Source organism: Schistocerca cancellata, chromosome 5 (genome assembly GCF_023864275.1).
Source record: "Schistocerca cancellata isolate TAMUIC-IGC-003103 chromosome 5, iqSchCanc2.1, whole genome shotgun sequence".
NCBI classification, from domain to species: Eukaryota; Metazoa; Arthropoda; class Insecta; order Orthoptera; family Acrididae; genus Schistocerca; species Schistocerca cancellata.
In genome coordinates this window covers 660,414,988-660,487,076 of record NC_064630.1, presented here as the reverse complement: position 1 = coordinate 660,487,076, position 72,089 = coordinate 660,414,988, and the positions used below count along the sequence as shown (strand labels likewise).

Genomic DNA, 72,089 nt, shown 5'->3' with positions numbered 1-72,089 from the left:
TCTCATCGTTGGATTCTTAGGTTCTTTGCCTCGGCTAATGCGGTCATCACATCGACGTATATTTCCTTGCACAATTTCAGCTTTGGTTCCGGTTCTAACGAGTCGTCAAATACCAATCTGCTACCCTGCTTTTCTTCCACTGGTGTATATGTGTTGTGCGAAACTAAATGAGAATCTGGGATATACTGTCCATTGTAAAAAAGGATGTAACATATAGGCTGTTATATGAAAAATTATGTCACTATACGACACAAACTGCAGGAGATAGAACGAGATTCGTGAAAAACTTTTGCATCATGAATGATGTATAAATTTATTACTTGTTTCCTACTAATTCTATTCGCAATAAATTTTGCAGGCAATATCCACAAATGTCACTGAATGTAGCCACAAATGTATATCTACACTCAATGCAGGAGATGTGACAAGGCCAGAGGCAGAACGGTACGGGCGTGAACGCACAGCTGTAAATAAATACCTGGGCAACGCCGGGTTTCTCCACAAGTTAAATGATAAGGGAAACAAACATAGTCCTGCATATCACACAATGATCGACAGTGTAAAGTACTTAGCGTCTAATCACGAAATTTCTTGTGTAGTTAATAACCCAACTCCGTCTCTTTAACAGGAACGTGTGTATTATAGCACTTACTTCATACTAATTATTTGCTGTATCTACTGATATTATACAAGTAACAAAGCAGCAATCAGAAGTACTAATTATTAAAAATGATTGAAAGTAAATGGAGAAATTAAAGTTTAAGGCCTGTACAGTTACATGGAAAGCAAACTGTATTCACAAGGGCACATTTCGAAACCCAGCTTCATCTTCGGGGTTTCAGTCGCCTCTTGGAGGACCTAAATCTTGACGTCCCACTACCGTGATGAAAAGTTGCGTCTGCGGGAAGTTTTGTAAGTTTTTAAATGAAATGTTCAAAACTGTAACAAAACATTTACAAAATTATGGTATAAAATAGACAGATTTTTTAAGTTTTAACTGCATATTTTCTTGCTTTTCTTGCATAGACTGTCTCGCTTCATTGTTTGATTTACACTCTTATATCAGCTTACATAACTTTGTAAGGCGACCCTACAAGTTTCAAAGAATATCTCTAATTGAATGAATAATGTATTTACTCAAAGTTAATAAGAGAAGCATAGTATAATAGGTATAAAATTTTAATTTCAATATACAGTAGGAGTTTAGAATATATCATTTAATCTGTAACACAGCTTGATCAGGTTTACGTTACAATGATTGATAGATTTAACACGAACAACCAGATCCTCATACAAGTCATTACCCTGACCTAAGAACTTCACAGAAGTTAATGAACTATAAAAACTTCTCAACCTTCGTCTAAGCAACTTTAACCACCCACTCGATTAATCCACACAGACATAGAAACGAGATAAGTTTATAAAACGTAAAAATATTAATAAATTTACTTTCGAACTCTTCCATTTAGTCCTTGCTTGCATAGAAAAGCAACAAAATGTGAATTGTGAGCCCACCTTGATTCAAAACATTTGTCATTATTTATTTCTCATTTATTCCCCAAACTAGTTTCATCGATAAATATCAACATCATTAGCGGATGTTTTAAATCTTATTTGTTGTTCGATACAGCCTCGTTTTAAGAACTGTTGCCGTTTTTCTCGAGATGTATTATGTCATCTGCAGGTTCGTTGGTTAGCTTGTAGCTAATTTGATGCACAGAAAACAAAACTTTCACATTTCGTTAAGATCCAAAACACTAACGAAGTGCGAAAGTTTTGTTTTGTGTGTATAAAATTGGTTGTAAGCCGTCCAACAAACTTGCAGGCGACATGATGTAAGCCGAGAAAAACACAAATATATGCCGCAAATAGCGACAAAAGTTCTTAAAACCGTGCTTTAACGGACGAGTAAAATAAGATTTAAAGAACCCACTGATGATGAAGGTAACTGTCGCTGAAAATAGTTTGGGAAATAAATAAGTAAATAAATAAGAAGGTGGACTCACAATTCCCATGTTGTTGCTTTACAAAGAAATGTTATGGCCCATGGACGCTCAGTTTAGACCAAATGCAAGTGAAATAAGTCTGTACTGAAGTAGCTACATTTTCTGGCTGAAACGAAGGCACCGGGACTCTTGTCAGCATGTTACAGGTATTGTGTGTCGTAATTTTCCTGGCGTAATACTGCTCTGCGCCTTTTCTAGAGGAAACGCCTTCCCATTGGCTTTAGCGGTGCTTCCTGTGATCCTCGCTTCTCTCTCTCTCTGGTCTTCCCCTGCCGGCCACCTCGCCCCACCCCACCGCCGCCTCTATAGGGGGACCGCGGAAGGCGCCAATTGGGACTCTATCGATTCCTATAAACTGAGTTACCCGTAGGCCGCTGCCGGTATTGCTTCCTTGTTCCTGGCGATAAATGGGACAGTGCGACGTTACCGTTCACGTAGCCTTACGGGCTCATCTAATAAAATTCAAGTGTTGCGCTCTCCGTGTGGCAATCCTATGGCTGACGCAATTCGATTCAGCAGCGTAAAGCTGGACGAGATTCGGCGACTGAGTAAAGCGACACAGAGTTTTCTAGGAGTGCACCCAGCAGAGCAACATCTGGATTTGTACATTCTGGTATTGATTATAATCAAGCAAAGAGGTGCCACGTCTCACAACGTCTTGCATTATGATCTGACAGTGAGAATTTGTTTCATTGTTCGAGTAACATATCTTATTCACTAGCCACAAGTTTGTCAGTTTTTCATTACTTTACTAGCTGTTTGAGTGGACTCTTCAGTATACAGGAAATGCATGTTACTGGAACCGCCTCCATGCCATGTAAATGTTGTTTTAATAACTATGCTAGAAACGTCATAGTTCAACGGCCAAGAGCGACTTATCGATACTTCTTTGTTGACAACTGTTTACATCCTCAGATCACCATCAGGTATCCTTTACATTAAGGGTGGGAACACATGTAAGGCTTGTATCGTTTACAAGCTCACGAAAACTCCTGATAGAACGTCACGTGTTCGCTTAACGTCAGTTATAAGAATTTATACGGCAATGTCAGAACAATGGCATCAAACAGCGTAACATCCATTCCACGTCACTGAAAATGAAATTACAATACGTAATGTAATGGGACTGAATGTGTACATACATATAACGATAAAAATATGATTCATTTACCCATTGTTACTCAGGTGAGAGTCGTAAACTTGTTTCAGTTTGGTGGTTACGAAGGCTTTCCCGGCGTAATAATTGATAATATCTTCTCGGGTGTGCAGCCGGATCACATAGTCATCTTGACACAATATTTCAGCGGTCAAACTGGCCGCCATCTTCACGTGAGAGCCCCGGTACACGATCTCGCCGGAACTGACTTCTCAGCGCAAGCGGCGGCCCCTATATAGGCAGCAGAAGGCCCACAACGCGTGCGCGAGATGGTGCCGTAACTGCCCTCTAGCGCAAGTAAACACACCGCGCCGCCAGTGGTGGAAACAGCCGAAATCGACATATCGCTATCAAAAATTAAAAATTATTCCGACGATCGAAGCACAGACCGTTGTTTTTTAATGTCCAAGTCTTACTTAAAAGGTAGCCGTTGTTTCTATTAATAAGATTATCAGATAAACTAACCTCTATGGATTCTTTTAAAACACAGTCCCAATAGCGAGATGCAGGTGCAACCATTTGCGTCTCGTCATACAGCGTTCTATGTCCCTCGGTGAGACAGTGCTCCGCCACTGCAGATTTCTCAGCTGAAGCAACCGTGTGTTCCGCTGGTGCTCAACACATCGGTCCTGAATAGTCCGGATTGTCTGAGCAATATAAGCCTTCCCACAGTGGCAAGGGATCTTGTACACACCGGGCTTTCTCAAACCCAAGTCATCCTTAACAAAGAAGCGCTATAAAAAAAAATACTTTGATACCCATCTTCGAGGAAATGCTCCCAGCAAAAGGTAGAAAAGCCACAGATTTGCAGGTATCTTCTGGTGGTTCAGGTGAAGGTCCAAACTGGAAAGCACGACGGATCTGTTTATCTGTATAGCCATTCTGCTTGAGCACAACCTTGAGATGGTCCAGTTCTTGTGTCAAGCTTTCTCCGTCTGATATGGCATAAGCTCTTCTCGCCAACGTCAGCAGGACCCCCGTACGCTGGAACGATGGATGACAGCTACAAGCATCCACGTAACGGTCCGTGTGCGTAGGCTTTCGATAAACATTGCGTCCCAGTGTTGCATCATCCTTTCTGTACCCCAGAACATGCAGAAACGGAAGCTTTTCATCACTTTACACCTCCATGGTAAACTTGATGCTAGGATGCAGGGAATTAAAATGCTCTAAGAGGCGGTCAAGAGCTTCTCTCCCATAAGGCCACACCATAAACGTATAGTCGACGTACCTCGAGTAACAGGCTGGTTTTAAAGGCGCCGTCTTCAGCTCCATGTCCTCAGAATCCTCCATAAACGGATTGGGGACAATGGGTTCCCCATAGCCACTCCGTCAGTCTGCTCAAAATATTTGTCACTGAATAAAAAGTTCGTCTACGTCAGCACATGGCGACAAAGCTTGGTTGTTTTCTCATCCAGTTTCTCACCAATTAATTGCAAGGATTCTTCCAGAAAACCCGGGTAAAAAGCGTCACGACATCAAAACTCACAAGAAAATCCCAGGGACTAAAATACAAGGACTTCCATCGCTGAACAAACACCACAGAATTGGGAATGTGATGTTCACATTTACCAACGTGAGGGCCAAGAACAGATGCTAAATACTTGACTAGATTGTAGGTAGGAGCACCCAAATTACTCACGATCGGACGAAGCGGGACACCTTGCTTATGAATTCCGTGCAGTATCGGCCGGGTTAAGTTCATGACTTAACTGTGTAACTGTTAAGTTATGAAGTTATGAATATCACACAGTACTGCTTTTAATTTTTTATTTATACCACTGCATTACAGCAGAGTGAAGGAGCTGAAATTACGAGAGTCTTTTAGTTGGCCTGTTTCGGTTGGACAAATGCTGAAACTTCTGTGGAAAATTTTGGAATATTCTCGCTTCAGCCCCTTTAGTTTCATGATGTTTCGATAAATGATGTTTCGATAAATGGCGTCTGAACGGAGGTGCGTTCCAGACAGAGATCAGTTATTGAGTTTCTTTTGGCGGAAGACCATAGCATGCATAGAAGCTTGTATAATGTCTACGGAGACCTGGCAGTGAATAAAGGCATGGCGAGTCGTTGGGCAGGGCGTCTGTCATCATCGCAACTAGGTCGCCAAAGCTGTCATTTCTTACACGTGCCGGCCACCCGCACACAGCCTCAGCTAATTGAAGAAACAACTTCAGCGCGTTCGCCACTACAAAAACGCAAAATCGCCTTTCCTTTTCCACGACAACGCAAGGCTTCGTGCAAGTCTGCACTCCCGGGAGGCCACCAGCGGCCGGCACCCGAGAAGAGCCCACAAAGCCTCATATGACTGCTATTGCTTACAAACCCTATAGCTCGGATCTCGCACCTTCCGATATTCGTCCGTTTGGCACGATGATTGGTGCCCTCCGTGAGAAGCAGTACGTAGATGACGATGAGGTTACTGATGCGGCGAGACGTTTGCTCCAGCGTCGACTAGTAGAGCGGTACCGTGCTGGGATATAGGCCCTTCCAGTAATGTGCCGTAAGGCCGTCGCACTGAACTTAGGTTAAGTTGAAAAATAGAGTTTCGTAGCCAAAAGAGTGGGGAATAATATGTTGTACTGGAACCCCGAGTAAAACCAACCTGATTTGTGAAGAAAAAAGTGTTGCGTTACTTATTGAGCACTCCTCGTACAAGTGTTGTAAAAAGAGACTTGCAATATCAGCCATTGTCTTTTCTGTGGTGATATCAGTTGTTAACGATATAATAGAACACATAAGCATGAAACTTATTATTACTATTCTAGGCCAGTTAACCAGTGTTATCATCATAGGGCTGCTATTCCTCATCCACCCTATAGCCTTGATCTCGCACCTTCCGACATTCGTCTGTTTTACAAAAATCAGAAATTAAATACAAAACCTTCTTCTGATCCACAAATCCATGTGCCCCGATTCTACACGTGGTGCACAACACCCAGTCTTCTTCCAATGACGCCACACGTATAATGCATTTTTCACTCTGATCTATTGACCCATTACTTCCATCAATTCCAGTTTTATTTGCTACTTTGCAACTGGCTTTCCATTGCCACCCTTTACCTGTTTATTTTATTTTGGAATACTCCATTTAAGCTCAGCTTTCTTCAAGTCTCTTTTAGACTTTTTTTCCCCTTTTAATCTCTTCTCTTCACTGTCGATCATCTGATCTTTTTCTTATCTGATTGTTGAAAATGCTTCAGTTGCCTCTCTCGCAGTAATTCTGTTAAACATAACTTTGTCCACAGTCACTTTCATGCATTCTTCATTCCAGTTTTCTCTTACCTTTTTCTAATTTTCCGGGATTTCAGCCCGAAAAGAAGTAATAAGAAAATATAGTTTAAGTGTTGGTCAGAAGTAATTTTAATTTTTAAAGACAGTCGGGTGGCCGGTACTGTACGACAAATGCGTTCTACGATCCAGTCATATTGTGTGTCTTTTTATAGAGACTATCATGAAACGTTTAGAAGAGGTCATTTCTTACAGAACATAACTGAAATATGGGAACGAAAGTAATTACTTAACCTTAAAATGGGTACCACAGGCCTCAAAATATGATCGTGGCCTAACAGCTACAGCAACGCCATCATGCACAGAAGAAGAAGTTATTCGACTGAAGACCACATGGATACACAAGCTTGCTTCTGCTTACTCTACTCTTCTACCATTTTGAGGCGAATAGGGAGATTACAGTATTGGAAGGCACTCTAAGCTGGCCGATACTCGACGACTCTCTCCTAAGTGTAATTTGTAATTATGCATTACAAGATGTTGAACACTAACGAACGTGCTACACACAAATGCTCTTTCACCTGACTTCTTGACGGGACGAGAACGTTGTAGTCCCATCTGTTGCTACAGGTGTCCTTGAGAATGGGCCGTACCCGAAACCAACAGTACAGAATAAAGTAATTTGAAATAGAACTATAGCCCGGTGGAATAACATCCTTCATCGAATTTATGGAGTTTGTAGTGCCCGTCCAGGAGTCAACAGGCGTGGTATTCTGCTGTAGTTTGGTCAACAGCGTTAAGCGAAAGGTGCGTGCCACTTAAGCCATACGACATAATCAAGGCTACTACATTCCGTCTGAGAAACTCTTCTGCCGGTTCTTCCACCGACTGCTAGCCACAGGATTAGTCACGACAAGGGAAAGCGATCGCGGTTGATCCGGCACAGATCGCACACCAGATGCGGAGGACTGAGCGTTGCCACCAGTGGAATTGATTTTGAAACAAATGTGCGAACAATTTTGTAACACCGCGAAGGGACAACACGGAAAACCACGCTCTCCAGCAGTCAGTACGCGTCCACCTGCAACGTCGTCAGCATAGGAGGTTGTGCATTACCGGACGCACGATACGTAGAATAACACGCGGAATTATAATAGTACATGTAATAGCATGTGTCTGTCTTGTTTTCCCGCAGAATAATAAAGCGTCATTATGTTGAAGCGAAGGGTACCTTTTCTGAAGTACCTATAAAGAGGCGACCCCTACGACAGTATCATGGAACAGTTAGTAAGTACCAACTTTCAATTCAGTTTATTTCCACGAATTTTAGACCTCTTATCATGGTGACATACATTGTTTTATATTATTTACATGGTAATAACTTAATATTGGCAGCTACCATTCATAATATTAATGCAGAAATAAAATAGATTGTTAAAAATAAAAATGAATTAAAAAATAAGAAAAGTAAAAGATATCATGTCAGATTCCAAGAGAAAAACTTCCAAATCATATTAATAGGTGCTTTTCTGGCAGCCTAACAATAACGAGGTTTGCCGAGTAAGTACAACTATGTTAGTTGTTGTGGTCTTCAGTTCTGAGACTGGTTTGATGCATCTCTCCATGCTACTCTATCCTGTGCAAGCTGCTTCATCTCCCAGTACGTACTGCAGCCTACATCTTTCTGAATCTGCTTAGTGTATTCATCTCTTGGTCTACCTCTACGATTTTTACCCTCCACGCTGCCCTCCAGTACTAAATTGATGAGCCCTTGATGCCTCAGAACATGCCCTACCAGTCGATCCCTTGTTCTAATCAAGTTGTGCCACAAACTCCTCTTCTCCCCAATTCTGTTAAGTACCTCCTCATTAGTTATGTGATGTACCCAGCTTATCTTCAGCATTCTCCTGTAACACCACATTTCGAAAGCTTCTATTCTCTTCTTGTCCAAACTATTTATCGTCCTTGTTTCACTTCCATACATGGCTACACTCCATACAAATACCCTCCGATATGACTTTGTGACACTTAAATCTATACTCGATGTTAACAAATTTCTCTTCTTCAGAAACGCTTTCCTTGCAATTGCCAGTCTACATTTTATATCCTCTATACTTAGACCATCATCAGTTATTTTGCTCCCCAAATAGTCAAACTCCTTTACTACTTTAAGTGTCTCATTCCCTAATCTAATTTCCTTAGCATGACCAGAGTTAACTCTACTACATTCCATTATCCTCGCTTTGCTTCTCTTGATATTCATCTTATATCCTCCTTTCAAGACACTGTCCATTCCGTTCAACTGCTCTTCCAAGTCCTTTGCTGTCTCTGACAGAATTACAACCCTAAAGTTTTAATTTCTTCTCCGTGGATTTTAATACCTACCCCGAATTTTTCTTTCGTTTCCTTTATTGCTTGCTCAATATACAGATTGAATAACATCTGGGAGAGGCTACAACCCTGTCTCACTCCCTTCCCAACCACTGCTTCCCTTTCATGTCCCTCGACTCTTATAACTGCCATTTGGTTTCTGTACAAATTGTAAATAGCCTTTCGCTCCCTGTATTTTACCCCTGTCACCTTCAGGACTGACTGGAATACTCTCTTTCAAATTCTGAAGGTGCCAAGTACAATTGTATCCACTTCTAATCAATTGCTGCTACACTATTCCACGTCTCCCACACTGGTATTGTACTGCAATGGTACAACAGCAACTAGCAGAAAAGCAACAACAGCAACAACTGTTATGATACCACGAACAACTGATGCAACAGCAGCAACAACAGCAGCTTCTGTGCGATCAGCGCATGCACTTGGAAGAGATGGCTGCGCTGCAACGGCGGGAGAAGATCAGGTTCGAATACATCTGGAAGGAGGGGGACCACATGCGGTACCAATTACATAAGCTGCCGCAGAGGTGCAGCTAGGAAAGCGCGTTGGCGGGAACACAGAGGGATTTTCGTTTCTCTACGCGGGTCAAGACATCCGAGAATTCGCGCTACGCGAGAGCTAGCAACACAACATTTTGTGTGGCCTGGTATACAGAGGTACTGCTGTTCACAGTCTCAGTCCTGCGTTGTCTGCTTGTAGTGCAAAGCAACACGGAAACGACGAGCAACACTCGGAAATTTTGACATCTCAGAGCTACTATTCTCACACGTCAACCTGGACTTGTTAGGACTACTCCCGCTAGCTTGTAACTACAGGTACCACCTCACGGCTATCGACAGATGCACCAGGTGGCCGGAGGTATTCTTCTTAGAAGAGTAAACTGCAGACAGCGTGGTTTGTGTGGTTGGATTGCACAGTTTCGTTTTCTCGAATAGCGTGGTGGTTGGATTTCACATTTTGGTTGTCCCCAATAAAGACTTCCTATTACGGTAGGCGGTTGGAGACAGATAACTTCGAGCAATGACCCTGTTGCGCGCGATACAGATGACAAGGGCTTCAAAAAATCATGCAATCACAAGTGGCACTGTGCAGCTCCTACACCGTTCTCTGAAGTGCACAACAATGTGCCAAACAACAGATTCGTGGATTGACGCCCTCCTAGTACTGCCGCTGGGATTATGCAGTGTATTAGAAGAAGACCTGCAGGCTTCCCCAGCGGAGTGGGGGTATAGAGACTGGACTCTCGCGTTTTGTTCAAGGTTTTCTCTCAGAATCTGAGAGTCAAATGGAGGCTATGCAAGTGAGTTGAAATATAGAGCTTGGTAAACAGACTATCTTTGTTTCCAGAGACGTGGCAACGCCGGAGCTCGTTTCCCTATGATGTGGCTCACTGTGCAGAGCAGTAGTTCCACCATACCAAGCCGTCCCCAAAATGCAGGCCACGACTGGCCACAGAGTACCCGGTAGACCGCAGCCACCACCACTTCAACGTCACCCTGAGCAAAGCCGCTCGCCTGGAAACAGACCAGCCACCACTCGTTTAGCTGAAGCAGTCACCGCGCAACATCAGCTGATTCACCAGACTCAAGCCGTGACAGAAACCTGTTACGGACGAGAAGTATAAATGCGTTTCGGACCCGACAGACATTCACGGTTCAAGTCAGTAAAACAATTATTTTCTTTCCTTTTTGTGGGATTGGTGCCCAGTCCTCAGCTCGCAGACCACTCCACACCTATCAGTTGGCAACACCGTGAACTGGGGAGACCGCTCTCTGCAGCAGTCAGTACACCTCCATCTGCCGTGGTGCAATCATCGGAGTGTGCCTGGTTATCGGAAGTGTGTTATTTTAAATAGCAAGTGAGACTACAGTTAATGTGTTATTCCTTTCGACATATCGAAATTAAACACATAACTGTTTGTAGTTGCCATACACTTCTTTATTACGAACACATGCTCTTAATGAAATTTATAGTAACAACGATTATAATAAAAGACACGTGCCCTACAGAACCACCAGCAGGACTCAGATTAAAACGTTAATCCATTTAAGTCCGATAGCCACGGATCTTTCAAAATTACTCAACCAATTGTCACTAGTTAAAACAATGTTCATAAAACCCCCATTAATCAAATTTAACTGACATAATTGAATCATAAAATCCTTTTAAACATGTTTCGTGACTTACATAGACACAGGCTTTGACATAACTCATATCAAATTCTAAACTGCTTCCAACAACGAAGAAATCTTCCATGGACTGATCTTAAGCACTTATAACAAATTAAAAGTATTATCAGATTAATATAGCCAACTAGGCTTCTCTTCAGTATTACTTACAGGTACGAGGTTCGCATGAATTTCATCTCCAGAGTATAATAATAGCATATTAAATAGTCTTAAAATGGGGCCGTTTCAATTTTGCGTTGAAAACTGGTGATGGACGCGAGCAGACCGAAATGTTCTAACAGATAGAGAAGATTCACGGACCAGAAGGTGAAGTAGAACTGTACACGACTTTGAGCTACAATTAAGCTTCCCGAAAACCATAACGCTCCAGCGAAAAGATGGAACTGCAGGACACTAAATTTCCCTCTTCCACCGTGATACCCCGATCGGAGTTTGCGCGCGCCGACCACTGCCAGTTATCTCAAGCATAAACACATCGGCCGGCCGGTGTGGCCGTGCGGTTCTAGGCGCGTCAGTCTGGAACCGAGTGTCCGCTACGGTCGCAGGTTCGAATCCTGCCTCGGCCATAGATGTGTGTGATGTCCTTAGGTTAGTTAGGTTTAAGTAGTTCTACGTTCTAGGGGGCTGATGACCTTAGCTGTTAAGTCCCATAGTGCTCAGAGCCATTTGAACCATGTTTTGAACCATAAACACATCAGTGGCAGACAACATCTGGCGCATCAGATACACAAAACATATCTGCCGAACTGGTTATAAATAAACCTTTAATTAAACACGGCACAAAATGAACCCAACGAGAACGAACCTACGTGACCACTTGCCCAGTCACGGCTCCTAAAATTTGATTAGCCAATTCTCTAGAACGAACAAATAAAATAATAACATAGAAAATGAAAATAGGGAAAATCACTTCGGTCCGCTCTCGAACGGCAGGCACAAACTTACGCAGTACATTGTATGACCTCTGGCTTTACATTAAGCACGGCTTCATGTCTATTTGTTTTGCGTAGCTAGCACTCCCTTAAATGCCGTCAACATATAAGACAGCCAGACCAAATACAGTGACAAGTAACTGAAACAATCAAGATAGTTTTCAGTGCACTCGGGTATTCAATTAACATGAAGACAACCCACCAAGGAACAACTCGACGACTCCAGTTCATTGACTTTGAGCAGCATGTAACAGACCCGAAGGAAATCTGTTCATCAGCCTCCGGGAAATCCCAATCTCCGTCGGCAGCGGATCTGCATTCCAACGGCTAAACACGCCGAATCAGCTGCCCGCGCTCGTCCGTCGTTCCGACTCTGCCACTCGCCACGCTGCATATATCCACAGCGCCACACATCACTGTCGCTCACACAGCTGATACCCGAACTAAAGCACTCGCAGAGCGCGCGCGCCGCAGTTAAATAGCCATCCGCCAAAGATAAGAAGAAGACAAGCAGGAATCTCACACAGATCAGGATGACAATCGATGGAGACTGACGTCAGCAGCGCACCAGCTCAACAGTAGTACATGTAATAGCACTTGATTATCTTGCAGCTGTGCATACTAATAAAGCGGCGTTATTTTTGCGACCGGGAGTGCTGGTGCTCTTCAAACCACACATAGAAAATAGCTGTGTGACACAGCATTATCCTGCTGGTAGATGCCATCGTACTGAGGAAGAACAAACTGCATTTAGGGATGGACATGATCAACTTGAGTTATCCATTCTGCTTAAGAGACTACAACGCTTCCATCTCTGTGCTGGAGTTTTCCAATTCTTGTTGCAATGTATTTGCTTTCATGTTTCATATCCATGAAGCATAAAATGTGATTTATCTAAAAAGGCCACCAGTTGCCACGCAGTGGACGTACAGTTGCGATATTGGCGCGAAAATTCCAACCTTGGTCGCCAATGAACAGAAGCCCCACGCAAGTATAAAATAGGTGCCTACTGCAGGGCCCACGCCCAGCGGCGTTCGGTGAATGGTTGTTGAGGAGACACTGCTGGTAACTCCTTGGTTCATTTGGGCGGTCAGTTACTCATTAGTTGCACGCCAGTTTTGGATAGTGCCATTTTGCCATGCACGGTACTCTTTAACCACGGCGGCACGCGAACTGTTTACAAACTTAGCCAATACCCTTGGCTTGAAAGCCAATGATCAGGCTCTTTTGAACGTCGGATAAATCGCTCTATTACCACATTACGACAAGGACTATACCGTTTTCCATGTACTCCGGACACGCTTTACATAGCCTCCATTGCTAGCGCTGCCACCTGCGAGCACGTTGAAGTCGAACGTAGGCGGCAGTCACATTGATACACTCCTGGAAATGGAAAAAAGAACACATTGACACCGGTGTGTCAGACCCACCATACTTGCTCAGGACACTGCGAGAGGGCTGTACAAGCAATGATCACACGCACGGCACAGCGGACACACCAGGAACCGCGGTGTTGGCCGTCGAATGGCGCTAGCTGCGCAGCATTTGTGCACCGCCGCCGTCAGTGTCAGCCAGTTTGCCGTGGCATACGGAGCTCCATCGCAGTCTTTAACACTGGTAGCATGCCGCGACAGCGTGGACGTGAACCGTATGTGCAGTTGACGGACTTTGAGCGAGGGCGTATAGTGGGCATGCGGGAGGCCGGGTGGACGTACCGCCGAATTGCTCAACACGTGGGGCGTGAGGTCTCCACAGTACATCGATGTTGTCGCCAGTGGTCGGCGGAAGGTGCACGTGCCCGTCGACCTGGGACCGGACCGCAGCGACGCACGGATGCACGCCAAGACCGTAGGATCCTACGCAGTGCCTTAGGGGACCACACCGCCACTTCCCAGCAAATTAGGGACACTGTTGCTCCTGGGGTATCGGCGAGGACCATTCGCAACCGTCTCCATGAAGCTGGGCTACGGTCCTGCACACCGTTAGGCCGTCTTCCGCTCACGCCCCAACATCGTGCAGCCCGCCTCCAGTGGTGTCGCGACAGGCGTGAATGGAGGGACGAATGGAGACGTGTCGTCTTCAGCGATGAGAGTCGCTTCTGCCTTGGTGCCAATGATGGTCGTATGCGTGTTTTGCGCCGTGCAGGTGAGCGCCACAATCAGGACTGCATACGACCGAGGCACACAGGGCCAACACCCGGCATCATGGTGTGGGGAGCGATCTCCTACACTGGACGTACACCACTGGTGATCGTCGAGGGGACACTGAATAGTGCACGGTACATCCAAACCGTCATCGAACCCATCGTTCTACCATTCCTAGACCGGCAAGGGAACTTGCTGTTCCAACAGGACAAGGCACGTCCGCATGTATCCCGTGCCACCCAACGTGCCCTAGAAGGTGTAAGTCAACTACCCTGGCCAGCAAGATCTCCGGATCTGTCCCCCATTGAGCATGTTTGGGACTGAATGAAGCGTCGTCTCACGCGGTCTGCACGTCCAGCACGAACGCTGGTCCAACTGAGGCGCCAGGTGGAAATGGCATGGCAAGCCGTTCCACAGGACTACATCCAGCATCTCTACGATCGTCTCCATGGGAGAATAGCAGCCTGCATTGCTGCGAAAGGTGGATATACACTGTGCTAGTGCCGACATTGTGCATGCTCTGTTGCCTGTGTCTATGTGCCTGTGGTTCTGTCAGTGTGATCATGTGATGTATCTGACCCCAGGAATGTGTCAATAAAGTTTCCCCTTCCTGGGACAATGAATTCACGGTGTTCTTATTTCAATTTCCAGGAGTGTATGACTAGACTGTGTAATGTCATGGACGATCGAGAGGAGTACGCCGGCAGCCCTTACGTGGTGTACAAGTCGAGAGCCCTTTCAGGTGGAATTTGAACTTTGGTTGTGTGTTTCAGAAGATGGGTTCTCAACACTCGTCTTCAATCGATTTACTGGTTGCAATACAGAAAGCTAAGTGAGTTGCCGTGAACGATCGTGGGATTCTGGTTGCTTTATTCTGTTCCTTTTTCTGGACCAGTATTATCGATGAGCGAGAGTGGAGACGCACCGTAGGCAGAGTCCTCAGAATCGGTTGTGAGACAAAATACCTTGTCGGTTAGAGGTGTTTGGTGAAACGAGGAAGCCTTTGTGAGGTTGTCGTTCAAGCCAAAAAATGAAATGCAGTTCTGTGGAAATCTGTGATGTTTTTGCGTGAGTCTCAGTCTTTCGACTTTGAACTGTATTCTTATTTTTGTTGTTGTGGAGATCATTGAGTAAGCTGCTACCAGCTAGTTCAAGGCCGTGTATGAACTGTTTGCGGATTACATATTCCAGTCCAGTGGCCGGATCTCGCAATCATTCTGAAAGTACTACGATTACTGCAGGGCTTTGATTATTGACATTGGAGCAGTGTGAAATTTAAAACTGTCTCACGGGTCAAAGCAAGGCTGGCGACGCTTTTTGACACTGAAAAAAATGGCTCTGAGCACTATGTGACTTAGCGTCTGAGGTCATCAGTCCCTTAGAGCTTAGAACTACTTAAACCTAACTAACCTAAGGACATCACACACATCCATGCCCGAGGCAAGATTCGAACCAGCGACCGTAGCCATCGCACGGTTCCAGACTGTAGCGCCTAGAACCGCTCGGCCACCCTGGCCGGCTTTTGACATTGATTTCACGAGTGTAGATAATTTATTCCGATCCGTCAGTAAACGTTTCCGATTATTTCCGTGGTCCAGTTCAATGCATAATTTTGTAAAGCGCTTCAAGAGTGGGTAGATTCGGCCACCGATGGAAGTCATACTTGATGCGATGTTACGAAAGATCCGCGGCATGGACGAAAGGAGCATGTTAGCTTGATCTTCCGAACGCATAAACTACGCTCTCGCGTTGTCAGTTACTATAAGAGATGTGTAAGTTATGTGTACGAGATCACCTTGGCTGTTATTAACAAGTATTAACTTAATGAAAACTTGAATGATCGGCCAATTCAAGTCATTTTCAACGCAGTGGGTGTCATCTACCCACTGGGTATAAGATATAATAAAGATCGTGTTATGCCGGCCGGTGTGGCCGTGCGGTTCTAGGCGCTCCAGTCTGGAACCGCGTGACCGCTACGGTCACAGGTTCGAATCCTGCCATGGGCATGGATGTGTGTGATGTCCTTAAGTTAGTTAGGTTTAAATAGTTCTAAGTTCTAGGGGACTGATGACCACAGATGTTACGTCCCATAGTGCTCAGAGCCCCAAAGATCGTGTAGGATATAATAAAGTAAATAGTTGTCAACAACTGCTGAGGTGGAAACCTTCTATCAGATATATGGTTTCGGTAGCCAACATTAAGAAAATGATCAAAGAAGAACATTTGAACCCTTACTTTCCTTCTTTCTTCAAAGAAGGGACGGTTAAGATCCACAGTTCAGACAAATTAATATGCGCTGTTTCTGGATGACAAGCTACCCGCGATACTGGAGAATGTCATCTTTTCAGTGTGACAGTAGTGATTTAAGCATGATGGAACACCAGTCCACATTTAACCCTGATAAAACAGTACCTAATACAAACGATTAATGAGCAATTGATTGATCGAGGTGGCTCATGAAAATGGTCCCTCCGTTCACCTGACAGTATTACATTACTCTCCTGGGTATTGTGACATTTAAGGACACTAGTGTTTTCCATATCCATCGTTCATGTCCTTTTATTACGTAGATGTGTGTTACAGGCAATTGACCAAATCTTGGGATAGCCATGTTTTTCATCATTAGAGAAGGACAGCTGAAGCATGTGTAAGACTGAGTCGAGGCACCATTGAGAATCTCCGTTAGTGTCAACAGACAAATGGTTACCATATAATGGCCCACATCTCAACAAATATCAGCTACAATATATAAGTTTATTGCATATTTTTGTTGTTTTGACAAAAAGTTTGGTATATAAGAGTATTATGTCTAAAACATACTGAAGGACTCTGGGGCACTACTTACTACCTGCTTACTAAAGAATTTAAAGTTTCGAGATTGTGAGGATTTTGTACATATGAAATTGTATTTTACTCTAAGACACATAGGAGGTTGTCAGCATCAAACAGGCATGTTCAGTTATCAAAGAAGAACTGCAAATGAATTTCAGAGGGAAGCTCATAGCAAGACCAAACAACAGCAATGCATTCTGCATGCAGAAATAAAGAATATAAAAACATTAAACATATTTAAGGAAGACTTGAAACAATGGTAATGTCTAATAGCTATTAAAAGTATTGAGGGGTTCGTAAATTATTCAAATCGACCCGTGCCTGCCACACTGTTCCTGAATACATGTGATGTAGTTTGCTATGTCTTAAAAATAAAGATTTCTGCTGCTGTTCCTCTGTCCAAATTATTTCAGTCTCTAATGCAAGCAAATAACTACTACAATGAGTATGTGGTTGTATGTGTGTGTGTATGTGTGTGTGTGTGTGTGTGTGTGTGTGTGTGTGTGTGTGTTTTTCTACGTTGCATTATCCGCATTGTTTATAACTCTTCCTAAGTCGCTTGTCAATATCAGTTCACTAAGGTGCAGGGGATGAATTATTATTATTATTATTATTATTATTATATTAATTATGAATCAATATTATTGTAATATCATTATATTATTGTTATTATTATTATTACCATTATCTCTTTTAAGAACATTGGATTGTATTTGTGACTCAAATATCTTCAATGTTTCGTCCTACCTCTTTGTTACACCTAGCATAACGCTACAGAGGAAGGAGAAGATCAGTTACAATGAAAGATTAAATGCAGGAATCTTTCCACACTAATCTATCAGGCTCCATTACACAGTAATGTAACCACCTAAAAGCAAAACAAAAATGCGGCGCATGAAAATAACATTTAATAAATACAGGGTGAGCGAAACAAAACTGGCCGAGAGAGTACTTCATGCACCTTGAGATAGGCGACCCAACTTACATCATCTGTCGCAGGTGTGTAAGATGTAAGTTGGGTTTCCTGTCTTTGGGTGCAATAAATATTTTCCGAGGTAGTTATACGAGTTGATTCAATGATGATGGTACATACTTTTATAGATGATGGAGAGGTCATCAGTTTGAGGTAAGGGTTCCTGGTCTATAACTGACCGACTTGAACGTTCTAAGCGAAAATCATTGTGATACTTCCGACAGTGGAATACATGTACCAGTACTGTTGTTGCTAAGACTGCAGGGTAGGCAACTTTGAGATTTGGTGGTATGGACAAAAACATAAAGAAAAAAACGTGTTACACACGTACCGTCTAAAATGCATACCCTGAAATCCACGAGCACTTGATCAATGGAAGACACGTGTTACACAGTGGTGAAGATAAACGAGTGCTCAAGGCTCCTAAGGTATACATGTTAGTGACTGTGTTTACTAGGCATTTTTCTATCCTTTTAGTCTCTACTACCACTTCTAAAAATTGCCTACCCTATAATCTCAGCAACAGCAAGGCTACATGTAATTCACTGTTAAAGGTGTGAGAAAGATTTGCACTTATATCTTTGGACTCGGCCGTTTCCGTGCCAAGGTTTTCTTCTTCTATTGTAGTTCTACAGCCCTTTTGCGCCTTCGCCTCTTCAACAATTTTCTGACATTTATATTTCTATTCCTATAACCCGTTTTTGGAGCTCTTCAATGACTCCGTTCTCCCATCTGATTTTTGGCCGCCCACGCTGTCTCTTTTTTCTGGATTTTCTTGTACTATCTCACCACTCATGAGTCCTACACGTCTATTACACCTCAATGTGGATGATTTCACTAGCTTCCTGATCGGTGGGTCGTCGTGATCGTATCTTTTCCTCCATATTCCTCTCTATAAATTGGGTCCCTTTACGTCAGATTCACATACATACCCTTTTCCACTATCCCTTAAAGTTGGTAACATCACCACGGAATAATTCTGAAATTTGCCGACCCTCTACAGCACACCTTGTACTCAGCGCGTAGCGTTGCGCAGTTGGAGATGAGCCGCCAGCAGATGCGGATGTGGGGGGAGAAATGGCAGAATTTTGAGAGTGGACGATCTGGACGTGTGTCCATCAGAAAGAGTAAATTCGTAATATTGGATATAATGAACTGATATATATATATATATATATATATATATATATATATATATATATATATATATATATATATGATGACTGCAACATTATTAAGGTAAATACATTGTTTGTTCACTATCAAAATCTTTCATTTGCTGACTATGCCTATCAGTAGTTAGTGCCTTCAGTAGTTAGAATCTTTTATTTAGCTGGCAGTATTGGCGCTCGCTGTGTTGCAGTAGTTCGAGTAACGAAGATTTTTGTGATGCAAGTGATTCATGAAAAGTATAGGTTATTGTTAGTCAGGGCCATTGTTTTGTAGGGATTTTTGAAAGTCAGATTGCGTTGCGCTAAAAATATTGTGTGTCAGTTTAATGTTGATCAGAATAGGTAAAGAGCGAAATGTCTGAGTACGTTCAGTTCTGCTCAGCTGTTTGAAAATCAAATAATGTAAGAGGTTTATCAGAAAGGTAATTCATTAATTTTTCTAAGGGGACGTTTCAGTTTCTAATGCCTGACACTACTCTCAAAGTATCATCATGTTTATTCACAACTACCAACGGACTATTGTACAGGGAATTGGCTCTTGTAATACTATCCCACTTGTCCATTTTCTTCAGTTATTCTTCTACTGCTGCTATCTTAGATTTTAGCACGAGCTACAGCTTAACTGTAAATGGTTTGTGTGGTTTAATTTTGAGTTTGTATTTACAATTTTGTATTATGCCAGTTGGTCTGAGAAACTTGTTTGCATTTGAATAACAATTCTTCTAAATATTTTATTTGTTATATATCAATATTCTTCAGACTGTTTACTTTTTCTACTGCTTGCCCCCGGTTTTCATCACTTTCCATTGCTGTGTACTCATCAGTCAGAGTTGCATCTTCTTGTCAGTATTACATTCAAGCTCTTTCAATTTCTATCATCAGACATTTGCTGGTGTTTCAGATACTGTACCATAAAATGGTACTCACTCTATGTTATATAGTTCACATCGCGGCGCTTGGGAAACGATTCCAGTGCAGTGGCTAAAGGTCCACACAGTCGGAAACACTGCAGAGCTGTAGATAGCTCATAGTAAGATAGTCGCGGGCAGCCGCATGCAGTAGTGGTAGTGGCTTGTCTGGAGCGTCTGTGGGTCCGTGTCCGCTGCTGCGCTTCTCCAAATGCAGCTGTGACCGACACGTGCGATCGGCCCACGTGCCCGCTGCATGCCGGATGAGGCGGCCGCAGCGCCACCGGAATACCAAGCTGTCCTGCCGGCCCCTGTCGCGATGAAGTCCGCTGCCTGCCGCACATCTGCCGGCCGAGTAGCTGCAGTGGAGAGGAGCCCTGGCGCATTCGCCTCCGTCGGAGTAAACCCAGAACAGCTGTCCCCAATTGTATGATATTCTCCCAAAGAAACCTGCAGGGAAGGAAAAAAAAAAGTATATGGAAGGACCAAAAAATCACATTTCCATGCCTAATACATATTGGCCACGACATCTTGGTAGATGATTGTTGCAGTGTCTGTGTGTTTATGGGTAGCATTTTTTCATATGACTTGTCAAGCCAATGGCAGCACGGCATCTCTTTCCGCAATTGTCACAAGTGTATCTGGCTGCTGTGGCGGGAGCAGTGGTAGCATTGCGCAGCTTATTCTGCCTTAATCTGTCTAACAAGCCTTCATCATGCTTCGACATTCCAGATGATGTATCATAACGCCACTCTGGTCTCATGCTAGCCCGTCCCTCCCATCTGTTTGTGTTGATTCCAAAGCTCTCCATATCTCGTTTACAGGAGTCCTTGAACCTCAATACAGGACGTCCTACAGGTCTTTAGGCTATAGAGATCTCTCCTAGCATCACCTCACGTGGTAAATTGTCAGGATCCATACGGTGGACGTGCCCCAGCCAGCGGAGTCGTCTCTGCTTCAAGATAACTGAAATACTGTTGCAGTTAGTTTTAGATAGCACTGCTTCGTTGGTCACTCGGTCCTCCCACTAATACTGCGCTGCAAATCCGTTAGCATTCAAAACACCTTCACGTGTTCTCAAAATTGATGATTTTCTGGGGAAAATTACACCATTCAAAGTCCAAGTTTACGTAATGACTATGGAGGTGGGCCGCGAGCACTGAACCTCGTCTGAAAACTAGACCGGAGAGGCTGAATAATATTGATAATCTGGTGACTGTGGTAGCCATAGGAAATGCGAAATTTCCTCCTCGTGCTCACAAAACCAGTCCTGAACTATGCGACCTGTGCCAAAGGGGAACCAGTCACCTTGGAACACAGTATCACTATCGAGGAATAAATATTGTAGCATGAGATGATCAGTAATGCGACATTGCCGAGTAGCCGTCCGTCCTACGGTTTACCAGGATATGGCTGCCCAACTCATCAACGAACCACCTCCACGTTTCACTTCTGAGTCGTAAACTCGGCCAGTATAAAAGTCCTCCGACCAAATGTTTCTTCTATTGTTCGATAGTGAATGTTTTTTGTTCCAGCAGCACGCTTTCCTGTAAAGGGCATTTACGTCACTGATGAATGGCTTTGGCATTCCAGCTCACCTTGTAATTTGCCTGTTTCTGGAGCTGTCCTCTTATTGTTTTGTGCTGACAGGTTTCGCGAGAGCGACATTCCGTTCTGTAGCGATATTTGTTGCTGTCGTCCTCTTATTTTTCGTCGCAGTCCTCATCAATGGTCGTCTGCCACTCTCACTCAGCACTCACTTCCGTCCGCGTTGTGACTTAGATGATAATGTTTCTTCCGCTTTCCCTGCATGTGGTATAGATTTTCGACATGGTGATCTGGGAACACCAAACATTTTCGCTCCTTTGGTTAAGCAAGCACCCACCATACGAGGATCAACAATTGACGTGCATTCGAATTCACTTATCTGCGACATAATGCACTTTCAGATACACACAACACTAGTCTAACAATGATTCTTGCAACTTATTGAAGGTATTGCAGAGGTGCCATCGTTGATGAAATAAGGAGCGCAACCTGCAGACTTTTATAGCATCTGAATTAATGTTTAAGCATCCAGTTATCACCGTGTTACTATATTTTCGTCCAACCCCTTGTTTCTGGCGCAAATTTGTTTCATTCGGTAATTATCGTATTGTAGATATCATCTTTAGTCGGAAGAATAGCTCGATACAGTTCTCTAAACTACTCTATCCTGTGCAAACTTCTTCATCCATGCATAATTACTGTAACTCACATACTGAATCTGTTTACTGTAGTCAAAGCGTGGTCTCTCTCTCCACAGTTTTTACCTTCTCCAGCCACAAGTCCCTCCGTTACCAAATTGAGAATACCTTGAAGCCTCAAGACGTGTCCTAACAATCGATTCCTTTTCTCAGTCAATTTGTGCCATAAATTCCGTTTTTTGATTCAGTACATCCTCACTAGCGCCTCAATGTGTCAGTTCTAACTTTTGGCTTTTTTAATTACTGAAACTAGAGTAAACTGAGGTGCTCTTCTTGATACTTGTGTATCTCCGTTGTTGTCCTGAACAATACAAGTGGTGTAATAACGGAATCGCTTTCTGATAAAATGAGTCACAACATTCAAACTGTATAACAATATTTTTCATTAAATTTCCCAAAGTGATGGAAAAACAGAACTATACATTAAATAGGTTGCTCTGTGAAATTTATCTCTGCTGTGCAGTGAAGTGCTACAGTCCTTGACGTCACAAAATATAAATCACAATTCCAGCACACAAAATTGACAAAACAAAAATGCTGCGTAAAATTACTAACCAAATTTTGAAAGAATGAATCACCAAAAGTTTCCATAAAAATTCGCAATCTGACTGAACAAATTTACATGTGCTTTGCAATACACTCGCAAATTTATCACTGCACTGTGAGAATAAGACTGTCTGCATATGAAAAAAAACGGGCATGATCTTTACCTAAAGTGACTCGATGATGAATTTTGAAAAGTAAAACTAACTGAATCTAACTGTCACCTAACTGTAACGTAAGATTGTCCCTAACAACTTTTTGCGGCTTACATGTGGCTGCTCGAAGTAATAAATATAAAATTTTAAGCGCAGCAGCAAGCAAGCAAGCTGGATAAAAGAAAAAGCCTTGCATTGTGCAATGCAAGGACATGCAACTATTCAACGCAGCTTGTGCTTCAGTCTTACTGTGTTTCGTAAAGTGGAGTGCGGCGACGCACATAAGTAGAAAACATGAATCCTTTCGGGAGGAGACGGTGGTAGAATTTGAGCATTCTAAATGAGTGAAAGTAGTTTATCGTTTAAAAATGTGTCTTACAAAGACTGTTGTCATTCCTCAGCAATGACAATGACCTTTACAAAACTTATCCTTTATAACAATACTTTCTCTGCCATTAAATTAACTAGCGGATATGGCAAAGGAGTTGTAAAATTAACTTCTGAGTGCATGCCACGTGAACTGAAAACTTTACTTGGTCACGATCAGAAAATCAATCCAACTAACTCAAATCAATAAGAAAATATTCCATTAAAGCCTTCCACTATTCATACACACCATAACTACGTGTAAGCAAGGAGTGCAGCAACAACATTGCTTCATAATCTCCATATGTCCAATTAATCTTTATCAAATCACAATTCACAGTTCATTCGTCTGTGTTTCTTTACCTCTGTGTTCGGCAAGCTATTGCCGTCGGTTCAGTAGCATAGCCAACATCGGACTCTGTCACTATCCTAGCTTACATTGCTTACAGTCACGAAAATACCACTGAGAATCACAGCTCACAGTGCACGTACTCGGAACGACTATGGTCTATCATATCAACTATTGAAAACTACCGTTTGAAAAATGTAAAATGTTTAGCGTACAAATGTGAAACATTACACAATCAACGAAAATGTAAAGCTCACATCACTTTCTTTGAATGCCAGAACTAAACTAGAAACCATGCACCATCTGCAGTATTCTTCTGTAAAACATTTAGAATTCTTCAATTTTCTTCTTGCACTTACTTCCTCCTCGAGGATTAAGCTTCTTCCACTAAGATCATATTTAAGGGGAAACTTCGGAATTCAATTGACTTCCATCCTAAGAAAAGTGGTTTTCCCAATGTTTCCAAGCTCTTGAACATTCTGCCGATAAACACAATATAAATTTATTTAATTGCTACTTACCTCTTCACTGCGTCTTTTGTCTTTCACGTGGTATCCTTTCATTGACCTGAGGAACCACATTTCAGACGATTGTATTTTGTTCGATAATTTCTTTCATCCACATTTCGCTTCCATATATCGTTATTGGTATAAATATATTCGTATAAAATTTGACTCTCTTCTCCTATCTTACTGTTAAAAGGTCGCTGAAATGCATTGAAATCTATTGAGATTTCTCTTCACTTCGCCATCATCGTTAAGAAAGAAGTCACGACGAAGATAAGTGAAGCATTAAAGTTGTCCTATTGGTTGATCGTCAATTATTTTCTAGGATCAAGCTGGGTAATTTCCTTCCCATGCCACTTTTGTTTTTGTCCTAGTATCTGAAATTATCTTTTGCTAACAACATTTAGTGTATTATCTATTCTTTTACATTTTGATGCACGACTGCTCCCTGTCTACCAAATCAAAAGCCTTTACTTAATCAACGAAGGAAATTTAGGACATTACGTTAAACTCTCTTTTACAATATTAGCTTTAACATAAACGTATTATCCGCGCAAGTTCTCCCTCTTAATTCACAATTTTCTGCCATTAATAGCAAGTGAGATATAATCTGAAGTGTATTGTTTAATACTTTAGCATACATTTTACGGGGTGGCCCAGAAGACATTTGTCAGTACCAACCCTAAGGCATTTTATACTAGTATAGTGTTACTCAGTTGTGGTCTTTACTAACGTCTAGTACCCACAAGTCAATGTACACTAGCAGTTTGAAGTCATTGTTATCTGACAACAATGAATAAAAAGTTAACTACAGATTAGCGTATATTACATCTGCAAACATGGTGGAAACATACTCTAAAGTGTCATTTGTGATGTGTACGTGGAACTTTTAACAAACATCCACGCTCCATCTTGACGACCTATTCAAAAATTAAATTTAAAATTTGAAAAGACCTGGTCGGTACCTCCTCGTTCTGATAAGTCGAAGTCATTTTCTACAGAAGCGCATCTTAATGTTGTCCCGCAATGATTTGTGCAGTCATAGACTAAATGTCAAAGATAAGCATCCAAGGAGAATGGAACAGAAATGTCAAGTCTACGAAGGATTCAGGAAAATCTGAAATTAATACCATATCGGCCCACTGAACTTCGAAGCAGTAAATGACGATCCAGACAAGCGTACGGAATGCCGCGAATTGTACACCGACAAGAACCGATCCCGACTTTTACAAAAGCATTCTGTGGAGCGACAGAGCTACTTTTAAGGTGAATGACAGAGTGTACAGACAGAACTGCATCTGTGTGGCTATGGAGACAGAGTTAAACTCTCTTTAGTGCATGGGCAGCGATTTTCAGTAGTCAGCTAATCGGACTTTATTTCCTCAACGTTACTTTCAGCTCCGTAAACTACCCAGCTATATTTCAAGACCTGTTGGCATAACTGTGAAATAACGCAGTTCTTGAATTTCTGTGTCCGGATAAGCAAACAATGATACGACAACTAAATGGAGCATCCTGCGTTATGGAGTTTTTGTGACAGATTTTCTAAATGAAAACAAAGATGAGTGGATTGACAGACGGGATGCTATTGAATTACCTCCACGATCCGAAGGTATCACACCCACGGATTTTTCTGTCTGGATATACTAAAAAAAGAGCTTTATTCCGGAAAGGTTCGTGATGTTGAGCATTTGAAGGAAACAATCCAATCAGAGTTCGAAAACCTACGGTATTGGAAACTTTGCGATAAGTTTGTAAATCAGTATTGAAAATGTGCAATATTTGCTTAGAACAGTACGAAAACCACTTTGAAAATATTTCGTGGGTTCACTGAACGGTAAAAGTATTTCTGTGTTGATAAAAAGTTTGTATTTCATGCATTTTATATTATTGCTCCAAATGTATTTTGACAACTGACCTATGGCCCTCCCTGTACATCTAACGGACTTATTTCAAGACACTTTTTACAAGAACGTTCTTGAGAGGTGAGATAAGTTGATGTCCATTGTTTGGTTATGAATTTCCGTTCCCTACAAAGCTTAATTAAATCATGTAACTGATTTTATGAATCATCCCACCATATCAATTTTATCTAACGCTGTTTTTTAATATATTTAATGGGTTTCAACGCTATATTCAGTTCATCTACATCTACTGGTTCAATACCTGCCGCACCGTTACCTATGTTTCGGTCTCCTTGTCTCTCTTTATGCCTTTCGCTATACCGTAATTCTTGGCAATGCTGGATCCGTGATCTTTCTTCAGTTCCATTTATGTTGGCAGTTTCACTTCCATCTATGTTAAGGTTTTACATTAATTTATAAATCATCTATGGCCCGCCAAGCATATCGTTTTCTATTTAATTTATTACTCTATTCCAAGATCCGCATTTCCGTTTCTTTGTTATGGACTTAATATCACTTCTACATATTTATAACATTCCACATTTTTTGTTCCAATTCTTCATCATTCTTATACAAGCTGCACGTTTTTGCTCGATAAATTTTACAACTTGTCCAGTCCATATTTTTAGCTCATCTTTCTCTTGTTCTCGAGAGCTTCATACAGTTAATTCTTTATTGCTGAAGTTATATTTGCCTGATTCTTTGTTAATATCATTACTTGTTGCAATGTCAAATAAATATTGCAAATAAATATTGCTGTAACAGACTCTGCTGAAGGTGTTTTTTTTTTCTTCATCATATAAGAAAATGCGCTTGAAACATGTGGACATCTATTCTCTCATTCTACCTTCTTATTTCATCGATATAAGTCTTCAACGTCTTCAGGTTATGTTCGACATTTCCAGCACAGACATTGTCCTTAGCTCACGTGCAGAAGGCTTCTCTTCGGCTCCCGGCACGGTGCACTATGGGCCCCGATTTCATCCAACTGGAAGTTCCTCCCCGCGCATGCGTGTTTCCTGCTTCTTGCCTGATAAATTTCGACACACCCGCGCGATTGTCGTCAGTCGTGTCTTGCAAGAAGTTCCTGTAACTGCAACCACTCGAAGATGTAGAGTAGTCGTAGGGATGAAATATTGCGGAATTTGCACAATATTATCTGGCGACAAACCACCGTTGTTGTGTTCTTCAGCCCGAAGACTGGTTCGAAGCAACATTCCACGTTACTGTATCCAGGGCAAGCCTCTTCATTACCGGATAACTACTTCAACTCACATCCATTTGAACCTGCCTACTGTACACGTCTTCTGGTCTCCCTCTGTAATTTTTATCTTCCCACAAGACTATCCCCCTTTAGGAGAGCTGCCTTCACTATTGCTACATGCCTCTCCAATATCACTTTCATACCACTCCTGAAAGGTGGTTTGCTTCATCCGTGTGCCCAGCCGTTCCGATAGTCGCTATCTTCGATTCCACTGCCGTTGAATTCTTCACCGTAGGCCAGGAAAGGGGTCCTCAAGACACGCCAGGTGAATAAAGCCTTTTTAACAAGGTGTTACTCCTCCCTCTCCTTCTTTCTCAACCGGGGTTGTCTGAATTTCGCTTCCACATAAGCAACACTCATGGCCAGTCCCTTCAAAAAGGATGTCATAACACTTAAATATATGCTCTATGAAAACCTTCTCTATTTCAGAAGTGCTTTTTAATTTGATTTCATTTTTTATCCCCACTATCTTGGCCATCATAAGTTATTTTGGAGACGACGCAGCAAATTCATAAACTAATTTTATTGCTTCACATCTTAATCTAATGCCTTGAGAATTATCTCATTTACTTCTTCTTCATCCCCCATGTTTTACTTTTGCTGATAGTCATATTATGACCTCGTTTCAAGATAGTGCCCTTCCATTCATCTACCAATTCATTTTCCGTATCTGACAGCATTGTAGTGTCACTCTCAAAGTACAAAACTTTTAATTCTTATTCTTGAACTTTACTCATATTTCCAAATTTCTCCTTCGCTTCCTGTACTGCTGTAACATTGTACTGATTGAAAAACATCGGAGATGGCCTAGGCCCCTGACTCACAAACTTCTCAACTGTACCTTTCTTCCATGGCGTCCCACTATAATGGCTGCAGTATGGTATCTGTAAAAGCTGTTAATAAGTTTTAGATCCCCTATATTTTATACCTGATACCTTCAGAATTTCAAAGAACGTTTTCCAGTCAAAATTTCCTACGATACATACTTAGGTTTGCCTTTCTTTTAGTTTATCTTTTAAGATTCGTTATTGGATCAGTGCCATCCCGCGTGTTCCTAGGTTTCTCCAGAACCCAAATTAATCTTCCTCGAGTTTGAACTATATCAATTTTTTCCATTTTTCTGTAAATAATTCGTGTAATTGATTTAGACCCTGAGTATTGTTGCCCATCAATCGACGTCCTCAACTTTTCGTAGTGGAGGCCCGTGCTTCTGCTCAACTGAGACAGAGATCTATAATAAAATAAGGAAGCTTTTAAAGATTTCACAGTTGTGCTGAAAGATGTTTCGACAATGTAGTCTGCATTGCAGGAAAATAAGGAACTGAGTCGTATAGCAGTCTACTCTTGCACAACAGTTAAACAATGCAAGTACTTTATTGGTGTTCTTTCAGCAGTTATAGTCTTACGGACTGCGCAATTTCAGTTTAAGACATTATATAATATGTACCGAGCAAAAGTTTTAACATGTGATATACGTGATGATGATGTGGTGCACAGTAAGGTGTCGTCGTTGAACGTCTGTGGGAGGATACAAGTCGACTTAGAAAAATTTCCTAGCTGGTATGATAAACGGCAGCTAGCTCTAAATGTAGAAAAACATAAGATAATGCTGATGAGTAGGGGGAACAATCCCGTTATGTTCGAATATACCATTAATAGTCTGCCGCCTGACATAATCGATTAAATATCTAGGCGTAACGCTGCAAAGCGATATGAAGTGGAGCGAAGCTATTAGTGAAAAAGGTGAATGCTCCACTTCATTTTATTGAGAGAGTTTCTGGAGTGTGTTGTTCATCTGTAAAGGAGACCGGGTTTACAACTCTAGAGCTACCAGTTTTTCAGTACTACTCGTGTCTTTGGGATTCCCAACAGCTCGGATTCAAGGAAGACATCGAAGCAATGCAGAGGCGGACTGCTAGCTCTGTTACCGACAAGTTCGATAAACACGTTTTATTACACAGATGCTTTGGGAACTCAAATGGGAATCCCTGGAGGGAAGGCTATGTTCTTTTCCAAAAACGTTTTGATAAAATTTAGGGAACCTGCATTTGAAGCTGGCTGAGAACGACTCTAATGACGTAAACGCACATTTCTCGTGAGAACCACGGAAGCAAGAGAATATGAGATGTTACTGAGACATATAGATAGCCGTTTTCCCCTGTCTCTATTTCCGAGTGGAACAGGAAGAAAAAGTGCTGCAACGTACACTTCGTCGCTCACCGTATGGTTGCTTACAGAGTATGTGTGTAGATATGCGTTAGTGTTAGGACGTCTTTTCTGAATGTGGCTTCTCTGGTAGTGAAAGTTAGACTGTAAACAGTTCAGACAAGAGGAGAAGAGAAGCTTTTATGATGTGGTACTGCAGAAGACAGCTGTAGATTACTTGTGTAGTTCCGACAATTTCTTAATAGGTGCTAAATCATATTGAGTAGGAAAGAAATAAATGGCACAAGTTGACTCACAGAAGGGGTAAGTTAACAATAAACTTCCCAAGGCATTGAGGAGTTGTCAGATTCATTATGGATGGAAGCTGTGACGTTAAATATTGTAGGAGGAAACCATGGCTCTACCGCAGTGAACATGTAACTGTAGGTTACAGTAGCTTTGCGGAGGCTTACAAGCTTGTGCATTATGGATTAGCAAGGAGAGATGCATAAAACCAGACTTCGAACGGAAGATGAAAAAGTCTACACCAACATATATCGATTTACTATTGTATCTATGAGTAATTCTAGCTGACATTTTTGTGTGAAACTGAAATTTAACGTGCAGATATTTATTCTGTAATTCTACGTTGCGCATGATGGTACTTTGTTTCCTACGTTACACAGTGTATTCAAAGTATCATTAAGGCAGTACCTTTTCATAATGTAAAAAAGTATTTCACATTAGACACAAATCACTAAAAACAGATCACTTTTATGTGTTAACATTTCTTTTTCTTCTTCTTCTTCTTCTTCTTCTTCTTCTTCTACTCCTCCTCCTCTTTCTTCTCCTTCTTCTACTGTGTACCTTAAATACAAATCCACATTTATATTTTCATTGTAAATACTACGAACAATCGATTGAAATTCGGGAGCCATGATTCATATCTTATATTTATTCTAGGCTTTTAACTAATAGGTGAAAGATATGCCGCGTTCATCTTGAAAATTTATTTCCAGCTTTACATGGTTAATTTAAAGTTATGCGGATCGCATACAGCGCCATTTCTTTCAGCTGATATTGAGACATTGTGTGTCTTTGTGTTCCATACCTGTAAGTGATTTATTTCACTTTCCGCTGTATGAGATAACTGTAATATTTCCACATAACTATGTAATAAGAAACCAAATAAACGAACAAAATAAAATACGTGAGATATTTGTAATTTCTGTAATATTTTGCCTTAAAAGTATTTAATGATACTCAATTTTACGAAATTATAACCACCTTTCCTTGAAACGACTAAGGGTGAAATTATTTACATACCCACAACAGTAGCAGATGCAGTGTAAGATCGTTGGTTCCTAATTATAATTAAGTAACAATAATAATATGTGTTCGTTAACTAAGTCAATTTTCTTACCTCAAATGGTTACAGTACATAAGGTGACGGCCCTGCTTTATAATACGTATTTGGGCAGTGTTCATGAAAGTAGAAACTAATATCAATGTTTTATTTTAATTCTTAAGTTAGATTATCTTTTAGCTTGTGACACAAATTAAGTTCAAATGGTTCAAATGGCTCTGAGCACTATGGGACTTAACAGCTGTGGTCATCATTCCCCTAGAACTTAGAACTACTTAAACCTAACTAACCTAAGGACATCACACACATCCATTCCCGAGGCAGGGTTCGAACCTGCGACCATCCGTCACAGCCGCACTCGTACGCATTACGTAATGATAGTACAGGGGGAGGACATTTTAATTGAAAGTCGCTGCCTGGTATCGGCAGGTAAATTGATATCGCTGTGCTTGTGTTGCATTGGATTGTACTCGTTAACAACGCAGGCACTGCACTGTCACAACGTTGTAAAGATTAGCTTGCCCAGTGTGAAAACTTGCCGTAATACGCTGTGAGTGTACATTGGGAAGTTAGCTGTTGACAAATAGAACCACGACAGTTGCGGACTTCACCGCCCACGAGATGCACGGTGTGCGCAACCAGTGGAAGCAATTAAAGTGACAGATTACTTCCCACGCCCGCGGCATATCAGACTACTCTCTCTTATGTGGCCTCTCCGATGGGTTGGCGACCAGGCGAATAAATCATCCAGCTAACTTGCTAGAACATTCCGCAGAGCGCTTCCTCAACATTCTGAAGAGGGATGCTTCTTTGTGTTTCACATTCTTCATACTATAGGATGCGAAGATATCCTGTAAACTAAAGCCAGCTTAGTTACAGAGAGAAGAAGGTAATGGTATTCAAGAGGGGGTAGGGCTACAGTCCTAGTTGGACGATCTGGCTGTATCGATTTCGTTGGTTTTCTTAAATCAAATCAAATGAATTTCGCATTCCTTTGATTAAAAAGCAAAAAGCCAGTTTCCTACTACACCCAGCCCCAGCACGGATCGATGCTCTAACGCACCACTGCCCATTAAAATTGCTACAACAAGAAGAAATACAGATGATAAAAGGGTATTCATTGGACAAATATATTATACTAGAACTGACATGTGATTACATTTTCACGCAATTTGGGTGCATAGATCCTGAGAAATCAGTACCCAGAACAACCACCTCTGGCCGTAATACCTGTCATGATATGCCTGGGCATTGAGTCAAACAGAGCTGGATGGCTTGTACAGGTACAGTTGCTCAAGCAGCTTCAACACGATACCACAGTTCATCAACAGTAGTGACTGGCGTATATTGACGAGCAAGTTGCTCGGCCACCATTGACCAGAGGTTTTCAATTGATGAGAGATCTGGAGAATGTGCTGGCCAGGGCAGCAGTCGAACATTTTCTGTATCCAGAGAGGCCCGTACAGGACCTGCAACATTCGGCCGTGCGTTATCGTGCTGAAATCTAGGGTTTCGCAGGGATCGAATGAAGGGTAGAGCCACGGGTCGTAACACATCTGAAATGTAACGTCCACTATTCAAAGTGCCGTCAATGCAAACAAGAGGTGACCGAGACGTGTAACCAATGCCACCCCACACCATCACGTCGGGTGATACGACAGTATGGCGATGACGAATACACTCTTCTAATGTGCGTTAAACGCGATGTCGCCAAACACGGAAGCGACCATCATGATGCTGTAAACAGAACCTGGATTCATCCGAAAAAATGACATTTTGCCATCGTGCACCCAGGTTCGTCGTTGAGTACATCATCGCAGGCGCTCCTGGCTGTGTCAAGGGTAACCGCAGCCATGGTCTCTTAGCTGATAGTCCATGCTGCTGCAAACGTCGTTGAATTGTACGTGCAGATGGTTGTTGACTTGCAACCGTCCCCATCTGTTGACTCAGGGATCGAGACATGGCTGCACGATCCATTACAGCCATGCGGATAAGATTCCTGTCATCTCGACTGCTAGCGATACGAGGCGGTTGGGATCCAGCACTGCTCCTGAACCCACCGATTCCATATTCTGCTAACAGTCACTGGATCTCGACCAACCGGAGCAGCAATGTCGCTATACGATAAACCGCAATCAGAATGCCAATGTCGGCGTCTACGTGCCCATTGCAGTCCGTGGCATTGCTGGGTTCTGGTTCAAATGGCCCTGAGCACTATGGGACTTAACTGCTGAGGTCATCAGTCCGCTAGAACTACTTAAACCTAACTAACCTAGGGACATCACACACATCCATGCCCGAGGCAGGATTCGAACCTGAGACCGTAGTGGTCGCGCGGTTCCAGACTGTAGCACCTAGAACCGCTCGGCCTCTCCGGCCGGCTGCTAGGTTCTGGCCCATACAAACTGACGCAATGGCATGCGTGTCACCAATCCAAAAGACAGAGTCGAACCGTCGACGCAAACATTGTCTAAACCCGTAGCAGTGCTCCAAGTTTCGCCAACACTGTGGACGAAGGTGCCACCAGTGTAGGACAAGTCCGTTACGATCAGGAGGAAAATATGGCAGTCATCTCGTGCTGTGAACACACTGTCTCGTGCAGTGGACTGTCGGCTCTGTGTACGGTCCTCTTCATTTCACTGGTTCCACATACGCCTCACGAGCCGCAGTGTCATGGAATGAGAGACCCACTTCCCGAAGACCAACCTGTCTGCCCCATTCGAACGCACTCACATGCCAGTATTTCATCCTGTGACGTCGACGAGGCGTAGTGGCTCTCGGTTACACGTTTCCACTTCGTACAATGGTTTCGCACCGACTGAGAGTTGCGGAACACTGATCTGTCCGGATACACAAAAGAGGTCGCTGCTGGGCCTACGTGCACGCCACCTCCCTGCTATTTAAAACAATTATTATCATTCCGCTGTTCCTCACGCTGTCTTATCGTGGTGTGTTGCAGACCATTGTTTCTGAATGTTTAACTTTTTACAAACAGTAGTGTACATACAAAACGCAGTGTAATGCATTAGATTAAGTTCTCACGGCGACAGAAATGTTTTCATTCCAGAAAGCTAGTTCGATGGTGTTTGCTGCCATGAATGACAGTAAGAAAGATGTTGCTAGAAACGTTATATCCCATATAAAAATATTATTTTTTAAAAATTGCCTTTACTTTTTAAGGCGAGGTTTACTATCTTTTGGTTTAAAAAATCGATTTTTTAAAAATTGTATTTTTGGATCCATAAAAGTGTTTAGAATCCACCCCTGAAACTGTTTTTTTTTCCCGAATACGTAACGAAAATGTTTGCTACTCGCACCTGCCTGAAATCGGCCTTTTTCACGCACCAGTTTTTTCGGGACTTTCGACTTTGTAGCGGCGAAAAATTATTCTATGTGCTTGCCCATGACTAAAACTGATAAAATGATCAAGGAGCTTACGACGTAGTACGGCATTCCAGTTCGGTGGAACAGATGAAGAAGGCAATTTGCACAACGTGTTTCCACAACTGTTCGACGGATGACCACCCACAACACCAAAATTTTCATGCTGGGGAAACTAGTTGGTGCATGTGGCGCATTGCAGAGGCTACCGGCATCTGGACGACTATCAACATGACCAGCCGCTTTCCAAAGAAGTTCAAAAAGTGATTTATCCCATCTACGAGGCGCTCTCGGAGGGCGAGTTATTGTACCGGTGCTTGGGAGGAAAACCACAAACTTTACATGAAAGTTTGAATGTGTGTGTTTGGAAGTTAGCCCCCAAGCACTTGCATTCTGGTGCGAATACTGTGGAGACTGCCACTTTCCTGGCAGTGAGCAGCTTCAACGAAGGGTATTCAGCAATTCTGAAGGCCATGACAACGATGGACGTCACCCTGGGACTCTATTCGATGCAGTTCGCCAAGCATTCGGACGACCACCGGATTCAAGCGGCCGAAAACCTCTTGTCACCGGCCGTACGAGCGGCTCTGAAGCTGCGCAGGACAGCCCAGATCGAGTAGAACGCCCTTAATGAGGAAGAGGAAGAACTAGTTTATCGACCCGAAATAGCATATTCAACGTAAGTTGCATAATATTGCATTTAAATGTAGTCAAAACTTCAAACGACTTTTTTTTTTATCGCGCGGTATGGTAACTTCAAATCTACTGAACCTATTGGCACTATTCTTTGTTTCCGACGAAGATAACTAAATTTTCTTCGAATTGTACCACTTTTATTCCGATCCATCAACTATAAATATTTTTACATGGCCGACGATGTCGAAAAATCTATGAAAATACCCTATTTCTCCAAATGTCCACCATTTTGTTTCCTATGATCCAAATAACTTAAGCTAGATACAACTCCTAAAGAATGCTATATACTTCGCTAACGTCAACTTAATTTTGATTTCAGACGAGCCGGCTGACCTACCACGCGTGGAGGTCTACATCGAAATTTAGTTTCGTTCCGACGGCACTGCCGCCTTTGCTCTTCGACATTTCCGGTCAACAAAATTTCAGTTTGTAGAGGAAATATCAATAAACATGTTGAAAAAATTTGACATTGATATCTGTAACACATCCCAAGAAAAAATTCTCAAAGACCATGCTTTTTTACGGACCAAAGATAGTAAACCTCCCCTTAAGTTAGCTTCACAGATTTTCGAATATTTTCATTGCCGCCAACATGTTGAGATAAAATGATTAGTGCAGTTGTGGAAATTCGTATGATGACAAGGTTCCTACAAAAGAAAATGCCTCATGTCGGAAGTACACATACATCGAATTTATTGTGAGAACAGTAGATATGTATACGACATAAACAATCGTAACCAAATTACATAGTTCTTTCATAACACGAGTAAAGACCTAAGGAGTTTGCACTCCCTGGATGGAAGATGGTATAAAGGCACTCACTGCCCTGTTGCGTTATTGTATTGTTAGTGCTTTGTCCAACCTCCGGCTTTCCTAATACCTCAAAAATTTTCATCGATATCTTCAAAAAAATTTTCTGGTTTAGCAGAAACAGGTACAGATGAATTATCTTCTTGAAACATTTGACTTTCGTCCTCTAGGTACTAAAATACTCTTATCATCTCTGCCCTAGCAGCTCAGTTTACACGTTAGAGTTGAGTCTAGTGTTCAGCCAAGTAATGTGTGATTTCTTTGCGCAGGAGGCTGCCCAAATCATAACACTTCAACCATAAAAATTTCCGCTCTTTCCGACGTGCCGCTCAATTCTCAGATCATTGCCATTCTGAAGTCCATGGTACATGTTTTTCAGCAAACTCCGCTCTAGCCTGTTTATGTTTGGGCTTTAGATCAGGATTCTGCAGTCGTTTGTTGAATGCAAGATGTTTGTCATGTAATAAAATTTGTCTTACACTACTGGCAGTTACAAGCAACTGTAAATCAGCGACGAATTTAGAAGCATAATGATTCGCGGGCCTTGCTTAGTGCTTAAGTAACCGTTTCGAGTCGCCAGATAATTTTCTACTGTTCCCATACTTTCCGTTCTGTACGTAACGCGTGCGCCGAACCTAACGAAATTATTAATCATTGTAGTTGAAAGTTTCAACTTCGTGGCGATTTCATGATTAGAGCTTCCCATTTCCATGTACACAACTATTTTTGGTTTTTCATCACATGATGACTGTCTTCTGCGTGCCATTTTTACACTCGTGGTGTATGTACAAAACACGCTCTGTGACTGGTAATTTCTGTTTCCTATCTGCAGTAAAGCATCGTACATACACAGTAACATCGCGCAGAGCCGAATGCATTTATACCACCTTCCACCCGCTACTAGCTGAATCGTTGGTGTCTTGTTATGTACCGTACCATTGACATCAAATGCGATATAATTTAACTGATTTTGTCGATATACTAGAACTCATACTATTGCATACATACTGTACACAACTATTCCAAACGATAATGTTAATTTTCCTACCATTATCAATGCCTTTATACTGATTCCCACAACTGTACATGACAGCAAGAGATGGACCGGTATCTTCCAAGAACGATTGCCTATCGAAGTCGCGGGGTCCAAACGACACACATCGAACGTGCGATTGTAAATCGAATATGCGAGCCTCGTGGCAGGCGTTATGAGTATGTTTACGGTGGTCACTACAGCAACTACAAAAAGGAGCGTAAAAAAATACTTATAATTCCAAAGGAGGCGACTTACCCTACTCGTCGTCGGTGTTGTCGTCATTTGAAAGTCCATGTGATGTGTGATGTGTACGCTACAGGGACAATTCCCTTTCTGCCACAGCCTGGGTAAACTCTACCATTATCACGCAAGAATATCGGCAGAGTGTCACATGCGTTAACTTTTCCCTGCAAATGCAAATTATGGAAATAGAGATACTGAAACAAGTACAGTTCGTATTTTTGTCCTGGACCGCATTCTCTTTTAATGGAAGACTTGAGAGATTTCCAGAGCCACTCGGTATTCTGAGTGTGGACACTGGGGTCATCCGAAGACAGAAACTCCACAGAATGTTTTACGAACTCGTGGTCGAATCCTTCAGCTTTCAGAGTCTTGTAGGACTGATACCCGTTTGTAATTACTTTAGTACCAGGCAGTATGAAGTGCTTTATCAGACCCACTAAAGTGACGTATCTCTGGACAATACTCGCACAACGAAACACTTCCGGGACTCTCTTTCTATTGTAGCGAATACCAAAATATGATCAATTTCACTCTTTGAAGGTCGTCGTCCTCTCTGGTTCTTCCGTCTAGCTATATGAGATTCGTCCACTTCCACTATTTTGCTCGCTCCACCATTTCGTACACTGCCGTTTGTCACTACCACTTAACAGACTTCTCTGCTAAACTCGAAATAGTCAGAGACGGTATTAGCAGGTAACTCTGTTTCCGATGCTGTTGCTTGCAACAGTCTCGAATCCAGCAAGGTAAGAAAATTACGCTGGTCTCGATGGATAATTTGGAAGAGTAGAACCACGTATTCTTCCTCGTTCGTTTTCCGCACTGTCCGCAATGAAATCGTAACGCTATTTCAGCATCGAAACTCCTCTTACGTAGTTTTACCCACTTCGCACCACCACAGTTTACACAGTCCCTCCTTTCGCCGTCCGATAGTACTCAATATTTTCGGCAAAAAGTCAAACAGTTTTCTACGCTGGATGAACAGGGAATTAGATTTTTCCATATGAGAGATTCCGCCGAAAAAACGTCAGGAACACCAGACATCATACTCACTATCGACAGAAATCGTTTGCGTTTCCAAAGCAAATCAGAAACAATTCGCGGAGCAATGTAATTGAGACCAACTAAAGGAACGACGGAAGACAGATAAAAATGATCACATATAATTGATCATAACGGCAGCCACGAGACTCGTATGATCAATTTACAATCGCACGTTCGATATGTGTCGTTTGAACCCTGCGACATCGATAGGCCATTACCTTTGGAAATTACCGATGGATCAAGCAGTTGGATGACTGACAATCTAAAATGAAACAAGAAACTCACGAATACGTACTAGTAAAATTCAAATAACATTTGGATTATATAGCTATTTCTACACTACTGGCCATTAAAATCGCTATACCACGATGACGACGTGCTACAGACGCGAAATTTCACCGACAGGAAGACGATGCTGTGATATGCAAATGATTAGCTTTTCAGAGGTTTCACCCAAGGTTGGCGCCGGTGGAGACACCTACAACGTGCTGACATGTGGAAAGTTTCCAACCGTTTTCTCATAGACAAACAGCAGTTGACCGGCGTTGCCTGGTGAAACGTTGTTGTGATGCCACGTGTAAGGAGGAGAAATGCGTACCATCACGTTTCCGACTTTGATAAAGGTCGGATTGTAGCCTATCGCGATTGCGGTTTATCGTATCGCGACATTGCTGCTCGCGTTGGTCGACATCCAATGACTGTTAGCAGAATATGGAATCGGTGGGTTCAGGAGGGTAATACGGAATGCCGTGCTGGATCCCAACTGCCTGGTATCACTAGCAGTCGAGATGAGAGGCATCTTATCCGCATGGCTGTAGGATCGTTCAGCCACATCTCGATCCCTGAGGCAAGAGATGGGGACGTTTGCAAGTCAACAACCATCTGCACGAAGACGTTTGCAGCAGCAGGGACTATCAGCTCGGAGACCGTGGCTGCGGTTACCCTTGATGCTGAATCACAGACAGAAGCGCCTGCGATGATGTACTCAACGACGAACCTGGCTGCACGAATGGCAAAACGTCATTTTTTCGGATGAATCCAGGTTCTGTTTACAGCATAATGATGGTCGCATCCGTGCTTGGCGACATCGCAGTGAACGCACATTGGAAGCGTGTATTCGTCATCGCCATACTGGCGTATCACCCGGCGTGATGGTGTGGGGTGGCATTGGTTATACGTCTCGGTCACCTCTTGTTCGCATTGACGGCACTTTGAATAGTGGACGTTACATTTCAGATGTGTTACGACCCGTGGCTCTACCCTTCATTCGATCCATGCGAAACCCTAGATTTCAGCAGGATAACGCACGGCAGAATGTTGCAGGTCCTGTACGGGTCTTTCTGGATACAGAAAATGTTCGACTGCTGCCCTGGCCAACACATTATCCGGGTCTCTCACCAACTGAAAATGTCTGGTCAATGGTGTCCGATCAACTGGCTTTTTTCAAAACGCGTCACTACTGTTGATGAACTGTGGTATCGTGTTGAAGCTGCATGGGCAACTGTACCTGTACACGCCATCCAAACTCTGTTTGACTCATTGCCCAAGCGTATCAAGGCCGTTATTACGGCCAGATGTGGTTGTTCTGGGTACTGATTTCTCAGGATCTATGCACCCAAATTACGTGAAAATGGATTCACATGTCAGTTCTGGTATAATATATTTGTCAATTGAATACCCGTTTATCATCTGCATTTCTTCTTGGTGTAGGAATTTTAATGGCCAGTAGTGTATTAATTTTCTGCACGTTTTCTGTAAAGTCTAATAGGTGGCTCTCTGTTTGACTAGTGGGTATCTTCAAAAATACATTAAGCGTGGTTCCAATGTATTTTGTTTTTATACTTAACTGTCGTTTTTTTTCAGTTACTCCTGTTGTAATGTATCACAGGTCACTGTCTGCGCCCGGCAGGCGGTGCAACTTGTATTGTTTCCGTGGCAGCATTATAAGCCACTGGGCGGATGAGTCATATGTCGTTCCTATCTAGGCACAAGTGCCAAAGGCTGGAACTTGTTTTATTTTGTTTTTTGACGAGCGTATCTGCTTTCTCGCAATGTAATTTCACATAAGTAACCTTTGTGCGTCACGACAGTTCTAATCTTGGTTAATGTTTTTCTCTCACATACTTAATTTTCTATGTATTATTTTGTAGTGTTTCTCAAAATTTCATTCTGATGAACACATCCTTAGAGGCGTGGAAACCTTGGTCAGTGTACCAAACATTTATTTGCAACCGGCTGGCTGTACGATTCCTGCATTGGAGCGTCGTTTGCTTTGGTTCGTTGCGCTACCGTCAGACTTGGGGAGGAGTGCTTCTACTGTCTATTAAATACAACAGCCACGGGCAACGGCGGGGCAGACGCCAGCTCGGCCAACCTTCAGCGGCTGCAACCTCGGTAGCCAACAGTTTCCACAGCAGGCGGCAACGCCAGAGAAACTGCGGCAAGACTCATTTACGGCATGAATATTCATCCCGGTGGCGCGGAACCAAGTCGGGCCGACGAATGCCCGCACAGGGAGGCGGCTGGCCCCTGCGCCATCGCAGTAAGGACGCCACGGGGTCTCTGGATGTGACGTTATCAACGCTAGGACAGTAGTGGCAACTACGTAACAGCACAATTGCCCGTGTTAAAACTTGTCCTGAAAGCAAGTTTTGTGAACACTCCAACACAACGTTTTGGTACGAGGAGCGAAGTTCGTTTACTGATTGCATCTCGCTGTCACTTCCGCAGTGCGTGTTAACTGTGAAATTACAAAGAGGTGACTAAAGTCATCGGATAGGGATATGCACATATACCGACGGCATATGTGTATCTGTATCCCATACAAAAGGTGTAAAATTGTTATTTGTGCTCAGGTGATTCGTGTGAAAAGGACTCCAATGTGATTCTGGCCATACGACAGGAGTTAATAGCTTTGAATGCAGAATGGTAATTGGAGCTAGACGGATGGGACATTTCATTTCGGAAATCGTTAGTGATTTCAATATTTATAAATCCATAATGTCAAGAATGTGCCGAGAATACCTAAGTTCAGGCATCACCTGTCACCGCGAACAACGCATTGGCCGACGGCCTACACTTAATGACCGAGAGAAGCGGCGTTTGCGTAGATTTCTCAGTGCTAACAGACGAGCAACCCTGAGTGAAATAACCGCAGAAATCGATGTAGAATGTACAAAGCACGTACCCGTTAGGACGCGAGTGTCTTTGCTAACAGCACATCGCCCGCAACGCCCCTCCTTGGCTCGTGACCATATCAGTTGAACCTTCTACGAGTGAAAAACTGTGGGCTCCGTCTCCTTGCCTCCATCTCCTTGCCTCCGTCTCCTTGCCTCGGTCTCCTTGCCTCAGTCTCCTTACCTCCATCTCCTTGCCTCTGTCTCCTTGCCTCGGTCTCCTTGCCTCCGTCTCCTTGCCTCCGTCTCCTTGCCTCCGTCTCCTTGCCTCCGTCTCCTTGCCTCCGTCTCCTTGCCTCCGTCTCCTTGCCTCCGTCTCCTTGCCTCCGTCTCCTTGCCTCGGTCTCCTTGCCTCCGTCTCCTTGCCTCCGTCTCCTTGCCTCCGTCTCCTTGCCTCGGTCTCCTTGCCTCCATCTCCTTGCCTCCGTCTCCTTGCCTCGGTCTCCTTGCCTCGGTCTCCTTGCCTCCGTCTCCTTGCCTTGGTCTCCTTGCCTCCGTCTCCTTGCCTCCGTCTCCTTGCCTCCGTCTCCTTGCCTCCGTCTCCTTGCCTCCGTCTCCTTGCCTCCGTCTCCTTGCCTCGGTCTCCTTGCCTCCGTCTCCTTGCCTCCGTCTCCTTGCCTCGGTCTCCTTGCCTCGGTCTCCTTGCCTCCGTCTCCTTGCCTCAGTCTCCTTGCCTCCATCTCCTTGCCTCCATCTCCTTGCCTCCATCTCCTTGCCTCCCGATTCCTGTTGGTTGTGGTGCAGACCTAAAGAGGCCATGGACCAAGGCACAGTGCCAGCTGGTTGTGGTTCCATAATGGTGTGGCCTATAAAATACATTGGGTTCTCTGTTCCAAATCAACTGATCATTCAATGTAAATGATTATGTTCAGCTACTTGGACGATGGAATTTTTATGGATGACAATGCGTCACGCCACCGGGCCACAATTTTTCGCCATTGAAAAAAATGCTGGACAGTTCGAGAGAGTAATTTAGCCAGCCACATCGCCCAGTATGAATTTCATCCAACATATGAGGGACATAATCGAGAGGTCAGCTTGTTCACAAAATCCTGCACCGAGAACAACTAGTCAATTGTTAATATTCAGCTAAAGGGAAAGCATGACTCAATGTTTTTCCAGGGTACTTCAAAGGATTTGTTGAGTTCATGACACATCGAGTTGGTGCACTTCGCCGGGTTAAAGGTGGTTCGACAGGAAACCCAGGAGGTACCCTATCACATTTGTCACTTCAGTGTATGTAGGAGAAGGAGTAGAAGGAAAAAATATTCCTTAATGTAAACTGCTCAGAGATTTTCGGCGAATGCAAATTCTGCGGAACAATGAGCAAAAACTAATTTTTAAGAAACTTCAATCGTTTCCAGCATTTTACCTTAAGTTATGGCATAATTTTGTGGGGAAGCACCTCCGAAATAGATTCTACTACACTAGTGAAACTAAAAAAAGAGCTATAAGAATGATAGACAACATTTAAGGGAGAGGATCATATGGGCTAGCATTTAAAGCACTTCTAACACTGCCAAAGGTAAACGTACATGGACTCGTACGCTGAATAGGAATCATATATGAGACTTTCGGCGTATGCCATCTTCAAATTACTTACGGCAATGCAGCCGGAAATGCAGTCGACAATCACCGATATTTCGGTAGGAACACGCACAGTCACACACACACACACACACACACACACACACAAACGCAAGCTGCCGACGACCACACCTGGCTACATTCATTGAAGTTATTTGAACCAAATTCCTGTAGTTGCGTGATACTTAAGATATGTAGACACAGTCTTTAAAGAAGGAAATGAAACTTCTATTAGCTCAGACATCTCACTATGAAATTGAATCAGTCATCTTATGCAGGATATTAAGTCCCAGAAAAACTGGCATCACATAGGAGAGAGGTAAGTATTAAAGAGATTTTTAAAAATCTCTGTAAACATTTTTAACAAAAACGATTTGTACAGTATAAATGATTCGCGTATGTGTACTACAGTCGAAGACAAACTGCAGTTTACACTGAAGAACCAAACAAAATGGTACACCTGCCTAAAATCTTGTAGGGCCCTCGCGAGTATGCAGAAGTGCCGCAGCACGACGTGGCATGGGCTCGACTAATGTCTCAAGTGGTGCTGGAAGGACCAGACACCATGAATTCTGCAGGGCTGTCCATAAATCCGTCAGAGCACGAGGGGTGGACACCTCTTCTGAGAAGGACGTTGTAAGGCATCCCAGATATGATCAGTATTGTTCATGTCTGAAGAGTTTAGTGGCCAGCGAAAGTGTTTAACCTCAGAAGAGTGTTCCAGGAGCCACTCTGCAGCAAATCTGGACGTGTTAGGAGTCGCATTGTCCTGCTGGAATTGCCCAAGTCCGTCGGAATGCACAATGGACATGAACGGATGCAGGTGATCAGAATGGGTGCTTACGTACGTGTCACCTGTCAGAGTCGTGTCATGAAGTATGAGAGGTCCCATATCACTCAAACTGCAAACGCCCCACGCCATTACAGAGCCTCCACCAGCTTGAACCGCCATTGCTGTAATGTAGGGTCCATGGATTCAAATGGGTCAAATGGCTCTGAGCACTATGGGACATACCATCTGAGGTCATCAGTCCCCTAGAACTTAGAACTACTTAAACCTAACTAACCTAAGGATTTCACAAACATCCGTGCCCGAGGCAGGATTCGAACCTGCGATCGTAGCGATCGCGCGGTTCCAGACTGAAGCGCCTAGAAACGCTCGGTCACAGCGGCCGGCAGGTCTATGGATTCATAAAGTTGTCTCCATCCGCTCGATGTAATTTGAAACGAGATTCGTCCGACCAGGCAACATGTTTCCAGTCGTCAACAGTCCAATGTCTGTATTGACGGTCGCAGGCGAGGCGTAAACCTTTGTGTCGTGCGGTCATCACACGAGTGGGCCTTCGGCTCTGATAGCCCATATCGATGATGTTTCGTTGAATGGTCCGCACGCTGACATTTGTTGATGGCCCAGCTTTGACATATGCAGCAATTTGAGGAAGGTTGGCACTTCTGTCACGTTGAACGATTCTCTTCAGTCGTCGTTGGTCCCGTGCTTGCAGGGTCTTTTTCCGACCGCAGCGATGTCGGAGATTTGACGTTTTACAGGATTCCTGATATTCACGGTACACGCGTGAAATTGTCTTATGGGAAAATCCCCATTTTGTCGCTACCTCGGAGATGCTTTGTCCCATCGCCTGTGCGCCGGCTACAACACACGATCAAACTCACTTAAATCTTGGTAACCTACCTTCGGAGCAGCAGTAACCGATCTCATAACTGCGTCAGACCCTTTGATACATGCGTTGCCGACCGCAGTGCCTTATGATGCCTGCTTACATATCTCTGTATTTGAATACGCATGCCTATACTAGTTTCTTTGGCCCTTCAGTATAATGCTGCATACTGTGTACAAAATGAGGTGTAGCTTACAAAAACCACGAAATACGTTCTAAGAGACAGAAAAATAAACTCTCATTCCGCTTAAAAATTGCATAGATGATGTAAGCAAAATTGTAACTGATTATAGAACAAGTATAATCGAGGGCCAAAATCACACCGTGGTCGATTTTGAGACCGTAGCATGTGTCCATGTTCCTGATATCCCCTTGTCTTAAGATAAACCAGACGTGTCTGCATCTGTAGACCCATATTATTGATATAAACAGTCACGAAAAGATGCCTCACCGTTTCTTTTGCATATGTACCCAAATCACGAAGCACAATTTTTTTGCTCTATGCTGCTCAGTTGTTATCCATAGTTGTGAACATAACGTAGTTGCATGTACTTAGTGGTAGCAATTCGGAACAGGACGTAAGTCGGCAGTTGTTTCTGGACCACAAGCCACAAACAATGCTAAGTGAAAATGATGATAACAAGAATTGTTGGAATAGGTCACAAATGTGTACACGTTGGATTCAGTACCTGTTCTTTACATTCTGATTCCATTTTCACTGTAATTACACACTTCATAACTGTCAGAAAAACACCATTGTCAGTAGTCTATATAAGCAAAATTTTGTCAATTAAAATTAATAATAATATTCCTCAATATTAATTATTACACTACATGAATTAGGTATATCATGGTTTTGTAGGAAGTATGGGATGTTGTGACTTGGTTAAAAAACAATTGAGCCGAATGGGACTGGTGGCTTCTCTACAAATTTTATTTTCACAAACTTCTTCTGAAACCCTTGTGTCTGTGCTTTTGGCTCTTGTGAGTCTCAGTGTTCAATTATAATTTGCTGAATGGTACTTATTAGACATACTGGGTGATCAAAAAGTCAGTATAAATTTGAAAACAGAATAAATCACGGAATAATGTGTATTGAGAGATACAAATTGACACACATGCTTGGAATCACATGGGGTTTTATTACAACCAAAAAAATACAAAAGTTCAAAAAATGTCCGGCAGATGGCGCTTCATCTGGTCAGAATAGCAATAATTAGCATAACAAAGTAAGACAAAGCAAAGATGATGTTCTTTACAGGAAACGTTCAATATGTCCAGCATCATTCCTCAACAATAGCTGTAGTCGAGGAATAATGTTGTGAACAGCACAGTAAAGCATGTCCGGAGTTATGGTGAGGCATTGGCGTCGGATGTTGTCTTTCAGCATCCCTAGAGATGTCGGTCGATCAAGATACACTTGCGACTTCAGGTAACCCCAAAGCCAATAATCGCACGGACTGAGGTCTGGGGACTTGGGAGGCCAAGCATGACGGAAGTGGTGGCTGAGCACACGATCATTACCAAACGACGCGCGCAAGAGATATTTCACCCGTCTAGCAATATGGGGCGGAGCGCCATCCTGCATAAACATCGTACGTTCCAGCAGGTGTTTATCAGCCAGGCTGGGGATGATGCGATTCTGTAACATATCGGCGTACCTCTCACCCGTCACGGTAGCAGTTACAAAACCAGAATCACGCATTTCCTCGAAGAAAAAAGGCCCGATGACGGTAGATGTGGTAAATCCAACCCATACCGTGACTTTCTCGTCGTGCAATGGAGTTTCCACGACAGTTCTAGGATTTTCGGTAGCCCAAATTCTGCAGTTGTTGGCGTTGACAGACCCTCGGAGCGTGAAATGAACTTCGTCGGCCCGCAACACGTTACTCAACCAATCGTCACCTTCCTCCACCTTTTGAAACGCTCACACCCAATGGCTGTGAGCACTATGGGACTTAACATCTGAGGTCATCAGTCCCCTAGAATTTAGACCTACTTAAACCTAAGTAACATAAGGACATCACACACATCCATGCCCGAGGCAGGATTCGAACCTGCGACCGTAGCGGTCGCGCGGTTTCGGACTGAAGCGCCTAGAACAGCTTGGCATCACCGGCCGGCACGCCCACACCGCAAATGCCCTCCGCTTCACTAAATCGCCAGGTAACAGTTCATGATGCAGATGGACTTTGTACGGATAGCATCGGAGGGTACGCCTCAGTGCCAACCAAACAGTAGTGTATGGAATGCCGGTGCGACGTGCGACTGCACGAGCGCTGACTTCTCCGTGCATTGACGAACCCGCTACAGTCTCCATTTCTTCCTGAATTGCCTCAGCAGCATTACGCCTTGTGCTCGGTCGGTCACTACGGGGTCTATCGTCTAAACAACCCGCGGCTTCGAACTTCGAAATCATTCTCGCCACAGCTGCATTTGTCAACGGACCTTTACCCGTTCGATTCCCCTACCTATGGCGATAAGATCGTAACGCTGAACTAGTTCATTACCCATTCTGATAATACAGCTTCACTAATAGCGCCTTTTCAGGTAACGTCAACATGCTGCGACTGCTAGCGCATCTGATTCTCTCTCTCTGATAACAGCTCCTTTTATGCACGATTGTCATGCGCAGTCACTGACGTTTTGCTGTCCAGCGCCATCTGTCGGACATTTTGTAAATTTGTTTTTCTTTGTTCTAATAAAACCCCATGTCATTCAAAGCATGTGTGCCAATTTTTACCTCTCTACCTACATTATTCCGTGGTTTATTAAGTTTCAAACTTTTTGATCACCCGGTAAGTACACCTTGTGATAGAAGTCTGATTGGTCCACACGATGTACATTGTCTACGGATGTAACAAACATTACATTAAATTTTAAGCTAGTTCACAGATCTGCTAATGTTTACTTTAAAGCATACAGTAAAGCTCACGTGAATTTATACCCAGATCCACAAGTCCTCTGAATATACAGTCCTTAAAGTAGACGTAATCATATGCTGCCTGTAACAATATTAAAGCTGTCTATTGACATCTTTAGTAAAAATTTTGCTACTAATTAGTTTATTAATATTAGCTGCTACCATCCTTATTAGCAGGTTGAGAACTGATGGTGTGCGATCCATGTCGTGGTGTTACGGTGGTCTACACGCACTTATCCGCGGCAAAGCTCCTGATATTATGTGGATCCACTGCATTAGCCATGGAGAAGCATTTACTTTACAATATTAGAGTGTTGATCAGAATCAAGGGCTGCAAACCGTAGTAAAGGTAACCTCAGAAAGCAAGATTTTTTTGACGAAATCTTTCACGATTTGAGGGCTGGGCATAAATCTCTTTACTCGTATTTTATAGCAGCATTCGTTCGATTTTCAGGGGAAATATAATGTTGCGTAATTTCGACCTTAGGCGAGACGTCTTTTCATACCTGAAAGAAAATACTGTACGTTATATGCTTTGATTCTCGTGTCAGTGATGCTTAGAGCGTCGTCTTTCTATCTGTAAAACCTTAAAATGTAGTGTAATTGTCTGATTACCCTTAGATTTTGTGATGAAGTCTACATAAACGTCCGCACACATCGATGAGCAGCTTAAGAAATGGCATATTACCTCGGCTCTTTTTCGTTACGTATTGATGATGACCTCCCACAATTTGACTAGCATTTACCGTCTTCATCTCGATACTTAAAGCCTTTACTTGGTTTCACAACATATTCCTCTTTACAGTCGCTCACCGCCTATTCATCTTCACGTCGTCCACATGCACTCATCGCCATTCTACAGTCATCAGACTAATTCTGCTTTGTTTCAAATACCCCGCCTAATGTGTGAGTTCTGAAGTGTAAAGACTACATGCTACCCGAGATTTCTGTAGATAACATTAACTGAAATTGGAGAGAAGTACGAGTAAGCAAATTCCAAACTAACGTTTTAGAATTAGCCGTGATAGATCTAAATAGCGACCCAGGTTCGCATAAGTTGAACTGATATTAAATAGGAAAGTATGCTTCGTCGAATTTAATTCCACTAGAACCCATCACAACATTTTCGGGTATTCAGTACTGCATAACTTTTTTCTGATTCAGTTTGTTATTTGCCCTTCAGCACTGCCCCATTATACAACTTTTCACAGCTGTTATTAGCTGTACGAATAACTGGGTAGTTATACATCGCAGCTGCAGAAAATTTATTATTCTCTAGCTAGTTTCGATCATCACTATGCCACGGACACAAACAGTTTCAACCGCAAAAACATTTATTTCAATGGTAACCGGTTTCTGTCAGTTGACCATCCTCAGACACTCATGCCATGATGATAGGCGGTGGTGGTGAGTGGAGCGGGTGTTGTAACTCCCTGACCCTCCGTCACCCGAGCCAACACCCCGACCGCCTATCGTTGTGGTATGAGGGTCTGAGGACGGTAGAACACTGACCGAAACTAGTGACCAATGAAATAAACGTTTTTGCGGTGCATGCTGTGTGCATTTTTAACTGTAAGTTACTTGTAATAAACAATGTTCAATGGAAGCTGAGGTCTTATGGTAAATGTCATTCACAAACCAACTATCAAAGGTTCGATATCCGTTTCAAACCAAACTGAAAATTGATAATAGCAGTGAAAATAACGATGTTAGCATATAAATTTCTTCAGCTCGTTTAAAACTCGTTTAAAAAACGTCACCACTGAAATACAAAACAGTTAAATTAGGATACTTATACAAATACGTAAATTTTTACTTTCGTTCCCTGTGCAGATATATATATGTGGAGCATAGCTGAATATGTAAGGAAACTTTCCTTTGTCCTGCAGCAGTGCGTAACAATATCGTTGCTGTTTGCCTCAGTGGAAGCTAATTTTGTAGCGCGTGACCTTTCGAAACACTCATCGGTAGGCATAAATCACTTTCCCCGCATCAGTAAATTCGTATAATTAATTTCTGTGTTTACAGTTTTTAATGCATGTGGAGCCTGTAACGCCAGCTAATTAATGCTGCGAGAGTAAACCACAATTTGTGCAGCGAATTTTGCGCGAATGTATGGAGACGAGTGAGATATCAAATATTGGTTTTCATATGTTAAACATCCTTTGTTGTACACTGACTGTACAAATCGTTTTTATTAATATATAGCTTGTGTGTCGAATGACACGCTTAAAATAAAATACTCTGTCCTCAAACATTTCTGAGTATCACAAGATTTGTGTAAATGTATACTTTTCTTGATATAGAGTGTAATTATTTTGCACTATGATAGCTATAAACACTGTGTCGATGATCAAAAAATGAAGTTATGTTCGCGATTCTGTTTCGAAATGTGCTACAATGTAGAGTGCAAATCTAAGTTTGATGTTTTTGTTGTTTATCCCCATATTTACAAAACGAAAGAGGTAAGGTGTCTTTTGAACTCACTGATTCTCTTAGATTTTCTTCATTTTATACAGGGCGATTCAGCTGTCCCTGTCGATGTCGTGTTATGTAGCCCACAATGTTATATCTGACCTTTAAATATCAGGCGCGAGATTTTCATATTCTCTCGCTCGCTTCACACAGTTATTCCCTCAAAAGCAATGAACACGACTTTTTATAGGAAATGTAATGGTTTCATTTGATATTGGAATACGTTTTTTGGGGTTAGAGGCTTCCAAACGCACTCCCACCCCTACACTCCATCCGCAGCTGTCTTGATTTCTGTCGTGTTCACGTTGTTCATGTGAATCCCTCCTACCACTGTACAAAAATTTGTGACTACGCGAATTGTTTCCCACAGTCGACCTTTTATGGTCTTCATTGATTGACATTACATCATAGGCTTAGTCGAGCACTTACATGTTGTAAAAATGATATTTGCGTAAATTTTACCTGGCAATTTACCTAATTTTAACAGCATAAAATAAACAAATACTTCGTTGTGTTCGTCAGGCTATATGACTACGAAACTACTGTCCTTTTAAGGGTTATGTTTGTATCGAATTTTCATCGTAAATAGTCTTATCGTAATGTTCAGTAAAGTCATTTTTCTGTCATTATCCTCATGGGCACGTTTGCACTAATATTGTTAAGGAAAGAGCCGCCTATGGTAGTGGCGAAATAGCTGAATCAACAGACCAAAAAAGGTCGGATATCGGTAACAGTTAGTGTTGTCGGACATTTTTGAGCAGTGCCAGGAGGGAGTTACACGAACATGTACTAGAAATCCTCACTTATGAGGCACCAGTGTGTGGGTGGAGATGCGTTTGAAAGTCAGTTTCGTACAATTCTCTTGAGTGACTCGAAAACTGTGGCCTGCAACGAAAACTTATTACAGTACCAAATCTGACTACATTAAATTTCCTACGAAGAAGTCATGTTCATTTTTTATGTACGACTAATTGTTTTCACGTAGCGAGCCGGGTGGGTAAATCTCACGTGTGGTTGTTTAAGGAGGGGAAAAACATTCGGATTGCATAAAAAGACATCGGTAGGGGCAGCTGAATCGCCCTGTATCACTAATTGTGAGACCAATTCTCAATGATTTACGTTGAATAAGATCAATATTCAAAAAATTTTGAATCAGAAGAGGTAATTATTTATTACTTCCGTACATTAAGTTTTCTACAACAGAGAACATTATAGTACAGTGTAGTCAATAATAATCATAATAATAATGAGAATAATAACAACAACAACAAAAGTAATAGTTTATTTCGAGTTCCCTAGCGAACTTGATTTGTTTCGTGACATCATAGGAAATCCAATTTATAAAGCGGAATATCGCAGTCAGTTTAGATAAAACGTGGTGTAAGAAAGTGGAATGACAGTATCTGAACGATGTGGTTACAGGACGGCGAAATTACGAGTAGTAGACATGGTGATGGACTCCCTCCCCATCACAGATGATAGTGGTGTGCAGAGTTTTGCCTCCTCTGGAAAGCAGGATAAGTGGCGATCGGTGGTTCAATTTACAACACGGTACTTTTCAGAGCATATCGTTCAGTATGAGATTTTCACTCTGCAGTGGTGTGTGCGCTGATATGAAACTTCCTGGGAGATTAAAACTGTGTGCCGGACCGAGACACGAACTCGGGACCTTCTTTAGTTACTCGATCTACTGACGTACCCCATACAATTTTCTTTAGAGCTATATTTCAAGAGCTTCTGATGTATTCTGTACGTGTTTTCGTCTGGATGTGTTTCTGTCTGTATTTTTTGTCATCGACACGCACTTCTGTATAAGACCCTGTACGTAATACTTTCAGAAATCACTTCGAACTATTCAATTTCATATTTGATTTTAACACATTCCTTGCCTTAACAAATATTTTTTTTATTCTTGATTTTCTAAAATTTATATTCTCTTTTATTCTACTGTTCTCATTTAATTAACTACTTAAATAATAAAACTTGTTGCTTACTTTCAGTACTGCATTTAATAAATTTCCCCGGCATCATCTGACAATTCGACTCAATTCCACTCTTCGTGCTTTACTTTTTTAAGTTGATGTTATAGCTTCTTACGTTTGGCCTGGCAGTCTAATGGTAAAGCGCGTGCCTTAAACCGAGAGGTAGCGGGATCGTTTCCCAGTTAAATCACGTATGACTTTCTGTCTGCCTTGAACCTAACATTCACGCATCGATGATGTGAAAATTTACCAGGAATGGCACGTGGTTCGGATTCCACATGAAACTTGAAGCCACATTCGCTGGTAATATTAGTGGTGTGGCTTCCAATTGAAATCCGTGCAGCAATCCGTTAAGGCAAACAAAATTATTATTATAATTTCCAACTCAATTTTCCAATTCAGTTCAGATGATCTTCACAATCCTTTGGCGTCTCTTAAAAGAATTACAATATCACTGGCAAAACTTAAACATTATATCACTTTTCCTAAATCTACAACTCTCTTTTCCAATACCCTCCATCACTCCCTCTACCGCTCGCTCGGTTTACAGATGGAATATCACGGGGATAGCTTAAAAGTCTGATTTGCCCCCTTCTCAGTTACTGTCCCTTTTAATATCCTTCAACTCTGAGTAGAGCAGTCCAGTTTCTCTACAGTTCCTAGGTAACCCTTTGTTCCACAGTATTTTAGGATAACTCTAAAACATTCTAAAATATTTCTTATAAATATAGGTATGTTATAAATGTTTGTCTGCCTAGTCAAGTCGTTCGGTATGAAGATAAGCAAAATATATCATCTAAGATTAAACAGTTTCATGAAAACTGAAGAACTGGATGATACGGTGGCTATTAATCTGATTTTGTCTATTAATAATATCAACATTTAGAATTTGCTACTACAATAGTGACAAGAGATATGCTAATAAATTGTTTTCGACACCTACAGGGACTTTTTCCATTTGTTGATAAAAAAGAACTGATCCACAGTTTACAAGCCTGAAATTATCAAAATTATCAAGATAATATACTTTTTGTACTTTGTGCTATAAAATGTAAGTTCTTACACGATAGGGAAGGAAAAAAGATATATGCTATACATAAATTTCTGTACAAAGTGGTTCTTGTTTATAAACAGATTTCTTTCACCTTGCCTATTAAATGTATTGTGGTAGTTAAAAGCGAGGCTTTCACCTGCTTGCCAAAAGAGTGTAAGTACAGGCAAATATATCCAATTTAGTAACCTAATTATGAGTAACCCAACTTAAAGGCCTGGACCTCATCTGACTTCCACCAGGACAGCGATTCTTCAGAGTTGTATTACCAAGTATTACTTCTTAAGAACGTAATTTCCACACGCAATTTCAAACCAAAGTTTGTTTTTTGATGTTGCGATTAACTGTCGTAGTCTCAGTGGCAATAGTGTTTTTATTATATTACTGTTTCATGGAAAAGAACTTCCAATCATAAATTTTGTATTTCCACACATGGAGTGTATCATATGAGCCATAATAAGAAAGTTTATTACAATTTCTTGTATTATTAGTACAAATAAAAAGAGAAAGAGCTCTAATACAATACTTGGAGACCGTCAGATTTAATATCAATACCTACATTTACATAATTACGCTGAAATTCACAATTCAGTGCCTGGCACCACCTCTAAGCTACTTTTCTGCCGCTCCACTCTAGAACAGCGCTCGAGAAAAGCAAACACTTAAATATTTCCGTGCGAACTTTGATTTCGTTTATTTTATTATCATGATCATTTACTCCCATGTAGGTGGCGCAAGCAAAAGATATTCAGAATGAGATTTTCACTCTGCAGCGGAGTGTGCACTGATATGAAACTTCCTGGCAGATTAAAACTGTGTGCCCGACCGAGACTCGAAGTCGGGACCTTTGCCTTTCGCGGGAAATTGCTCTACCATCTGAGCTACCGAAGCACGACTCACGCCCGGTACTCACAGCTTTACTTCTGCCAGTATCTCGTCTCCTACCTTCCAAACTTTACAGAAGCTCTCCTGCTGCCCGCGAAAGGCGAAGGTCCCGAGATCGAGTCTCGGTCGGGCACACAGTTTTAATCTGCCAGGAAGTTTCAAAAGATATTCACACTGTGGGGACAAATCTGGTGATTGGAATTTCATGAGAAGGAACTGCGACGCGAAAAACGCCATCCTAGTTCGTGTATCATACCTGTGGTACCTTCTCCTCTATTTCGCGATAGTACAAAACGAGTTGTCCTTCACTGAACTACATCAGTCCTGTCTGATGCGGTTCCCACACCGCACAGCAGTACTCCAGAAGAGGGTAGACAAGTGCATTGTAAGCTATCTCTTTAGGCGACCTGTTATATTTTCTGTGTGTTTCGCCAATAAATCACACTCTTTGGTTTGCTTTCCCGACAACATTATCTCTGTGATGGTTTCAATTTAAGTTATTCGTAACTATAATCCCAAAGTATTTAGCTGAATTTGTGTGACTTAGCGCGTAACTGAAATTTAACGGATTCCTTTTAGAGCTCGTGTGACCGGCTTCAGACGGTTCAAATGGCTCTGAGTACTATGGGACTTAACTTCTGAGGTCATCAGTCCCCTAGAACTTAGAACTACTTAAACCTAACGAAGCTAAGGTAATCGCACACATCCATGCCCAAGGCAGGATTTGAACCTGCGACCGTAGGAGTCGCGCGGTTCCGGACTGAAGTGCCTCGGCCACCGCGGCCGGCTGACTGGCTTCACACTTTTTATGTGGAGTCGACGGCCACTTTATTGACCAAACAGACATTTTGTCTAAATCATTTCGCAATTCGTTTTTATCACCTGATGACTTTACATGACGGTAAATGACAGCATCATCTGCAAACGATCTAATAGGGCTGCTCAGATGGTCTAAAAAGCCGTTTACCTAGAGCGATAATAAAAGAGGGCCTATACCAATTCCTTGAGAAACGGCAGATATTACTTCTGTTTTATTCGATGACTTTCTGTCAGTTATTACCAAATGTGACCTTTTACAGGGAATCACGATTCCAGTCGCATGACTGAGACGATATTTCACAGGCACGCAATTTAATTAGAAATTGCTTGTGGAGAACGGTGTCAAAAGCCTTTAGGAAATCTAAAAATATGCAATAAATTTCATGTCCCCTGTCGATAGCACTCATTACTTTGTAAGATTAAAAAACTTGTTGGGTTTCATAAGAAAAATATTTTCTGAATCCGTGGTGACTATTTGCCAATTAATCATCTTCTTCGAGGTGATTCATAATATTCGAGCTCAGTATATATACCAAAATTTTGCTGCAAATCGATGTTAGTGATATGGGTCTGTAATTCAGCGCATTATTCCTCTTTCCTTTCTTGGGAATTAGTGGCTTATGCAACTTTCCCGCCTTTGGGTACGGATCTTTCTACGAACGAGCGGTTGTATATGATTGCTAAGTATCGTGCTACTGTATCCGCATACTGAGAAAGAATGCAGAGTGATATACCGAAAGCCTTGCCTTCGTTAAATGTTTTAAGCTGCCATGTTACACCGACGATATCTACTTCTAAGTTACTCATGTTGGCAGCTGTTCTTGATTCGAATTCTGGACTATTTTTACTTCGATGTCCTTTTTGATAAAATTTCGGGAAACTTTGTTTAGTAACTCTGCTTTGGTAGCACTGTCAATCAGTAACATCGCCATTGTCATAGCACAGTGAAAGTATTCATTGCATCTTGCCTCTGTCGGACTTAAAGTATCCTCGAATGAAACAGTCTCGGTTGCGAAAATACTGGTTAAATGACCCGTTGGTCTTTGTAGGGCATCTTGGACTATCATGGATTGAGAAACATTGGTGGAACTATCATGCTGCCGAATAAGCATAGCAGATCGAACTAACCGGGCGATGTGCCTCCTATACAGTCATGATGGCAGTTGCAGTGGCGAAACGCGTCATTAAAGCAATGTTTTCGCAACCATGACTCTTTTACTAAAGAATAATCTTTATACGATTACAGTCTCAGCCGGCCAAATAGAGCGGAGATATGTTATAAGTTTAATATCAGTAAGCTGGTATTTTAATAACCCACTATTAATTAAACTGCTTCCTACTGTTCGTTTATAATATTATCCATAGCTAGTTTGAGAAGCACGGAACAGTAACGGACAGTAACGTCAGTCGCTATGTCTGTTATTGCCTCAACTGAGACTGCAGCCTTAGCACCTGAAGTTTGGTTTTCTTTAAGGAGCCTATCTAAGCCTGTCTAAGTTTTAATATCGAATTGTGATTAAATATTACGTTAATTACGTAACAGAGACGTTCTTATCGAATACATTACAATCCCGTAGTAGAATAACAATATTTCAGTAGCTTCCGACTCTAGATCAGTAACTTCTTTTGGAAAATAGGTGTTACCTGAGTAAATTGTAGTCACGTTGGAAAACTAGTTATCACTATTATAGTAATTAGTGCTTGAGCAAAGACTTTAGGTATGTTGTATTTGCCTGTTTTTAAAGTGCTGAGAGACAATCATGAGGAGTTTATATATAGTTTGTTAATAGTATTAGTTCGTGCTTCAACAGGCTATTGTTATTTCGGGCTAGGTAGAAATATTTTTTTTTATCTGGAGGACATCTACTCTAGTGATTCTCAAAGTGGTCATTGATAAACTTCATACATTCATGCGCAATTTTTACCACGTTTAAACCAGTCTATGACATTTAAAACACGTATTTCATTACTATGTGACTTACGTGATACTAAAGTTGCTTTTTTAGTTCTTGTCTTCACCAACAGACGTACGTAATAATCTTTTTTAAATGATGTAGTTGTCTAGTGTTACTTGAATTTGTAAACACTGTGACTTCTTGTTCACGTCTTTAACAGTAGGAACGTTTAATAATCTGAAGGAAGACTGCACTGTAGTTCCTTCTCTAGATTGTCGTACAGATGACAAAATGGTAGATATAGAAATAGACGACAGAGGGATAGACAAACAAAATCGCTCAAAAGAGGAAATGCCGCTGGATCTGATGGGATGCCAGTTCGATTTTACACAGAGTACGCGAAGGAACTTCCCCCCTTCTTGCAGCGGTGTACCGTAGTTCTCTAGAAGAGCGTAGCGTTCCAAAGGATTGGAAAAGGGCACAGGTCATCCCCGTTTTCAAGAAGGGACGGCGAACGTACGTGCAGAACTATAGACCTATATCTCTAACGTCGATCAGTTGTAGAATTTTGGAACACGTATTATGTTCGAGTATAATGACTTTTCTGGAGACTAGAAATCTACTCTGTAGGAATCAGCACGGGTTTCGAAAAAGACGATCGTCTGTAACCCAGCTCGCGCTATTCGTCCACGAGACTCAGAGGGCCATAGACACGGGTTCACAGGTTGATGCCGTGTTTCTTGACTTACGCAAGGCGTTCGACACAGTTCCCCACAGTCGTTTAATGAACAAAGTAAGGGCATATGGACTATAAGACCAATTGTGTGATTAGATTGAAGAGTTCCTAGATAACAGAACGCAGCATGTCATTCTAAATGGAGAGAAGCCTTCCGAAGTAAGAATGATTTCAGGTATACGGCAGGGGAGTGTCATAGGACCGTTGCTATTCACAATATACATAAATGACCTTGAGGATGACATAAAAAGTTGACTGAGGCTTTTTGCAGATGATGCTGTGGTATATCGAGAGGTTGTAACAATGGAAAATTGTACTGAAATGCAGGAGGATCTGCAGCAGATTAGCGCATGGTGCGGGGAATGGCAATTGAATCTCAATGTAGACAAGCGTAATGTGCTGCGAATACACAGAAAGATAGATCCTTTATCATTTAGCTACAATATAGCAGGTCAGCAATTGGAAGCAGTTAATTCCATAAATTATCTGGGAGTACGCATTAGAAGTGATTTAAAATGGAATGATCATATAAAGTTGATCGTCGGTAAAGCAGATGCCAGACTGAGATTCATTGGAAGAATCCTAAGGAAATGCAATCTGGAAACAAAGGAAGTAGGTTACAGTACGCTTGTTCGACCACTGCTTGAATACTGCTCAGCAGTGTGGGATCCGTACCAGATAGGGTCGATAGAAGAGATAGAGAAGATCCATCGGAGTGCAGCGCACTTCGTTACAGGATCATTTAGAAATCGCGAAAGCGTTACAAAGATGATAGATAAACTCCAGTGGAAGACTCTGCAGGGGAGACGCTCAGTAGCTCGGTACGGGCTTTTGTTGAAATTTCGAGAATATACCTTCACCAAGGAGTCAAGCAGTATATTGCTCCCTCCTACGTATATCTCGCGAAGAGACCATGAGGATAAAATCAGAGAGATTAGAGCCCACACAGCAGCATACCGACAATCCTTCTTTCCACGAGCAATACGAGACTGGAATAGAAGGGAGAACCGATAGAGGTACTCAGGGTACCCTCCGCCACACACCGTCAGGTGGCTTGCGGAGTATGGATGTAGATGCAGATGTAGAAAGTAAAAGTTAGCATTGCAATTCAGTGATATTCAAAGTATACCATTATTTCTCTCCAGCTGTTTCCTCTTCAGGATTTATGCAGCTGTTCTTGTATTTGGTGGTTGGATAAGCTGTCAATGTAGGTCCATTCTTGCCAAATCAGTGGCATATAAGTCACACGAATATTGTATCCGACCTTCATGGATACAAAATTTTAAGGCGCAGTTTCGACTTTCGCAATGAATTTAGTGATTCTACAGCAAGGAAATTAAAAAAAAAAGCGATTAGCAGCCCGAACTTTTAGTCGAAGGTTTTCATCGCCTCCTTTCTTTAGTCGTGGATAAGTAAAGTGAATTAGCACCCAGTCCTCCTTTGTTAGAAAACGATGGGAAGTACCACAAGTCGAATCTTGCGGCTGATAAACGAACTGAATCTGTCTAAGCGGAGCTCGGGAGAAGAGAACTGATAACAGGAGGGAGGCGGCCGGGTAAAGAAACGAAGGCCGCGCCCGCTCCCGAGCCGCGAGCGAGGGCGAGCTTTCCCGGAAGCCGATAAGGCGGTGCCTTCTTGAAAGAGACGCAATGAATCAGACCGCTTTGTTCCTTTGTCTCTGATCCCGGGAGAAAAAAGGCGCCGCTCATACATCGAGTCCGTATTGTGCGTCCTGAATGGGTATTGTTATATTCACAGCAGAAGGTATTGTTCCCCCCGGAGCACTCCAAGTCTGCAGTGTCAGGGGTTTCAGCGCTTCTCGCAGAGACAGGATCGATCCAGACGAAATAAATGTTTTCATATTGTCTCAGTTGGTAAAGACTTGCCGCTGTGGTTTTTATCAATTACAGCTAGGGATGGCTCAGGTCGCGGCTTGCTGAGGTCACTAAAAATTCTTTTCTCAGTTCACTGTGAGCAGACACTGATCAATAAAGACACATTCACTGCCGTTACGTTGCATTCTATACAAGATTTACAAACCACGATGAATACTTTTCCAATTAACAGAAATATATCTACACCTACATACACTCCTGGAAATTGAAAAAAGAACACCGTGAATTCATTGTCCCAGGAAGGGGAAACTTTATTGACACATTCCTGGGGTCACATACATCACATGATCACACTGACAGAACCACAGGCACATAGACACAGGCAACAGAGCATGCACAATGTCGGCACTAGTACAGTGTATATCCACCTTTCGCAGCAATGCAGGCTGCTATTCTCCCATGGAGACGATCGTAGAGATGCTGGATGTAGTCCTGTGGAACGGCTTGCCATGCCATTTCCACCTGGCGCCTCAGTTGGACCAGCGTTCGTGCTGGACGTGCAGACCGCGTGAGACGACGCTTCATCCAGTCCCAAACATGCTCAATGGGGGACAGATCCGGAGATCTTGCTGGCCAGGGTAGTTGACTTACACCTTCTAGAGCACGTTGGGTGGCACGGGATACATGCGGACGTGCATTGTCCTGTTGGAACAGCAAGTTCCCTTGCCGGTCTAGGAATGGTACAACGATGGGTTCGATGACGGTTTGGATGTACCGTGCACTATTCAGTGTCCCCTCGACGATCACCAGTGGTGTACGGCCAGTGTAGGAGATCGCTCCCCACACCATGATGCCGGGTGTTGGCCCTGTGTGCCTCGGTCGTATGCAGTCCTGATTGTGGCGCTCACCTGCACGGCGCCAAACACGCATACGACCATCATTGGCACCAAGGCAGAAGCGACTCTCATCGCTGAAGACGACACGTCTCCATTCGTCCCTCCATTCACGCCTGTCGCGACACTACTGGAGGCGGGCTGCACGATGTTGGGGCGTGAACGGAAGACGGCCTAACGGTGTGCGGGACCGTAGTCCAGCTTCATGGAGACGGTTGCGAATGGTCCTCGCCGATACCCCAGAAGCAACAGTGTCCCTAATTTGCTGGGAAGTGGCGGTGCGGTCCCCTACAGCACTGCGTAGGATCCTACGGTCTTGGCGTGCATCCGTGCGTCGCTGCGGTCCGGTCCCAGGTCGACGGGCACGTGCACCTTCCGCCGACCACTGGCGACAACATCGATGTACTGTGGAGACCTCACGCCCCACGTGTTGAGCAATTCGGCGGTACGTCCACCCGGCCTCCCGCATGCCCACTATACGCCCTCGCTCAAAGTCCGTCAACTGCATATAGGTTCACGTCCACGCTGTCGCGGCATGCTACCAGTGTTAAAGACTGCGATGGAGCTCCGTATGCCACGGTAAACTGGCTGACACTGACGGCGGCGGTGCACAAATGCTGCGCAGCTAGCGCCATTCGACGGCCAACACCGCGGTTCCTGGTGAGTCCGCTGTGCCGTGCGTGTGATCATTGCTTGTACAGCCCTCTCGCAGTGTCCGTAGCAAGTATGGTGGGTCTGACACACCGGTGTCAATGTGTTCTTTTTTCCATTTCCAGGAGTGTACATTTTGCATAAACCACTGTGCGATGCATGACGGAGCTTACCCAATACCTCCACTAATCATTTCTTCTCCTGTACCACTCCCAAACAGAGCAAGGTGAAAACGACTGTCTAAAAGCCTCCGTGCGAACTCTAATTCCTCGCATTTATCTTGTCGGCAGTAGAATCGTTCTGCAGTCAGCCTCAAATGCCGGTTCTCAAAATTTACGGAATACTGCCTGGCGGAACGAGCATCATCTTCCCTCCAGGGAAGTGCTGATCGAACCTGCTGATAACAAATACAGCAGCCCGCCTCTGAATTGCTTCGATGTCTTCCTTTAATCTGAGGTGGTGGAGATTCCAAATACTGGAACAATACTGAAGAGTCAATGGGTCGCACAAGTGATCTATACATAATCTCCTTTAAGATATTATTTTGATATTGATCCATTCTAATTTCTTCATTGTTATGATTTTTCTTTTAATGATTATGCGACATTGGTCTTTTGCTTAGTCTGCTTTCTTTTTATATTTTCTTTGAGGCTAGATTATTCCCTACCTTGCTATTAATTTTTTGGTTAGGTATAGCAGCTTGAACGTTTACATGCTGGTGTTAATGTGATTTTTTATAGTTTGGTTGCTAGATTGAATGCGCGACTTTTTCTAAAATTTTTCGAATAAAACCAGTCGAGCGTTTGCCTTTCCTCCCATCAACGTTCTGCTTCATATCACTTTGAAACGTTACCTTTGACATTTAATCGAAGTGACATTGCCAGGCAGCACATTACTAATGCTGCCATTCATCACACCAGCTAGAAATTTTGTCTAAGTCGTCACGTATATTCCTACAGTCACTCAACGACTACACCTTCCCGTACACTGTAGCACCATCAGCAAACAGCCGTAAATTGATGCTCATCGTGTTCGTCAGGTCATTTATGAATATAGGGCGTTTATCTATATAGGGGCACTCCTGAAGATAGCCTTGTACAGTGATCTCGGGTCTGTGACGAAATTTTAGCTATACACAGAGCTGTATTTTTCCTTTACACAGATAATTATTTCATTAGCAAGAAATGTCGTGCTGTGGGGAAATAGCATACACTACCGACCTTTAAGACTGCAACACCAGGAAGGATAGCAAATAACCAAATTTTACTTATTGTGCGTATCAAGTTTGGTAGGAGGAATATCAGATGAAATTTGCAGGTAATTAACTGGTGGTCTCTACCGAAATTCATTACGCAGAGCAGTTACCACTAATAGCAATAGTGCCTCTAAGCTGGCCGGATTTTTAGTCGAACTGAGCTTCGGTGGTATATACAGGTGCGAAATTCGGGAAGTTAGAAGCTCCATGTTAGGAAATATACACATCCCATGTATCATATAAGACATTTCAACTTCAAAATTTTTCGCACGGCTCAGAGCGCGTGTTTCTCTCTCGTACCAAGAATGTCAGAAGCAGCACTTCATGCGCCACACGAATGGTACCTGTTGAAAACGATAGTACTTTACCATTAGACGTCCGTTCATTGTAAAATGGAGCATGCGAGCTGTTGTGCTGCTAGGAGAAACGAATATAAATGAAATATTATTTATTCATTTTTGATACCGGTTTCCGTTTACTATATTTCACTCAAATACGCTAGTCATGTCAGTGGTACTGGATAATTGAAATACAAATTTGCGCTGAATTATGGGACAAAACTTTAAAGTATCAGCTTTCATACTTTGGTTCTTTAAAATTTGAACGTAAATGGTATTCATAACAGAGACTGGTGTGTTGCCCTCTCTTGCAGGACTCAGAGATAATGAAATTTCGGGACTGATAAATCAGATAGACGAAGACCTCTCTGATTTAGAGCTGGAAGATAGCGAAGACGAATTTGAAATAAATGTCAGACTGATTCAGGAAATAGAAATTCTTCTTGAGAAACTTCAGAGGAGGAAGTTCTTAGTCAGGTGCAGCGAGATTTTAAGCCAGTAGGGAGAAGAAATGAACAGGATTTTTACAGGAACATGGATCTGAGGGTTTATAACGCTTCTAACAAGATTTGTTTAATAACTGGGAACTGCATTGTTGAGATAATGGAGTGTAGAAATTAAAGATTTTTTTCTTTTCTCTCTAACAGATTTTTACCAATCCAAATAGTTGTACGACAGCCAGTGTGTAAAAACAACCTTCGGAAGACATTTAAATACTTTTAAGATAATCTAAATGGCTTTTTTGTGAAAGTAGCTCAGTTTAATAATTTCAGAGGTGTAAAACATTCAGGAAAATCATTTGTTACCAATGTAGATGAAGTGAAAACAATCTTTGCATGTTGAATTTACTCAATACTCAACGGTTTTCCAGATCTGAAAATGTTTTGGGCTCAGGAACAAGAATTCCCAAATTAGCAGACAACGTTTCCAGAAACAGAATCCTTCTTCTTCGAGTCAACTTGAGAGTTGCTGCTGATAATTCTGTGTCTAGGCAGGGTAGACAACCTGATTGCTTCTGGAAAGTGAGGCCTATACTTAGTATCATTCGAGACACTTGTTTGAAGATCCCACGATCTACGAACATTTGCATTGATGAACAAATGATCTTATGTCAACAGTGGGTTCCAGAAGATAGACGTTATGGATTACCACCTGTTCAGAGTGGATGCGCACGAGGCCCATGATTGCAATGTCCACCAATGGGAGACGACTGACATGTCGCTTATTATGTATATTTTTTAAAGAAATGTACATAAATTCAACAGTAAACGGCTAAAAAAACATGAATTGCAGTACCCTATAGACATGGTATACGTTAACACAAGTTTTATAAGTAGTAAATAATAAGAAGCAATAGCTAGCATTACGATGACCCTGTTTCCGTAGCAAATCCTATTAAGTCATCCATTACATATTCGTAGTAGAATACAGCTACAAAATACTAATGCGAATTCCTTACAGACGAATGGAAAAACTGGTAGAAGCCGACCTCGGGGAATATCAGTTTGGATTCCGTAGAAATGATGGAACACGTGAGGCAATACTGACCCTACGACTTGACTTAGAAGAAAGATTAAGGAAAGGCAAGCCTACGTATCTAGCATTTGTAGACTTAGAGAAAGCTTTTGACAATGTTGACTGGAATACTCTCTTTCAAATTCTGAAGGTGGCAGAGGTAAAATACAGGGAGCGAAAGGCTATTTACAATTTGTACAGAAACCAGATGGCAGTTATAGGAGTCGAGGGGTATGAAAGGGAATCAGTGGTTGGGAAGGGAGTGAGACAGGATTGTAGCCTCTCCCCGATGCTATTCAATCTGTATATTGAGCAAGCAGTAAAGGAAACAAACGTTCAGAGTAGGTATTAAAATCCATGGAGAAGAAATAAAAACTTTGAGGTTCGCCGATGACGTAGTAACAAAAAATGGTTCAAATGGCTCTGAGTGCTATGGGACTTAACATCTGTGGTCATCAGTCCCCTAGAACTTAGAACTACTTAAACCTAACTAACCTAAGGACATCACACACATCCATGCCCGAGGCAGGATTCGAACCTGCGACCGTAGCAGTCGCGCGGTTCCGGACTGAGCGCCTAGAACCGCTAGACCACCGTGGCCGGCGATGACGTAGTAACTCTGTCAGAAACAGCAAAGGACTTGGATGAGCAATTGAACAGAATGGACAGTGTCTTGAAAGGAGGGTATAAGATGAACATCAACAAAAGCAAAACAAGGGTAATGGAATGTAGTCGAATTAAGTCGGGTGATGCTGCGGGAAATAGATTAGGAAATGAGACACTGAAAGTAGTAAACGAGTTTTGCTATTTGGGGAGCAAAATAATTGATGATGGTCGAAGTAGAGAGGATATAAATTGTAGACTGGCAATGGCACGGAAAGCGTTTCTGAAGAAGAGAAATTTGTTAACATCGAGTATAGAGTTAAGAGTTAGGAAGTCGTTTCTGAAAGTATTTGTATGGAGTGAAGCCATGTAATAAGTGAAACGTGGACAATAAATAGTTTAGACAAGAAGGGGATAGAAGCTTTCGAAATGTGGTGCTACAGAAGAATTCTGAAGATTAGAAGGGTAGATCACATGACTAAGGAGGAGGTATTGAATAGAGTTGGGGTAGATGAGGAGTTTGTGGCACAACTTGACTAGAAGAAGGGATGGATCGGTTGGTAGGACATGTTCTGAGGCATCAAGGGATCACCAATTTAATACTGGAGGGCAGCGTGGAGGGTAAAAATCATAGAGGGAGACCAAAAGATGAATACACTAAGCAGATTCAGAAGGATGTAAGCTGCAGTAGGTACTGGGAGATGAAGAAGCTTGCACAGGATAGGACTGAAGACCACAACAACAACAGCAGAATAAGATATAAAAAGTGCCTACATAACGATGAGATGCACTAGTGTTGACATTACTATAATTGATTTGTTAAAAATTGTTCAAAGTAATACGGAAAATTATAAGCTTCGTGGTATTGGAGTGCCATCTCGTGGCTTCGTCGAGGATGCCTATGGACGCGGTTTCCATGGAGACATCTCGGTTGAAATGGCTACCTGTTGCGAAAGATATATTCGATGGAGGCGGTGTGTAACCTTGACGAAAATGATCGATACCCACCGTCAAAGAGAAAGGGAATGGCGTCGTTAAAAGAAGTGGTGCCAGTGTGCTGAAATTTAATCGTAGACAAAAAGACGTTGTTCAGTGTTTGCAACAAAGAGACGAATTAATTAAAACTAAGCTCCAATTAATTAAAACTAAGTTTAAAGTAAAATTGGAAGCCACAAAAATATTTTCAAGAAGTATAAATATCAGTTAAAAAAATGGAAGAAAAAGCTAAAATCATTGAAGTTGTGAAACATTTTGCCAAATCTCCGTTTTTACATGGCAGAGATAATTACCTATAAAATAATCAAGTGCCTCTGTAAGATTCTTTTTCATTTAACTATTAAAAGATGAAGACTGGCTGGGACATAGAAATTCCATAACACATAAAACAAAAACATGAGATGAAGAATATGTAGAAAAGCAGCTATCCTCTTTAAATAACATTTTCGAATAAGTCAAACATAACTTTTTCTGCGAAATCCAGCTGTTCATTCCAGAGAGCTGACAGACTATTCTTGTAGTGCACAAAGCTTTCCAACTCCTCTAAAGTATTCAGAAGTAGGAGGATTAGATGATGAGACTTGCACGTACATGTTGCGAAATACAGTGCACAGAGCAGCCGTCCCTGACAGCAACAGTGTCTGTAACCCGGTTGGGTTTGGTGTCGAACTGAGCTTCGATGGAAGATACGAGTGCGATACTGCGCGCAGTCACAAACTCAGTGTCAGAGAACACAAATCGTAGAGGCTGGGGAGCGGTGCCGTTGTAGACGACCTGAAACTGTGACCAGATGCTTTCAGTGTGTGACGAGTGTGTGTGTGTCGGCTCGATGGAAATGGATGTTCAAGTCTGGTTGACACAGGTCGGCGTCCGTCGATCGCGACAACTCAGATCTGTAACTGTTGAAACAAACTCCTCGCTTTGTTTGGTTAGTTTCAGATACTATCTCCCTTTACCAGATATCCACGTATCGATGGAGCAGCACGTCGAAATGTATAAGCGGCCCTCGCTTATAATTGAAGCAATATTGTTCGAAGGATGTCTGTCTTCTTTACTGCTACACACAGCGACTGCAGCACTCGGTACCGCAACAACTCCCTTTAACTGAAACAATACACCAAATATCCGTCGCGTGTTCGTGACGGGCTTATAAGCTTACGCGGTACTTGGTAACATTAGTTATTTATACCCGGTTTGCAAATGAATGTTCAAACGTAGATAATATTATATCTCGAATTATAAGTTCCACCATCGAAGCCGATGCCACATTATAGTCTTGCGAGAATGTTGATTCGTGAGGTATTATAGCGTCGTTAATGCGTCGCTACCGTGCTAATTCAAAAACTCCTACGTCGCAAATCCAGAGATAATGTACTCTCTAAATAACGTACAGAAAGCGTCGTAATACAATGTCTAATTGGCTCTGAGAACTATGGGACTCAACTGCTGAGGTCATTAGTCCCCTAGAACTTAGAACTAGTTAAACCTAACTAACCTAAGGACATCACACACATCCATGCCCGAGGCAGGATTCGAACCTGCGACCGTAGCGATCTCGCGGTTCCAGACTGCAGCGCCAGAACCGCGCGGCCACTTCGGTCGGCAATACAATGTCCAATTACTGTTCTCTGTTAATAATGTCACTCAATCATCTTTATCTTCGGTGTTCTATCAAGAAAATAATTATTCGCAGTTACACAATAAAGTTCAATTAAATGATGTAGACGATAGTAAATGATGTAGTAGATAGTACGGTCACAGCCCAACACATTTGGGCAAAATTTAATCTGATTTTCAGTGTGGTTTCCATTTCATGTTCGATCGGAACCTACTTTCTCGATACCCCTAGTACATTAGTAATTGCTGTATCCATACGAACTTGATCCGTCCGAGTGTTAATATCGATAGTTATAATGCGCACCTATATTTGCTCAGAAAATTCTATGATTCCCTGGCTGGCCGAGAGAGAGGGCATGAACAGGGAAACGATTTAAGCGACTCCTCCGGAGGGAATGTAACGCCGGAAATGCATATCTTCCCATTTCCATCTATTGTACTATAATTTTTTTCCTTATTTTTGTTATCTGAATATATGACATTTCTGTGTCTTCACATATTGTAATTGTTTTACTATTTGTATATATATATATTTATGCATTTATTTCGATGTATAATTGGTTTGTCTCGTAAATATTATTTGTATTTTTACGCTGGGTTTTGCCTAGGGAAAACTGCTATCGAACGATTACATCGATAGGTCGTGTGAAGAATCAAAGTGTGTATGATCTTTGGTAGTGTTAACGCTGTCGCGTGGAGCGCGGGCAGAGAGGGAGTCTGGCTGGAGTAGCGACTGGAGCAGGTGTTGTGTGAAGCTACCGCGAGTTGCCGCGCTTTCGGGGTTTGGCAGCATGTAATTGCGCTCGAATTGCGATGATAGTGTCTGACATGGTGTCGCGGACGGGAATCATTATCTGGCGCACATCAAGAGCCCGTTTCGCCTGGTGACCGTGTCGAGAAGAAGGCGCGCCAACATCCAGCTTCTGCAACAGCGACGGCCGACAATGAGTGACTGTCGCCACCTCCTCGATCGACGGCTTCAAACCTTCAATCAACCAACAAGGAAGACTGGAAGCACGTAAGGTTTTAGAACTGTATGGCAGACATCAGCTTTTCAAACTTTTAAAATTGTTGCATCACAAAATTACAGCTACTTAGCATGAACCTTTGTTGCTCATTGTCCCAATTGCATTACCAAGCGGGGTCCCTTCCTTTTCCGGAATGAACCCGAGTGTCGTTGAAATTCAAACGCCAGCATCATTCCACTTCACTACTTTAATTTCAAAGTTTAGTTAAAATATTCATAGCTGGCTACAATATTCAGATTACATAAGCACAAATTAAGAGTGCGAGTTTTGTTACCGTATATTTTAGCTTACCTGTGACTGCAGCTCAGCTTGGTACGTACAAAATTTTACTATTGTTAATTGTTCAGAATCATTTAATTCAAGTTCAAAGTTAAATCTCTTATTTCTAAATTGCGTAGATTCAAGTAGCTTTTGAAATGATTGTTGAGGTAGTCCAAGACTAACCGTATTTTACTGAATTTCGATGTGCTTCAGAAAGAAAGCTCACTATTAACTTCAGTCACTAAATTAACTTTCGATTTTCCTGTTTTATTAATTCTTTTGCTAAATTAAGTCAGAGTGTAGCGAAATTTATTACTTCTGACAAACTTTCAGTTTTCACACTGCACGTGTCAACCTTCAGTTTCCATGCTTTTAGTGCTAATTATATGTGTAATAACCCTTCTTTTTCAGTTACTATAGTAATTGTCCTTAGGACTGGTGACCGTAATTTCCCCGAAATCTCAAATATCTAATTACCGCTAGTTAATTGTTAACGTAACGGCCGCACATTTACTTTCTTTATTAACTTTACACCTTTTCAAAATTAATTTCCACCAGTTTCATTAGCACTTTTCCTTTCATTTAGATGTGACCCTTTCCTCTCTCTTTACCGACAGATTAACCTCGGTGACGATTGCTTTTCCCAAATTTCCATTAGGTACATGCGGTTTAATTTTTCACTGTCATTAAGGTCGATAAGTGAGGGGGAGGTTACAAGAAGAAGGAAGCTGCCGACTGGAGTGTATGTGGGCAGTTCTCCTCGAGACTGTCCGCCCAGATAGCTGAGTGGTCAGCGTGACGAATTGCCGTCCTACGGGTCCGGGTTCGATTCCCGGCTGGGTCGGGGATATTCTCGGCTCGGGGACTGGGTGTTGTCTTCATCATTATTTCATCCCCATCCGGCGCGCAGGTCGCCCAATGTGGCGTCGAATGTAGTAAGACCTGCACCAAGGCGGCCGGACCTGCCCCGCAAGGGGCCTCGCGGCCAGTGACGCCAAACACTCATTTCCATTTCCTCGTGGCTGCCGGCTGCTCACATCAGTCGTCAGCTTGGGCGTGCAGCGGACTTGCATCTATCTACACTGCTGCAGACTTTCGAGCGGCACTCATTATATGGAACTGTCTCAGAAAAGATGGCAGCCTGGACTACGAATGTTGCACAGTTTCTCTAACGAATGTGGACTGATTGTCGCCTAGAGACGATAGCATGGTGAGTAGTTTGTGAACCTTATACTCCCTGTGTCGTCGGAGTGGTTAACGAGGTTGATTTGTAATGTTTGACAATGTCAGATATTTGTAGTTGCCATCACCGGAATAATAGTTGTTTCACCTTCATTACCGAGCGAATAAGTTGCAAGGCAAAAAAAAATAACACTGCATTTCGGCTATACTGATAGTGCTATTTTCTTCTAGATGAACTTAATAAGACTTATTTATGCTAACTGGACATATGTCGATTCCCGGATTTGCCGTCTTAATTATGCAGAGTTTAGTAGTGTGGATTTTAAGACTGTGTTTAACTGTCTGTTTTATCTGTTGTAGTACTGGACACTGTTGTCTGGCCTGTAGTCACTGTTGTTTCTGATGTAGTACTGGTCACTGTTGTCTGGCCTGTAATCACTGTTGTTTTGAGAGTTTTGCTGATTGGCCATTCACCCGCAGTTAATCTGATGTACTAGAGCGGATAAGATCGCGGAAGGATACTGGCTGGAGCTCAAGTAGTTTCCCGTAAATTTCGAATTGTAGCTAGTAAGAGGAAGCAATCACTGGTGACTTGATTTTGAATGTCCTTTCAGTTGAAATAAAATTAATTTTAATATTTTCCCTTACTTATGTAAGCCGTTTAACATTCATTTCGCTGAAACGTGGTATTCGCCAGCTTTGGTACTTCTGTTTTAATCCTTATGTTCATAACATAATATCTTAACATTGTAAGTTGAATTCTGTACAATTCTAGTTTCTTGCATTTCCGTAATATCATCCGGTATGTGTATTTCTTTTAAATTAATATTCCGTGCGCAACTGCAAATGAATAACAGTGCCTTCTGTTTAATTAAGAGGCTTCAACTGATCTGTCCTTGTGTTTCAATCTGCATCCGTGGTTGTTAAATTGCTTTGTTATTAAGGGCGCAAAAAAATGGTTCAAATGGCTCTGAGCACTATGGGACTCAACATCTTAGGTCATAAGTCCCCTAGAACTTAGAACTACTTAAACCTAACTAACCTAAGGACATCACACACACCCATGCCCGAGGCAGGATTCGAACCTGCGACCGTAGCAGTCCCGCGGTTCCGGACTGCAGCGCCAGAACCGCTAGACCACCGCGGCCGGCTGTTAAGGGCGCACTTTGGCTAAAATTTTATTAGTGAGTGTTTTCTTCTCCAAATGCAATGAGTCGCTTTCTGCGCACTCTTGCGAAATAGTGATTCTGTGTAAACTGCACTGTCTTTTGGTTCCTCATCGCCTTCTGTTACCCTGTTTTTGCATTTTCTTCAGTAATTTTAAAAAGTTTTTTTATCTTTTGATTACAATGTTTTGTAAGTGTTAACACGCCTTCTGCGCATCCTATTATGATTTTGGACTTTCCTTCAGTAATTTTAGAAGGCTTTCTGTCGATCTTGTCATTAACAGTTTTTGTAACTATGTGTTAAATAATTATCACTAAAATCTTGTGCGATGTGTTTGCCATATAAATTTACCCCTGGTAGTTTCTATTCCATTTCTCCGCCCTCCTCTCTTACCATATTTTCAACCCTTCCAGGCAGTAATGCCACAAAATGATAACAGCAGATAGCAATTCTGTCAATGGCCCTTGTAGATGTGTGCTGCAGATCCGCTGTTTTCACCGAAGATTTTATTTACTGCGAGGTGTTGTTCACAATAGGTAGCGTTGTGAATTTTCATAACAAGCATGTATTGGCGGATGAAATTCCCTATGGTATTGCAGGAGGAGGGCATCAACATCGTTTTTAGATCAACGGAAGGGCAGGTGTTTTTCGGTGATAAATTACCAGGATCTTACATAATCCCAAATTGATAAAAGGACGTTCATTATAATCAGTTTCTTGTCAACGTATTGGCTACCTTGTTGAAGGTGGTGCCATGTCAGCAAGCACTGTAGATATGCTGTACTTAGTATCGTCCTCTTCTATAATCTACTGTGGCAAATGTTCATCCCGTCGATATCAGCTCGTGTACTGGCCTAAACCTGAGACATAGTTTACGAAACTTGTCTTTCATTACACCTTTGCCTTTACGTCTTCATTGATTGCTTGTTCTACTTAACATTTATTAACCAATTTATACTATTTTCAGCTCTTACTGCCACAGCCTCTTTGAATTACAATCAGTACCTCTTAATCATAAACAGACATCATCCTCATGTCTTAGCCACATGTTTCCTGCAGTCCAATAGTAGGAACTATAACGTATCCGACAAAGCTACGTCAGTAGAGGGGGCTTGAAAGGATAATATTAAGAGGTTTTCGATCTGATATCAACTAGGAGAGAAATGAAAAGGAAACTGAGGTCAGATGATGTCACACAGTTTTCGAGACGTGATAAACATCACCCAGTGGTGTATATATATGTATTGATTTTTGTTTAAGACGAACGATCACCACATCCTAAACACGTGGATGTAGCGTGACGATGCACTAGTTTGCAGTTTCAGTTTATGGCGTGTTCTTAGAAATCTGCTGAAGAAAAAATGAAGTTTCGTAAGCTACGTCGTCCTGTATCAGCTGAGATAGCATCGTGGTTGCGTCAGAATGAAAATTTGGAGGAAGACCTTTTCGAACACACTGGATTGTTTAGAATATTCAACTCTGCTTTTTAATCCAGCGGATAAGATTCTTTTCGAACAACACTGCATAATGGACGGCAAGAACGCAAAGATCAGGCAGC

General features: G+C 42.4%; 1 protein-coding gene across 1 annotated transcript; it reads right to left on the bottom strand.

Moving 5' to 3' along the window:
- Positions 1-30,155: 30,155 nt before the first annotated feature.
- On the bottom strand, positions 30,156-41,920 carry LOC126188744 (uncharacterized). Its single transcript, XM_049930353.1, has 2 exons — positions 41,346-41,920; positions 30,156-30,279 (listed from the first exon to the last, which is right to left on the bottom strand). Exons 1-2 carry the CDS (start codon positions 41,918-41,920, stop codon positions 30,156-30,158), a joined length of 699 nt encoding a protein of 232 aa, XP_049786310.1.
- Between the last annotated feature and the right edge of the window lie 30,169 nt (positions 41,921-72,089).

What these genes read in the sequence shown, in the direction of transcription:
- LOC126188744 (XM_049930353.1), bottom strand. Translation starts at nt 41,920, where the DNA reads ATGGCCTCTTTAGGTCTGCACCACAACCAACAGGAATCGGGAGGCAAG. An exon ending in ACAGAGGCAAGGAGATGGAG is followed by an intron (nt 30,280 to 41,345) that starts GTAAGGAGACTG and finishes TTTGTATTTAAG; the next exon opens with GTACACAGTAGAAGAAGGAG.